Source organism: Lycium barbarum, chromosome 6 (genome assembly GCF_019175385.1).
Source record: "Lycium barbarum isolate Lr01 chromosome 6, ASM1917538v2, whole genome shotgun sequence".
NCBI lineage: Eukaryota > Viridiplantae > Streptophyta > Magnoliopsida > Solanales > Solanaceae > Lycium > Lycium barbarum.
This window is the reverse complement of record NC_083342.1, coordinates 25,076,824-25,148,912: the sequence shown is the minus strand read 5'-3', so window position 1 is coordinate 25,148,912 and position 72,089 is coordinate 25,076,824. Positions and strand designations below refer to the sequence as shown.

Sequence of the window (72,089 nt, the reverse complement as noted above, 5' to 3'; positions counted from 1 at the left end):
CCGGTATTTTATTCATCTAGGTGCAACCAAGATGTACCATGATCTTAAATCGATATACTGGTGGGATGGCATGAAGCGAGGCATAGCAGAATTTGTAGCACAGTGCCCAAATTGCCAGCAAGTGAAGGCCGAGCATCAAAAGCCAGGAGGCTTATTGCAAGCAATGGAAATCCCTACGTGGAAATGGGAAGAAATTAATATGGATTTTGTGGTAGGATTACCCCGTACGCGAGGGAAGTACGATTCTATATGGGTGATCGTGGATAGACTCACGAAAGCATCTCATTTTCTCTCCGTTAGAACCACATATTCAGCGGAAGATAATGCTAAATTGTATCTCAAGGAGATTGTATGACTTCACGGTATTCCTTTGGCCATTATCACAGACAGAGGGTCACAGTTCACAGCCAAGTTCTGGAAGTCCTTTCAAGAAGGTATAGGTACCCAAGTTAAGCTCAGCACGGCGTTCCATCCGCAGACTGACGGACAAGCCGAGCGCACTATTCAGACCTTAGAGGATATGCTACAGGCATGTGTATTGGACTTTGGCGGTAGTTGGGATGAGCATTTGCCTCTTATTGAATTTGCCTATAATAACAGCTATCATTCCAGCATTCAAATGGCCCCGTATGAAGCCTTATATGGAAGAAAATGCAGATCTCCAATTGGATGGTTTGAAACCGGAGAAGTACAATTGATAGGCCCCGACTTGATCCAACAAGCAGTTGAAAAGGTTAAAGTGATCCGAGACCGACTGTTAACAGCTCAAAGTCGCCAAAAGTCTTATGCAGATAATCACCGACGAGACTTGGAATTTCAAGTGGGCGATTGGGTGTTCCTGAAGGTATCGCCGATGAAGGGAGTGATGAGATTTGGCAAGAAGGGAAAGCTAAGTCCCAGATATATCGGACCCTACCAAATCATTCGTAAGGTGAGTCGAGTAGCCTATAAATTGGACTTGCCTTCAGAGCTCGAATCCGTGCATCCAGTATTCCATGTTTCGATGCTCCGCAAGTGTATTGGGGACCCAACAAGAATAGTTCCGGTTGACGATGTGCAAGTGACAGAGAAGCTAACATATGAAGAAGTGCCTATTGCTATTTTAGATAGACAAGTACGAAGGCTTCGGAATAAAGAGGTTGCTTCAGTCAAAATTCTATGGCGGAACAACAATCGGGAAGAAATGACTTGGGAAGAAGAGGAGAAGATGAAATATATGTACCCCCATTTGTTCCAATCCCCGGAAGAGATTCAAGATGAAACGTCGACGATATAAGGTATGTATGCTTTATTTTTTTTATGTTTTTTTTATGTTTTTGGTCGTGTGTGGCCATAGATGTGTTGATATTGTGATGTAGCCCTGTGAGGCGATGATATTATGGGTTGCTGTGACAGGTCAGTAGTGCCAGATTACAGGGGAAACTCTGGCGAAATTTTTATAGAATCCCGAGTGTTTAACATTCGAGGACGAATGTTCCAAAAGGGGGGAAGAATGTTAAACCCCGGAAATTTTCCCGTTAAGCGTACAGTGAATAGGCTAACAAGGATATAGTGTATACGATGTTGTGGAGACGAGTGATAACGTTCATTTGATTGGTATCGAGGTGTTGAACAACTGTTAAGAAGGTCCCGTAAGGATCGGAGATAAAACGAAGTGACAAAATAGGACTCAGTGAACTGGCGAATTATACAGTAGGTTATACGGACCGCATAATGGTTTTACGGCCGTATAATGAACCGTTAAAGTGTCACAGAAAAAAGTTGAGGAAAAGTGGGTTTTACGGTAGATTATACGGATCGTATAAAATTATACGGCCCGTCAAATGAACCGTCAAGTTAACACAGAAAGGGGTGATCACTAAGTCAGTTTTACGGTCAATTATACGGACCGTATAATGGATCGTATAATGGCATCGGGACTGGTTTTGTATTTATAAAAATATGATCCAAGTTTCATTTTCTCATTTCCTCTTCTCACTACACGACCCAATCTCTCTCTCTAGAAACTTCCAAACACTCCAAACCAAGAATTCAAGTGAAAATCAAGATCAATAACACCCAAATTCATGAAATCATGTGTAAGAACACATCAAAGGATCTTCTAAGTCAAGAAATTCCCAAGAAGGTGGAACTAGGGTTTTGGCTAATTGAAGTATTTCAACTTAAGGATTGTTCAACCATCATCCAAGGTAAGTTTCTTGATTATTCCATGTTGTTTGAAGTATTGGAAAGCTTAGACACTTGAAATGTAGAAGAATATAGAAATGGGACATTATTGAGTGAATAGTGACATAAATGAATGATAGTGGAATTGAACTATGAATATTGAAGTGTTGTGAGTACTAATACGTTATAAATGATGTTTATATCATGAAACAAGTATTAAACGCGTGAAAACACAAAGATGAGTTATAAGGAGAAATATGGGAAAATTGGAGGAAAATTGTGGATTTTGCTAAATATACATAAATGATGATTGTTGATTGTGACATTGTGAGTAGTATTGTGAATGTTGGGAGTTGATATAGAACATGGGAGAAGTAGTATAAACAAAGGGAGTGCTGCCCAATTTTTCCTAGAATTAACGATGCGTTCTTGTAGTCGATTAACTAATGTTAGTCCAATTCTCTCGTGAAGGTAACGACGTGATATCGACGGAGAACAAGTGAGCGATATCTTAGCTAAACGATCAAGGTATGTGAGGCTAGTCCTTCTTTCTAATGGCATGAATCTTTTAACTTAAATTCCTATTCCTTTCACGAGTTCTTGCGTTCTAAGAAGTTTAAAGCTTATACCCATGAATGACTATATGAGATAAGTTGTACGATATGATGACACTAGAATGATGATGATGTTATTCCTTGCCTACACTCACCTTATGTACTAGTCCTTTTAAGGTGAGGCAGAATGTCCACGATGGTTCCATAATGTAATCGGGGGATCACGACCTTACGTCACCCCGATAGAGTAAAGTTGGTCATGAGTCTTATATACGCATTATGATAAGAAAAGTATTTTATGATAAGCATATTACTATGAGTATTTACGCTAAGCATGTCATGATTGCATTCACACCGGGCCTAGTTGGCCGGGCAGACACCGCTTCGGCGGGCGGCGATACGGATACACCACGACCTACGGGCGTGGGCAGACACCACTAGTGGGTGGCATGAGATGGTACCCCGGACGCGGGAGGCCTGGACGCGGGCTAATATTATTTATTATCACACCGTTCCGACAAGGACGGGCAGCTTGCATATGATGCATACATGTCATGATGATGAGTATGAGTAAGATAGCATGCATTACTTCATTTATGATTATCAGTCAGATCCAGATGTCTCATGTTGATGTTATCCTCATATTATTGATGTTTCTTTTCATTGTGTATGTCTCTCATACTCGGTACAATATTCGTACTGACGTCCTTTCTTCGGACGCTGTGTTCATGCCCACAGGTAGACAGGGAGGAGAGCTTGGCCCAGGTCCCCAGTAGCTGTCAGCTGATAGATAGCACTCCATTGTTCGGAGGTGCTTATGGCTCTTCTTTTGATGTACATTCATATATGCATATTTTGGGCATGACGGAGTCTTGTTCCGTCCATGTATTCATTATGTTAGTAGAGGCTCGTAGATACGCAGTGTGGGTTAGATGGTCTCACAAGATGTTTTCATATGTATGTATACTATTTTGATGGCCAAGAGGCAAATGTATATAAAGTATTTATATTTTGATTAAATATGATTTTCCTACAATTAGTATGTAAAATTGATAAAAGAGTATTAAATGAGCGAGACAAGCAGTAGAGTTAGCGGTGCTCGGTAATTGCTCCGGGTACCCCTGAACCTTCTTTGCTGGCATGACCTCATCATCGTAGATCTCATGTCTCAAGTAATGATGTATCTCTGGTTCTTCTTGGGGTCGGCCTCGACCCTACCAGTTCTGGGCCCAGCACCCCTTCTGATACCATGTTTTTGGGCTATATCTGCAAAAGAGGCTTTGTTAATAACGGGTCTTAGAAATTAAAGTACAAAACAAAAAAAATCTTTTTGGATTTTTTTTCTATGATCGTATAAGTGTTTCACGGACCATATAAAATTATACGGTCTGTATCGAATGATGGTTAACTGAAACAGAAACAATAGAAGTTCCCTCTCAAATTACGTTCGATTTTCACAGCATATACTTATAAGACAGAACCCCTACCATCTAGCCAATCTTATATGACCTAGAATAAGGTCCATATAACTTCATATGATCCATATTTTAGGTTGTATACTTAAACGACCACAATTACCAACGTTTTGTGCAATTTTGCTTTATTAACAATCCAATCATCATACACACATTTCTTCCATGGTTCAATTCCTACGGGGGTCAGGTTACTCACATTTCACCCATTTTTTACACTGTGACAATTCATTAGTATTCAATTTGAGTAATTTTGGTGGGCATAACAATATTGGAATCGAAAATTCAAACTCGTCAATTGAAATGCCCTCCAATCCATTAGGATGTTGATTTCTCCATCCCATGAGTTTACAAACTCATTATACTCATCCATCCCCACCCCCACCCCTTTTTTTTGAAAAATCATTAACCATGGAAATTTTCACTACAAGCCCTAGTTTAATCAATACCCAACAATAAAATTACACCCATATGAGAATATTGAAGAGCAGAGCGTCAACATACCTATGTATTGATGAGATTGAGAAGGATTCTTGAGGAAATTGAGTGAAACACACAAACAATGCATGTAAATTTGAGCAGAGGTTTGTTTATAATGAACAAATGAGTTTGATGAGATTTGGAAGTGAATGTTGGTGTTTCTATGGAGATTAATGGGGAATTTGAGTGGGTATATGTTATGCAAGTCGTGGGTTTAGGTATTGAATGGAAGTTAATGGAGGAGGAAATGGAAAAGAAGGTGGAAGGCGCGTTTTTATGGCTTATTTAAACCCTCTGCTCGATTTTTTTATTATTATTAAAAGAAGTTATACGGGCCGTATAATATGATACTGTCAGTGTAACTTCAATTTCTTCGGTTTTTCTCTGTTTAAATTATATTATTCCACACAACTATTTCTACGGTTCGTATAAAATTACACGGTCCGTGAAAGCGGTCGTATTGAATGATGCAACTAAAACAGAGACCTTGCTAATTTTCTTTCCTTTCACGACTGGATTATATGGTCGATACAATGTTATACGGAACGTATAAATCCAGTTTTTCTCCAGTTGTTCTGCAATATTTTTCTGAACCAAAGCAAACGTTGCCCCATACAAACACAATCTAAGCTACAAAACTCAAAAAAAAAAGGTAAACTTGGGTTGCCTCCCAAGAAGCTCTTGATTTAACGTCGTGGCACGACGGTGGTACCCTTACTCCGGGTCAGCAGTGTAGCCATGCTTCAATCTGTGCTGATCCACAATCTCATCACCATCAATACAATCATGGTAGTGCTTTACCCTCTGCTCGTTCACCTTAAATGTCTGAGTTCTATCTTCGGACTTCAATTCAATTGCCCTATAGGGCGAAGCACTTACCACCTTGAAAGGACCAGACCACTTTTATTTCAACTTGCCTAGCAACAGCTTCAGTCTAGAATTATACAGCAAGATGGGATCACCCTTTTGGAAGTCTTGCTTGAGGATTTTCTTATCATGATACTGCTTCATCCTCTCTTTATACAATGTTGCACTCTCATAGGCCTAATAGCGGAATTCATCCATCTCATTGAGTTGAAACAACCGGAGCTTAGTTGATTCTTCCCAATCCATGTTTAGCTTTTTCAATGCCCACATGGCCTGATGCTCCAGTTCAACAGAAAGGTGGCAAGGTTTGCTAAAAACTAGCTTGAATGGCAAAGTCCCAATAGGGGTCTTGTACATAGTTGGGTAAGCCCATAGAGCAGCATCAAGCTTTCGGGACCAGTCAGTTCGGCTCGCATTGATCGTCTTGGCCAAAATACTCTTGATCACTTAGTTTGAGACTTCACCTTGCCCACTTGTATGATAAGGAGTTCCCACCCTATGTTTCACATCATACTTCCCCTGTAACAACCTGTTTGATCGTTATATTCTTTTCAGCATTTTTGCCATTCTCGAGCATTTCATTAGCTTCTTTTTGACCCAAGGAGACCGTTGACACGCTTACTGAGGTGTCTAGACCGGAGTCGGGAAACTTTGGTGAAAATATAGGCTTAAAAGTGAAAGTGGTTGATCCAAAGTTGACTTTTGGGAAAATGAACCTTTTACAAAATTCTGTCAATTTTGAGAGGTCCGAATAGTCGTTTAGAACTAGTGTGTGCGTTAGGTTCGATTTCCAATGCATTCGGATGCATTTCGGGACATTGGATGGGAAATAAGAATTAAAGCATCGGTGGTTAACTCAGTCAACGAGACCTCCGTTGGGAATTTCGAGGCCACAGGTGCGTTCGTAGCGCGTTTTTATGTGGGACTAGGTATCTGGTATGTGAGCAAATGGTCGCGGGAGTTAGTCAAAAAATCGGATCGAAAAGAAAAACTTAGGCCAAATTCTGGTGTCTGCTGTCCACTTTGGCGGCACCAGCACCGCAGCAGAGGCACTGCTAGGGCGGTAGCCCTGTCGCTGAAGCGATCCTAGCCATTTAGGCTTGACCGCTGATACGGCATCGCTGGGGCGGTCACAGTACCGCTGTGGCGATTGACGGGCAGTGAAATCCATTAAATGTGTCTCAAATAAGTCTTAGACCCTCATTATTTCATATCTCGGTATTGGAGCTTAGAGAAATTGTTCTTGAAGATAAATTGAAGGAATTCTTGGAGGTAAACTTTGCCCAATCCTTTACTTTTCCTTAATCACAGTCCTATCAGATTCTTCCCTTCCCGTTAATATTCCCTTAGAGGTGGAATTTGGAGGGGGGTTTTGGGAAACTTTTTCTTATGGTCATGTATGATAAATTGATGATGTTAGAGCTAAAATTTGATGAATCTAAGCTTATTGATCATATATCTTCCACTTTTAACATTGAATTTCGGATTTGGAGACTTACGGTTCATACCCAATTTGGGGGTTTTTACTTGAAATCAAATTTGGGACAATTCTTGAGTTAAATCAACGATTAGGGCTTGGTTATGATCATCTAGTACTTAATTTGGTATTTTGCCCGCGAATTTCCCGTTTTTCCCTTGTGGGCCCGTTTTCCCAATTTTTAGGGTTAAAATGGACCTAATTGATATCAGAGCAATCTTAGTATCATTCTTCATGCTTTATAATACAGAATTCGATCATGCTTAGATTACTTTGGTTCTGACCTTCAGAGGAAGGGCAAAGCAAAAGAGTGACGTGTTGGTGTTGCGATTCGGCAGTCCAGGCAGGTTATGGTTTGCCTTTGGCGAGACTTCTTATAGTGAATCACATATTTAGATTACGATGTCGGAGACAGCATGTGAACCTTCGGGTATGAAGTTGGGATGGGTATTGCCTTTGGTTGGTGATGTGCCGCGGATTTGTGGCACATTCGACGCCTTTTTACTATGAATTTTGATTGTTTTCAATTAAGTCTGGTTCTCGTTAATATGTTTTGTTGTGTTTTAGGAAAACAATGGCCCAAAAGCAAAAAGCAAACAACAAAAGAAAAATTGGCCAGAAATGAAGAATCGACGGTCCGTCGATCAGCCGACGAACCGTCCTTTGAAGCGTCGATAAGCTCGATTTTCCAGTGATGACAAAGTTGAAGACGACAAAGGACGGAGGCATCGACGAAGCGTCGAACTGATCGACGGTTGTATCATCGAACAGGATCGTTCAACAAAAGGAGAAAAAGACGGAATACTTGACAGAGCTTCGAACTGGTCGACGGCACCGTCGAATATTACACAGTGCTGAAGGTACAAAGGACGGAACAATCGACGGATCGTCGAACGATCGACGGTCCGTCGATCTTGCTATTGGGGGCACTTTTGTCAGTTTTTTGCTGTGCGTTTTTTGGAGCCTATTTAAAGAACATTTTAGGTTTTTTTTGTTTGTATCCAGATTTTATTATACTCACTTAAAAAGTCTCATTGATGGGTGAGCATTGAATAGTCCCCTTTTGGAGCTTAGTGAAGACACAAGATTCCATTTTCCACCATCTTTATTACATTTGTAAGCTTTATGTCTCATTTATTGCTTACTACTTTTGAGACCATAATGTGTGAGTAGTTCCTTTAATCAAAGTTGTGGACTCAAATGATGGGTGCTATGTAATGGGTATCTAACATTGTATATATATATATATATATATATATATATAATGGGTTGTGATGTGTTTTATTATTTCTCGTATTCATTGTTCTATAAGTAATTGCAAACACTTGTTCATGCACAAACCCTAGTTTATTTGGAAAGATGAACTAGGTTGTGATTTGAAATAATAAAACAAGGACTCGGGGCGCTAACCCTCGTTTAATAAACTCGCTTAGGAATAAGATGAGTTCTACTTGACATATTTAATCAACCTTATTTATAACTTTTCTGCATTTGGGAAAATCATGAAAAGAAATACTTTCTAACCATTGAAAAATATTAGAAAGTGTGTTAGAGATTAAGTGCATACATAACCGCGACCCATTATAAATATATCATATTGACACCCATAGCATAACGTCTAATCATTGCGGGGACACAACTTTGGTTCTCAAATTCCAAACAGTTCAAAATAGCAAATACAAACCAGATCTCCTTTTTAAAATACTCGGAATAGGATTAAATCCTTTAAAGTCTAGTATCGCATACAATTAGTACCCTTTTCTCTCCATATTCCCTGTGGGATTCGACCCCAACCTTGTTTGGGTTACTATATTTGACAACGTCCGCTTTACGCCATTAATAGGTGTAATTTGAGCGTATCAAATTTTGGCGCGCTGCCGGGGAATACGGTTTAGAAATTACTGATTGTTGTGTACTCTTCTTTAAAACTTTTTCTATTCCATCACACCTCGTTTGCTGTTGTGGTGAACCAGGTGAACATGGCAGGAAGGCCGAATAGGAATGAAGGAAACCAAGGTGGACTCCAAGTGAACCCACCTGCACCAGAAGAGGATGAGGATGAAAATATATTTGCGGAATTCATCAATGAAGCTGATTATGCTTCTGTTGTGGTTCCTCTTAGAACTGAAAATGCTACCTTCAAAATTGATAGTTCTATCTATCAGCTGTTGAAACTTGAAGGTTATTTCCGAAATTCTTCGGAGGATTGTCCACTTCGACATTGAAGAACTTCTTGCATGTATGTGCTCAACAATCCCAAGGTGTTGTTTCTGCCGATGCACTTCGGTTACGGGTCTTTAAATATTCCTTGGCTGGCCAAGCCAGGGAATGGTATCAAAAGCTCTCCAGCAATTCTATTCATACCTGGAACGAGTTAGCCAATACATTTTTGAAGAAATGGTTCCCTCCAACCAAAAAGGCTGAGCTTGGGGATAAGATCTTTGAGTTCAAACAACTTTCGGCGGAACAATTATATTCAGCATGGGAGCGTTTCAAGTATTATCTAGCTCAATCTCCAACTCATGGATTTCCGGATGCTATTTTTACGGAGAAATTCTACAAGGGCTTAGATACAATGAATCAGATTGCTGTAAATACTACCGCAGGAGGATGCTTCATGGACAAGTCATTTATCGTTATCACCCGTTTGCTTGATAAGCTCACCACCCACAATCAAGCTTGGCACTCGAGTGATAGTGAAGTCCTGTTATATGGTAGTCCATCTGCTGCCGCGGTGGCCAAAGAAAATCATGAGCGAGATCATGATTTTGCCCAATTGCAAACCACAGTGGATTTGTTATCAAAGAGGCTTACGGAGAAAGAAGCTAAAAGTGTGAATGTTGTCGAAGAGATGCCACCTCATACTTCCGGAATGTACCAAGTCTCGGAGGAAGCTTATCTAGAGGGGCAGCCACAACGTGAGGATGCAAATTATATCGATCACTCTCAAGGGGGTTATCAAAAGAAATGGAGACCCCAACCACAAAGCAATCAATATGGCCGAAATGAATATGGTGGTTCGGACAGGAGGGATTACAACAACAACAATTATGGTAATCGGAATCCCAATGCCTATGTTCCACCAAAGAGCCGCATGTCTAACTCTCAGAATTGGCGAGAAGGTCCTTCCAATGATCAAGGGACTTCTCGAATGGAATCTATGCTTGAAAAGATACTGGACAACTAGCATAAGAGTGATAAGAAGATGGAGAATTTGACCGAAGTGGTAGGCTCTCACACCGCTTCAATTCATAAACTGGAGTCACAAACGCGAGATCTTTCTCGTGAGCAACATTCACCGCAAAGAGGGGGCCTTCCTAGCGACACAGTTCCGAACCCAAGGGGTAGTGGAGGCGATCACACTGCCTCATGTAAAGCTATTTCCACTAGAAGCGGAAAGATCCTTGACGCGATAAATCAGAAAGTGGTTGAACCTATCATTGTCGAGCCAATTATTGATGAGGTTGTTGAAGAAGAGGTTGAAGAAGAAATAGAGGCACCAATTGAAGTGCCTATTATTGTTGAGAAAGAGAAGGAAGTGCACCCTAGTGTTCAAAAGGGTGACGAGGAGCCAAGTGTTGAAAAAGCTACCGGTGAGAGCTTTCAAAAGAGCAAGGTCACGGGGGCAATTAAACCCTTGACTCAAACATATAAGTCTCCTCCCCCGTTCCCACAAAGATTGATGAAAGAACAGAGGATTCTAAGTGCCAATGATTCTACGACCAATTGAAAGGGTTGTCAATGAATATCCCATTCCCAGACGCATTCCAAGAAATGCCGGGATTTGATAAATACTTGAAAGATTTGTTGATGAAGAAAAGGTCAATCAAGCATGATACGGTGGGAGTCACCCACCGTGTGAGCGCTATTATTTCGTCATCAAAGGTTGAAAAGAAGGGAGATCCCGGGGCTTTCACTATCCCTTGCACCATCGGTCATCATGACTTTGCTCGTGCTTTATGTGACAATGGAGCTAGTATTAATTTAATGCCACTGGCCATATATAAGCAAAATGGGTTGGGAACACCTAGACCAACGAGCATGCGTCTCCAAATGGCCAATAGAACCATCAAAAGACCGGTAGGGGTTATTGATGACATCCTTGTTAAAGTGGGGGAATTCTTATTACCGGCAGATTTTGTCATCCTTGATTGTGCGGTTGACAAAGAAGTCCCAATTATCTTGGGAAGGCCCTTTCTTGCCACTGGGAGAGCCCTAATGGACTCGGAAAAGAATGAAATAAAATTTCGGGTCAATGATGAAGAGGTAACCTTCCAAGCTAGCAAGGGGTTAAAATTGCCTAGTGCTTATGATAGCATTTCAGTCATTGATTCATTCGATGTGATAGACGAGGCGGTGGAGCATAAGTTAGAAGATGAGCACTTTGACGAGACACTTTCGGCAATTTTGGTGAACTTCGAGGCGGATAACATGAAGGGATATATTGAAACAGTTAATTCTCTCATTGGCCGGGGTTCATACTCTTATGAGCCGAAGAAATTATCTCTTGATCTTGATAAAAGAACCACTCCTCCGGCTAAGCCTTCGATTATTGAGCCTCCAAAACTTGAGCTCAAGCTACTTCCCTCTCATTTGAAGTATGCTTTTCTTGGCCCAGATAATACTTTACCGGTTATTCTCTCATCTTTGTTAAGTGAGGAACAAACTCAAAAGGTGCTTGAAGTGTTGCGGGCTTATCGAAGATCTATTGAGTGGACTATTGCGGATATTAGGGGAATTCTCTCCGGTATTTGTTAACATAGAATCGAGCTTGAGGAAGATAGTTCATCAAGTGTAGAGCATCAAAGGAGGCTAAACCCTCCTATGCAAGAAGTGGTCAAGAAAGAGATAATCAAATGGTTGGATGCGGGTGTTGTATACCCAATTGCAAACAGTCCATGGGTGAGTCCGGTGTAATGTGTGCCAAAGAAGGGGGGTATCACTGTTGTCCCTAACTCCAAGAATGAGTTGATTCCTACAAGGACAGTCACCGGATGAGAGTGTGTATGGACTACCGAAAGCTAAACACCGCAACTTGTAAAGACCATTTCCCTATGCCTTTTATTGATCAAATGTTTGATCGGCTAGCTGGAAGAGCTTATTATTGCTTTTTAGATGGGTACTCGGGGTACAACCAAATCAACAATGCATTAGAGGACCAGGAGAAGACCACTTTCACTTGTCCTTATGGAACTTTTGCTTTCAGCCGCATGCCTTCGACTTGTGCAATGCCCTGGCTACTTTCCAACGGTGTATGATGTCTATTTTCTCAGATATGGTGGAAGATTTATTGGAAGTCTTCATGGATGATTTTTCTGTTGTTGGTGACTCCTTTGACGAATGTCTCGCCAATCTCGGTAAGGTATTGAAGCGGTGTGAAGAAACCAACCTTGTACTTAATTGGGAGAAATGTTATTTCATGGTGACAGAAGGGATTGTCCTTGGCCATAAGATTTCCGAGAAGGGCATTGAGGTAGATTGAGAAAAAGTTGATATCATAGCCAAGCTCCTACCACCAATCTCTGTCAAAGGGGTTCGCAGTTTCTTGGGACATGCCGGTTTCTATCGGCGATTCATCAAAGATTTCTCCAAGATCGCCAACCCGATGTGTAAGCTTCTTGAAAAAGAAGCTAAGTTTGCATTTGATGAGAAGTGTCTTAAGGAATTTAATAAGTTGAAGGAATTGCTCACCCCTACTCCAATTATTGTATCTCCGGATTGGTCAATGCCATTTGAGCTCATGTGTGATGCAAGCGGATTTGCTATTGGTGCGGTGCTTAGGCAAAGGCAGCACAAAATCATGCACCTAATTTATTATACTAGCAAGACCCTCAATGGAGCTCAAATGAATTATACCGTCACCGAACAAGAGCTTCTAGCCATTGTCTACGCGTTTGAGAAGTTCCGAGCCTATCTACTTGAATCCAAAGTGGTTGTTCATACGGATCATGCGGCCTTGAGATACTTGATGACAAAGAAAGATGCAAAGCCAAGGTTGATTCGTTGGGTCTTGTTGTTGCAAAAGTTTGACTTTGAGGTCAAAGATCGAAAAGGTTGTGAAAACCAAGTTGCGGATCATCTATCTAGACTTGAGGAAGCTGGGAGACCAAGTGGAAATCTTGAGTTAAATGATGTTTTCCCTGATGAGAGGCTCTTGGATGTATCTTGTGAGGTTACCCCTTGGTACGCAGATATCGCCAACTTCTTGGTGACAGGTCTTATCCCCGACGATATCAAGGCTTACCAAAAGAAGAAATTCTTGAGAGATAGTCGTCAATACTATTGGGATGAGCCCTATTTATTCCGCACTTGTGCCGACAACATCATTCGGCGATGTGTGGCCGAATCTGAGGCCATGGAAATCTTGAAAGCTTGCCATGACTCTCCCGTGGGGGGTCATCACAGTGGGAACCGCACAGCAGCTAAAGTGTTTGAATGTGGCTATTATTGGCCCACCATTTATCATGATGCAAATTTGATGTTGAAATCTCTTGACCAATGTCAACGCCAAGGATCAATTGGGAAGAAGCACGAAATGCCAATGAATTTTGTCATGGAGGTTGAACTATTTGATGTGTGGGGCATCGACTTTATAGGCCCCTCTGTAAGTTCTCGTGGCATGCGATACATCCTTGTCGCGGCTGACTATGTGTCCAAGTGGGTTGAAGCTGTAGCATTTCCCAACAATGATGGCAAGAGTGTCACCAAATTTCTCAAAAGAAACATATTCACAAGGTTTGGCACTCCACGGGCAATCATTAGTGATGGTGGCACTCACTTTTGGAACAAGCAATTCGCTAATATCTTGGAGAAATATGGAGTGCAGCACAGGGTGGCAACTCCTTACCACCCCCAAGCTAGTGGGCAAATCGAAGTCTCAAATCGGGAGATAAAGAGCATTTTAGAAAAGACGGTTAATGCAAACCGAGCTGATTGGTCATCTAAGCTTGATGACGCTCTTTGGGCTTATAGAACAGCGTTTAAGACACCCATTGGTACTTCTCCTTATCGATTGTTGTTCGGTAAAGCCTATCATTTACCTGTTGAACTCGAACACAAGGCTTTGTGGGCATTAAAAAAACTGAACATGAATTGGGACGAAGCAACCAAGCAACGGTTGTTTCAAATGAATGAAATGGATGAGTTTCGGTATCATGCCTATGAGAGTGCGAGTTTCTACAATAAAAGGATGAAACACTATCATGATATCAAACTTCTGAAGCGAGATTTTCAACCGGGTGATTCGGCGTTGCTATTCAATTCAAGGTTGAAGCTCTTTCCGGGCAAGTTGAAATCCAAGTGGTCCGGCCCTTTTACTTTGGTGAGTGTGTCACCCAATGGGTCAATGGAGTTAAAGTCTGACGACGGGACGCGTACTTTCAGAGTCAATGGCCATCGGGTAAAGCACTACCATTAAATGGTTGATGGAGACAAGATTGTCGATGCTCACCGGTTAAAACATGGTACCGGACCTTAGCATCCAAAGTGTTATCACGTCGTGCCGCGACGTTAAATTGTGCGCTTCTTGGGGGCAACCCATGTGCATTTTTTGCAATATATTTTTCTTTCATTACGTTGATTTTTGTTGTTGTGTTTTTTTAATGTTTCTTGATGTGTTGCAGAACCTAAGTGTTGAACCCAGAAATTGCCAGGATAGCAGTTACACGACAACTTCGACGGATCGTCGATTTGATCGACGAAACGTCGAATGCACCGTCGAGTGGATAACATGAAAGATTGGTCACTAGAAATAATGGCAAATCGACGACAGGTTTGACGCTCCGTCGAACTGATCGACGGTATGCCTCCAAAGAATCCAATCAAGCGGGGTGGTGGTCCCACGAAAGGCCGAGGTCGGGGTCAAACATCCCTTACTCTTAGGGACGAACCCTCTGACTCTGACAATCAAGTGGTAGTCCCAACGACTTGATCGAGGGCTCAGACCACCACGCCCCAAGCAGAATCACCCATTTTGGTCTCCTCTCAGTCTACTGCGGGAACTTCATTCTCCACATCCGCTGATTCTAGTGATGCAGCGACAAAACAACCAGCTGCTCCTGAGCGAAATTCAGATGAGGAGCACGAGCGGCTGCGGCTACAAAAGATGGAGATAGCGGAAGTCCGCTTCCCCTATGCAGGGTGCCGAAAGTACTATATCAAAGGGGCCACTACAGTCGACGGGGGTCATCCGATGAGAAATATTCAAGAGGAAGAACAAATCAGTATGAGCGGCTTGGAGAGCTACCCTCGGATCACCGATCTCATCCAGCACTATCATCTTGAGGCATTCACCCAGCCTCCAGGGGATTATTGCCCGACCATGGTTCGAGAATTCTATGCTACATACAGGGTAATGCTCGAGCAGCGCCACAAGAACAAGAGAGCTTTGAAAGCCGCCCCTCCATTTGACACAGTGTATGTTCGGGGTGTCTATGTTGACGTCTCAGCATGCACAATCAACCGGTTTTATTTTGGTGATGACTTCGTGGCACCGACCACAGTGGAATATGATGATAAATTGGAAAGACGGGCTGAGCAATCTGTACGGGAATGGTTTGCGACGTTGATGGGTAGAGGGCCAGCGGACCAGGCCCCATGGTTGAGAAAATTGGGTGCCAAAATCCATAAGACAGATATCAGCTTGGAAGCAAAATTTTGGTGGAATTTCGTCATATATCGGGTTCTGCCCACGGGAGCAGATAACATAGTCACACCGGACAGAGCAGTAGTTGTGGCTGCTATGCTGTCGAGGTACCCAATTAACTAGGGTGATTTGATCAGTAGGGTCATTCGGGCACGCGCACCACAGGAGGCGATAGCCTTGATATTTCCGTGCCTCATTACGCAGTTGTGTCGGTTGGCCCAGGTGAGGCACCTTGATGCATTTGCAGCTACTCTTCAAGCAACAAAGGTGTGCGACATCACACGGAGTAGGGATGAGACCCTCCGTACATCTCAGGCCACCAGTACTTCATTGCTAGAGCTCATGGGTGAGCAGGCTCAGCATGTCACGGATTCAGTACCTCAGGGCACAGACGGATTTTCCACCACAGAGGCCTCCACACCATCTGTAGTTGTTGCTACCCCTTCTTCTGAGGCACCACCTCGGCCTGTTGTTCCATCTGCATCTCCTATTCCTCCGACAGCCACAGCATCAGCTTCCGAGGATCTCTTTGTCCTCAACAGAGCCAACTTCAGAGAGTTTGCAATCAAGGCAGAGCGTGCTGATCAGCAGGTGACCCGGATACTACAGCAGTTGGGTAGGTTCGTCCGGAAAGAGATTGCACCGGAGTTGGAGCCCCTTTGGGAGGCTATGGATAGGAATCATGCTAGATTCAATGCACGACTTGACAGTTTGGAGATGCGGATACTCACTATTGAGAAGAAGAGTGAGTCTGGTACTTCGGGAGATTTGAAGACAGAGCTTGACCAGATCCGAGCTGAGATTGCGGCCCTTCGGACGAGAGAGCAGATTATTATGGATGACCTGACACCACCTGCACCAGTCGCCAGCATTTCTGATTTGATTAGAGTAGTTGATTTGGTGACTGAGGATGAGCCTAGGGAAAGTCGCAAAAGAAAGAGGTCTGTCACAATAGTTGATGATGAGGATGAGGAGGAGGACAATGAGGATAAAGACCTCGAGCTTCAGGAGGGTATTCGGCGGTCACGCTTGGACATGAGGTTCACCGGCGCATCTTCCAGCACTAGTGCAATCCCAGCGCCAGTCAGGCCGATCACGATAGACCCTCAGGACCAGCAGCCACAGAGCCAGTCAGCTCCACCGCTTCAGCCCACCGAACCAGCAACAGAGAGGGCTCCCATTCAGACTGCTGCAGGGGAGGCACCTCAGCAGCAAAAACAGGATTAGAGTATTTCAGGTCGGCACCACCATCATGGGGTGATGGTATGATTTTTGATACATTGGGGACAATGCATCTTCTTTTTGCTAGGGGTGGGGTAACCTGATGTACTTTTCAGTATTTATATGTGTTTTATGGATTAAAGTAATTGTGACTTTCATGGTTGTTGCATTTTGAACTTATGGCATAGATTTTGGATGAAAAAGGATATTTATGATGTGTTTTATGGATTGATTTGAAATAGACCCCTCCAAAATTTGATTGCGTATCTCAGGTTGTAATGAATTGACATGTATGGTTCTTTTTGTGACATCATAGATATTAGAGTGTGTATGAATTGAGTGTTCAAATCCTTATGTCATTATGAGTGTGAGAACTTCTTGTGTTCATTATTAGCATATGTGGATCCAGAACTTGCCTGGTAGGTCAGGCTATATTGCTTAGGATAGTCGTTGTGAAGTGATCATAGGCTTTCCTTCTGAATAGTCACATCAGCCTTAAAAAGCCCAAAACCTGTTCTATATGAATATCACTAGTTTCCATGTTGAGCCTTTGACTTTTTCTCTTGATTAGCTGTAACAAACCTTTTCCCCATTTCATGACTTCATTCCATCTTTGCACTCATTTCCTCCTTGACACTACTAGAGAAAAGAGGCAAATCGCCTAAGCTGGGGGTGTGTGAGTTGCATAATCAAGGACTAGATGTGATAGCGGATTAAATTTGAGAAAAGTATAAAAAAATAAAAATAAAAAAAAGGATTGCAAATTTATGTACATATGTGTATGTATATATATATGTATATATATAGTTTTATAGCAATAATGATATTGTCTCATAAAAAGATTGTAAATTCTAGTAAGGGTAAAATCACATCTTAGTCATGAGTTGAAGAATGAATAGATTGGGCATGAGAAGAAAGGTCAAATTCTGTAGTGTCGGGGAGGATGAGTCACTAATTCCCAAATGAATATCCTACCCGTCCCCGAGCCTACATTACAACCCAAGAACAAGTCCTATAGTGATCACAATTGAACCATCCGAAGGTGTTAGGCATTGAAATTAAAGGCAAGCATATGGCATCTGCACTTGTAAATCATGAACTTCTTTGTGAGCGCGAGTGCTTTCTATTCTCATCCATCCTTCTCCCAATTCTTATTGAAAAATTGTGTGTGGGGAATTCTCCAAGCTAAGTGAGGGCATAATGGCGAATAATCGCATGCATAAATGCTTCTAATAATGTGATGTCATCAATTGAAGCGTCAAGGTCAATTATAACAAGTTTGTTTTGAAAGAACCCTGTTTGGGAAGGATAAAAGAGGGAGTTGATTTGAAAAATGCACATGCCGGTAGCGATGAGCAAACACCATTGTAGTCACCTTTACTTTATTTTCAGCATAGTTGCAATTTTATTTTGTGGTTGTTTTGTCTGACTTGCTTGAGGATAAGCAAATATCCTAAGTTGGGGGTATTGATGTCCCGCGGATTTGTGGCACATTCGACGCCTTTTTACTATGAATTTTGGTTGTTTTAAAGTAAGTCTGGTTCTCGTTAATATGTTTTGTTGTGTTTTAGGAAAACAATGGCCCAAAATCAAAAAGCAAAGAACAAAAGAAAAATTGGCCAGAAATGAAGAATCGACGGTCCGTCGATCAGCCGACGAACCGTCCTTTGAAGCGTCGATAAGCTTGATTTTCCAGTGATGACAAAGTTGAAGATGCCAAAGGACGGAGGCATCGACGAAGCGTCGAACTGATCGACGGTTCCTAGTTTGTATCATCGAACAGGATCTCTCAACAAAAGGATAAAAATACGGAATACTCGACGGAGCGTCGAACTGGTCGACGGCACCGTCGAATATTACACAGTGCTGAAGGTACAAAGGACGGAACACTTGACGGATCGTCGAACGATTGAAGGTCCATCGAACGATCGACGGTCCGTCGAACGATCGACGGTCCATCGATCTTGCTATCGGGGGTACTTTTGTCATTTTTCTGCTGTGCGTTTTTTGGAGCCTATTTAAAGAACATTTTAGGTTTTTTTGTTTGTATCCAGATTTTATTATACTCACTTAAAAATTCTCATTGGTGGGTGAGCATTGAATACTCCCCTTTTGGAGCTTAGTGAAGACACAAGATTCCATTTTCCACCATCTTTATTACATTTGTAAGCTTTATGTCTCATTTATTGCTTACTACTTTTGAGACCATAATGTGTGAGTAGTTCCTTTAATCAAAGTTGTGGACCCAAATGATGGGTGCTATGTAATGGGTATCTAACATTGTATATATATATAATGGGTTGTGATGTATTTTATTATTTCTCGTATTCATTGTTCTATAAGTGGTTGCAAACACTTGTTCATGCACAAACCCTAGTTTATTTGGAAAGATGAACTAGGGTGTGATTTGAAATAATATAACAAGGACTTAGGGCGCTAACCCTCGTTTAATGAACTCGCTTAGGAATAAGATGAGTTCTACTTGGCATATTTAATCAACCTTATTTATAACTTTTCTGCATTTGGGAAAACCATGAAAAGAAATACTTTCTAACTATTGGAAAATATTAGAAAGTGTGTTAGAGATTAAGTGCATACATAACCGCGACCCATTAGAAATATATCATATTGACACCCATAGCATAACGTCTAATCATTGCGGGGACACAACTTTGGTTCTCAAATTCCAAACAGTTCAAAATAGCAAATACAAACCAAATCTCCTTTTTAAAATACTCGGAATAGGATTAAAGCCTTTAAAGACTAGTATCACATACAATTAGTACCATTTTCTCTCCATATTCCCTGTGGGATTCGACCCCAACCTTGTTTGGGTTACTATGTTTGACAACGTCCGCTTTACGCCAATAATAGGTGTAATTTGAGTGTATCAGTTGGGCCTTAATGTGTGTTGGGACTAGCCACCCCTTTATGTGTACTTGGTTGTTTAAATGTGTTGGCTTGATGCCATGTGTAGTGGGTAAATATCGAGTTCTATTGCTGTCCTGATTTGGATAGAATTGACATATCGTTATTGTCATTTGTCCTCGATATATGTTGGTGTACCTAGTATTGGTACTTGATTTGATATATGTTGGTATATCTACTGTTGGTATTGTGATACGATGCAATGTTGGCGTACCCCGTTGAGGTACTTGTGATATTGAATAGGATTGTTGATGATTAACATATGCATTGCACGCATTTGTCCTATTTATCATGTATGGCCGATATCCGATGATGATCTGGTATCGTTGATTGAGCGAAACTGATATTTGATAAACTCTTTTACTTGTGTGATTATGAAAAGGCCGATGTCCGAAGATCCATTCCGAAATCGTTGTTTATATGAAACTGATACTTGATAAACTCTTTACTTGAGTGATTGTGAGGAGGCTGATGTCCGAGGTTCAATTTCGGAATCGTTGATTTGTGAAACTGATATTTGTCAGACTCTTTTGAGTGATTTTGAGGAGGCCGATGTTCGATGGTTATATTCAGGAATCGTTGTTCCATGGCCTATTCTGATGTTATCTCGAAATTGTTGTTAGTGCATGGACTCCGCGGGTCCCCTATGGTGGTGCTGGTGAGACTCCCCCTGTGAGCAATTAGCCAAGGTCCCGTCTGTCTGTTGGGCAAAGATCCAGGATGGGTGGCACTTAGACTTCACGAGTCATGCTGGGTTGTGCTATCGAGACGTCGATATTTCCATCCAGAGTACATGTGTATACCTCATTTGCATAGCATGGTATGGCATCGCATTCATACCATCATTGCACTGCATTGCGTTATGACTTGAGTGAGATGTTGTGATGATTGGATTGCGATGATTATGTTGTGAGGACTGGACTGTGATGATTATGTTGTACTGATTGGTTGTGATGATTTTATCGTGGTGATTGGTTGGATCGGATATACTTAGACTTATCATACTTGGGATTAGATGTTACATAGGTGATGACGGATACTTGATTGCGATTATATGGTCTCATGCTTGATTGGTTTACTTGCTTATCTGCGTTATTTTCTAAATTGTATTAACTATGCTTAGTCGGCTTGTGATGCCTGCCAGTACTGTTGTTTGTACTGACCTGCACTTGCGACATTCTCTTATGAATGAAAAGTATCAGGTCGGATCTACCTCTCTGACCCGTGGCTGATCGATTTTTCAGCTTCTACTCGAGTTTTCCAGGGTGAGCATGGCGTCCGCTGACCTCGAAGGCTCTTCTATTTCATGTCTTATTTTATTTCAGAGACATAGAGATTATGTATTAGTACTTCTTGGATTGTGTTATTCTCCCTAGATGCTCTTGTATTATTCAGACTAGACCTTGGGGGTATTTACTATCTTCCGCATTTTTTACTATCATCTATCTATATATATCGTGAGACTTATGTATCTGTTATTTTCGCTATTTAACTTTCTTCAAATTATGTATTAGTTCATCGTTGGGATAAGGGTTCACTTACCGAGGTGGAAAGGTAAGTGCCCGCACGACCTAGGCTAAATGGGTCGTGACAAGTTGGTATCAGAGCCCTAGGTTACCCGGTCTTTAATACAAGAGCGTGTCTAGTAGAGTTTTGTGGATTGGTACGATGAGCTCCGTACTTATCTACGGGAGGCTATAGGAAATTTAGGAAATCTCACCTTCTTTCTTTCCGTCGTGTTACTTTAAATTAGTATCTGGAAGGACCAAATTGGTATCTGACTCTTATCTCTTCTTTTACAGATGGTGAGGACTCGAGCTACGATGGCTCGAGGTCAGGTGCCAAAGCCTACAACTATGGCTGGCACTCGAGGGCGCGCTACAGTCACAGGCCGCAGTAGAGCGAGAGGCCGCGGGGCTGCCCCAGCTAGGGGCAGAGCTCCTGTAGTGGGCCAGCGACAAGAGAGGTCTCCATCTCCCGAGCTCGAGTATCAGCCGGGTAGAGACCAGGCCGCAGAGGATGGCATGGCCCCAGCACGGACATAACCTGAGGTTACTTCTAACCAGGCCTTACATGACACTATGGCCAGGATTTTACTTCACCTTGATGCCGAGCAGGCGACCGCCGGTGTTACTACTCCCGGCAGGGGTTCGCAAACTAGGGTTGGGGCGCAGACCCCTGAGCAGGGACCTACACGGGACGCACATCCTGCCGTAGTTATGGCTCCTCGTATTGATGCTATACCCGCCCCCGGTGAGGATATTAGGCCCATGGATGGCACTATTATGACTGCTGCTGATCAGGATTTAGTGGGGAGGTTCTGGAAGTTAGAGCCACCGAGGTTCTCTGGTACTTCGTCTGAGGATGCCTATGAATTTATTCTTGATAAGCATGAGTTGCTGCACCGTATGGGGATAGTGGAGACCCATAGCGTTGATTATGTGTCCTACCAGTTTTGCGGTGACGCGAAGACATGGTGGAGGTATTTCGTGGCGTGCAGACCTGAGGGTTCTCCTCCTTTGACTTGGACTCAGTTCTACCAGGCCTTTCTTGAGAAGTATGTGTCCCGGTCTTTGAGAAAGGCTTGTAGGGAGCAGTTTTTACACCTTATCTTTAGTATACATTATATACAACAATCATATTATACCTCATCTTCTAAAACATACATATGTACTCTTTTGAAAACAATATATATCCCTAATACATATAATTTTACATCTTGTCTTAATTACTTTCCTTTATTATGGGTATACCAACATACTATTTTCATACGCGCATACCATACATGTACTATCTTATTTTTTATTAATTCCCTTAGTCGTATTTTCATTATATGTACATATATAGTATTATCGTGTCATCATAACTATTTTTAAAGTATTCACCTAGGATATACTATCACATATGTAGATTATTTTCTTATAAAAATATACATCTCCTTATTCTATATGACACTTACTATTCTTATATAAAATAAATGTCATACATATTTTCCTCATGCATACATTAACATTAACTACTTCCTTTATAAATATGCATTTACTCACATAGTTATATTTACTTTAAAAACCCTTTTTTTTTATACAAATAGTTTTGAGAGAGTAGTTTCTTTTTCTGCAATTCTTTAAATAGGTGATAACAAATAAGAAATAATTAGATAATCCCCCTCTAGTGTTAATTAAGCTAAGTTTAAATACTGTCTTCAGATAAGCTCTGAGGGATGCTTAACACCTTCCCCTCGGGGTAAATAAAACCCTTACCTAGAATCTCACAGGTTTTAAAGACTAAAAAATGGAGTTTACTTTTTTTTACAAATGGTTTCCTAATATTTCCTAAAATTAGGTGGCGACTCTGAATATTTGCAAAACCAGAGGAAACATAGTCATAAGTTGTGAACTAGTTTTAATCCGTTAAAAATAGGGCATAACAATTGGTGTTGAGGGTTAGTAATTGGACTTCTTGAACTTCGGATTGAACTTTTCCAACTTATAGTTTTCCATTTTACCCTTATGGGCCCAGGGTCATCTTTATAGGGTTATTTTGGGGGGTTTTCTGAAAGCATTGCAATATTTATATCGTTAGATTCGTAGTCTAATGTATCTCATTTAATTGCTAGACTTTGAGTGTTCGGAGGTTATCCGGAAGTGGAAGGCCCAGATTTGGGAAGTTTGAGGCTCGTCTTCGGCTTCGAGGTAGGTTATGCCTTATCTTCTTAGACTTTGATTAGTGAATCACATGTGTTATGTAGTTATTGACGGGGAAAGCAAGATAGGCCTTCGAGCATGGTTGTGGTGTTAAATCCATTAGGTCGGTATGATTTCTGATTATGTGAGCTTGTCGCTGTTCTTTATGCAATTATTGACATATGATGTACTTGATTACGTAGTTATGGTGATGAAGGATGTGTTGGTTCTATTTCTGGTAGTTGAGATTGATTTTCTGATACATTTCCATGGTAGTTTAATAATTCGTGCAAGGATTGAATTGGCTTTATGGTGCTTTGTGAACTCCATATCATATTCATTGGCACTGTTACATGTGATCCCTCATCCTTGCATTCATGCATTCATACATGATGAAAGGGTTATGGAAACGGTTTCAAATTGGAAAGAAAGAGAAAGAAGAAAGTAACAAATGATTATTGCTATGATCCGAGGTTTGTTTCGGATATGTTGATAGAGCCACCGCTTGTAGTCCATCCTAGGTGGCTAGTACATGGACTCCACAGGTCCCCCATGGTTCATGACTATTGAAGCGACAAATGCTTATAGCATGTGTGTGTATATTTGAGATATTGGCCATTGCATTGCACATCATTGCATCTCATATGCATTGCATCTTTCATTATTGCATCATATATTATTCTATCGGATTCTTGTTGGTGTTGTACTTGCGTTGATCGATGGATGAGGTATTTCTTAGAACTTGGTAGATATGTGGAATAAAAGCTTAATCTAGGCTATGACTTGATGGTGTTGGGATATTCTGTGCCTGTAGATTATTGTTTGTTGTCTTATCTATTTACCTGTTGATTTTTGTATTTCATATACGTCATCTAATCTTAGTCGACCTATGATGCTTACTAGTAAGTGTGTTGTATTGATACTACTATTGCTGCACTTTTTCTGAGTGTCGAGTTTAAGGCAGTATCTACATCGGCCTCGAGTTTAGCCCCGAGGCTTCTTATCTCCAAATCGGAGGGTAAGCCACCTTCCAGCCTGCAGCCCTAGATCTCTTCTTGTATTGTCTATTTCTCTATCCCTCAAACAGTATTCCCTTGTGATAAGACAATTATTATATTTCTAGAGATGTATTTGGATTAATCGTTCTTGTGTGACTTCAAATCCTTGGGGGATGTATTTGACTTAGTATTCCGCACTTATGTTTATGTATGATTTAAGACTTATTGTTGTTGGTGTAATTTATTTCCGTGTATTTATTAATTGACTAAGTATTGATTGAGGGGATGGTTCGCCCACCGGGGGGTTAGTGTGGGTGCCATGATTTGGGTCGTGACACAATCACACCTCAAGTAAGGCATCCTTGCTATGTCAAACCTCCTCAGATGCAGTCCTCAAAGTCACAACGCTTATTACCTAGTTATTTCGCTAACCATACCAATTCAATCGTCAACTCTCTTCCCATCACTTGCTATACCATAAATGCACTTCCTCGACTTCCAATCAACTAACCGTTGAAGGCATGACGATCATGTCATTTTTTATACAATTACTCCCATTTCCTAGGATATCACCGAACTAAAGAGTCTGAATCACAACCCCACTCAATTGAGTCTTCAAATCATAGCTGCAATTTGAACTTGGTCATGCATCCTTATCACAGTAACACATCTCATACCATACCACGCGATGTCACATCAAGCCGCTCATGTGTGAATTCGAGAATGTGTCCTTACTATCAGTGAGAGATTGAAACAAATAAGTTTAGATCTTAAACCGAATCACATACGCATGATGAGGAAAGAAATAATGGAAGTTTCCAAAATATCTTATAGCCTCTCGAAGATAGGTACGGAGCTTATCGTACCGATTCACGAGACTAGATCTACTAGACATTGCTCTTGTACTCATGAGACCAGTGAACCTAGTGTCTGATACCAAAAGTGTCACGACCCAAAATTCAGTAGCCGTGAAGACACCTACCTCCACCCGGTAGGAGAACCAATAACAATCGAATTATCCAATTCATTTAGTTAATTAAACGGAAAGTAAGTGATAACACAATAATATCCAAAATCAAGTCTTTTACTAATAAACAAAGTTTGGAAATATACCACCCAAGACTAGTGTCATGTGTACAAGAGCCATTAAAGGTAATAATAGAAGTCTGAAATCACTAATACACTGTCTGGGATGAGAAGGAAAGATAAGAATACATAAAAGGATAGAAAGAGAATGGCGCTGCAGATCAACCATGCAACTATGATCAAGGTGAAACCTAAGACGAGCCTCACTATACAATTATGGAATATAAAAGAAGCGCTAACCGTTGCTAAACTAATAGGATACCAAGAAGTTGAAGTGGAAGCCTCAACCGCTATCAAGCTTCTTAAGGATGATGACATACAACACCATCCTCTTAGAGCTACCTTCTTAGAGGTATTATTGAAGACGACATATTTTTGTTGAATATCAGCAAAGCCTCAATTAAACACCTCAGGGGAAAGTTGAATCAATGTGCCATTTTCTAGCAAATGAATGGCACAAGCATGATGAAGATTATTAATAATCTGGGAAAATGCGTTCAAGGGCATGAAGTTTCTTCTCCTGGTAGACTTAATTGGTGTTGCTTTTGTATAACTGTAATCTTTTTTTTAACTTTTTCCAACGTAAAAAAAAAAATGATTATAAAAATTAACTCTTTCTATTTGAATATCAGTAAGTAGCAGTTGCTCGATCCTAATTTACATGATAATGACTTGTTTTGAAACATTCCAACATCTAACAATTCATTCTACTCATAATATTATTATATATAATATTTACAAATCATATTTAAATTTCACCTTTAACATGATATTTTCCTTATAAAACTAGCATTTAACTTGTTACCTATTATATTTTATACTACTAATATTTATGCGAGAATTCAAATAAACATATAAAATTCAAAAATAATCAAATAATATCATTAATATGAGGCACGAAAGTTCTTGTTTCTGGCATTACAATCATAAATGAAATTATCATCATACGATCAGGGTTTTGTTTTATGTTATCCTTTTTAATTTTTTTTTTTTTTGGCTCCTTCCTTTTCTCGTCCTCCTTTTTTTTTTTTTTTAATCCAAATAATAAAAGTGATTTTTTTTTATAAAAGAATATTCTCAATAGATTTGTTTTTTCGGGCAGTGTAGACCGTTCAATCAGTACAAGTAGTGTTAATTCGTTGTAGAGTTCAAAATAAAAGTAGAATTTACTTTTTCCTATGATTAATTTGTTTGTCTCACTTGTGCGTGTGATTAGATAACCTTGGTCATGTCTAATCATACAAGCCATATATGCCCGTGGATCGAACATGTTTATTCACTTTAATTAGCCTGTATTTAAGGTTTGTATTTTGTAAATAATTTTTAAAAATTTGTCATAGTCATGGCAATGAAAGTTGTTCATCAATGTGAAAAAGAAAATTAGTAAGAAGGTTGGGGAAAATTAATATTTTGATTTTAGATTTTTTTCTTTTAAATTGTTTAATATCTTATATGTATACCGATAAGTTGATATCCATCTCAATCAATTAACTGTTCAGATCCAAACATAAGAACCATTGTTGTACATATTGGATTTTTTAAAAGCAAAACTAATAAAATATTTTTATTAAATTAATTAAAAAATATGAGGAAATAAATGTGTCGGATAATTAAAATTGAAATGCATATGTCTATGGAATAAATATTATATGACATATTAGAAATGTAATATGTTATATCGTAAATCACCAAATTTTAATTCCGAAATGAAAATATAAAGTAATACACTTTATAAATGTAAAGAAACAATAATCAGAGAATGCAAAGGAGAGTAAGATAAGTAAAGTATTGACAAAGAAGGAAAACGGGTTTTCCTTCGATCTTAATACTTTAAACGTGAAAAGAGGACGAACAATAGCAATGCAAATTTGTACCAAAAGTTATATAAAGTGTACACTTTAACCAACTACTTTTTTATCCCACTTAGACATTTGTCATAGTCTCTCTTGAATAGACTATTTTCAAGAATATTTATTAGAAAAGGCTAATTTTATTTTGGTTTTATAAATGAACAAGTAATTTGGACACACACATATTATATTTTTCAAGAACGCGCAAAGTCAAGAGTGAACAAGTAAAAGTGCACGGAGGAAATAAATGTGTCGGAGAATTAAAATTGAAGTACATACATGTATACATGAGAAGAGAATACATATTCAGTACTATGACATATGTCCACGTGGGATAAAGAAGTAATTAATTAAAGTGTACAATTCATGTAACTTTTGGTACAAGTATTCATTGTTGTGTTAAAGTGTATAATTTGTAATGCTTATGGAACAATTTTTGTATACATAAGAAGAGAATACATATTCAGTACTATGACATATGTCCACGTGGGATAAAGAAGTAAAATTGAAGTGCATACGTTTATGGAATACATATTAAGTACTATGACATATTAGAAATGTCCACGTGAGATAGGAAAATAGTTGGGTAAAGTGTACAAGTTATATAGCTTATGGTATAAGCATTCATTGCGGATACAATCAGTGAAGCTTTTGGTACAGCTGTTTAAAGCTGTGTTCATCCCTTTAAAATTGAAGTGCATATATGTATACATGAGAAGAAAATAAATATTCAGCAAGAACGTGAAAAGTCAAAAGTGAACAAGTAAAAATGCACGGAGGAAATAATTTTGTGTAAGAGAATTAAAATTGAACTGCATATGCCTATACATGAGAAGAGAATAAATACTCGGCAAGAACGTGAAAAGTCAAAAGTGAACAAGTAAAAGTACACGGAGGAAATAAATATGTCGAAGAATTCGAATTGAAGTGCATACTTCTATACTTGAGAAATGAATAAATATTAAGTACTATGACATATTAGAAATGTCCACGTGAGATAGGAAAATAATTGGGTAAAGTGTACAAGTTATATAGCTTATGGTATAAGCATTCATTACGGGTACAATCTGTGAAGCTTTTGGTACTGCTGTTTAAAGCTGTGTTTGTCCCTTTAAGGGACTTATATATAATAGAAAAATGTAAAAAGCCAAAAGTGAACAAGTAAAAGTGCATGGAGGAAATAAATTTGTGTAGACGAATTAAAATTGAATTGCATATGTGTATACATGAAAAGAGAATAAATATTCGGCTAGAACATGAAAAGTTAAAAGTGAACAAGTAAAAGTGCAAGGAGGAAATAAATATGTCGGAGAATTAAATTTGAAGTGCATACTTCTATACATGAGAAATGAATAAATATTAAATATTATGACATATGTCTACGTGAGATATAAAAATAATTGAATAAAGTGTACAAGTTATATAGCTTTTGGTACTTTTTCTATAAGAATGTAAAAAGCCAAAAGTGAACAAGTAAAAGTGCATGGAGGAAATAAATTTGTGTAGGAGAATTAAAATTGAATTGCATATGTCTACATGAGAAGAGAATAAATATTCAGCTAGAACATGAAAAGTCAAAAGTGAACAAGTAAAAGTGCACGGAGGAAATAAATATGACGTAGGATTAAATTGAAGTGCATATGTCTATACATGAGAAGGAAACAAATATTAAGTATTATGACATATGTCTACGTGGGATATAAAAATAGTTGAATAAAGTGTACAATTTATATAACTTTTGGTACAAATTTTCTATGCGGGTACAATTTGAAAAGTGGTGGGTACAAGGAGGGAATGCTATATTCGTCCCTCCTTGGCACTTATTATATATAGAAAAATAGTTCAAGATCAAATTATTTTACTTTTCGCTTTTTATTTGTCAAATTGGCTACTTTTAAAATTAAGATTTGACGTGAAATATTCATCAATTTTACATGAAATAATTAAATTGATAAAATACTTTTCGTTGTTTCAAAATTATATAATCATTTTATTCAAATTTGGTACAATTGATCCTCTCAGAAAAATAAAAATAAAAAGGAATATTTCTTTTTATTCATCTAAATTTTGATAGACATAATCTTTTAACATTTGTACAGATAAAAATAGCAAGAAATTAATAGAAATTCTTTCATTCAAAGTTATTGAATGCACAACATAATCTATTCCATGTTACGACGACTGGACGACTTTTGACGCGTTACACCTGATTACACGTAATCTTGACTTTCGTCTTTCACTCGTGCAGTTGGATTGACACGTGACTTTAAATAAAATCTTGTGACCGAGCCCTGCCTATTAATGCTCGTATAAACTGGTTTAGATTGCACGTAATCTTGACTTTCGTCTCACTCGTGCAGTTAGACTGACTGGTAATTTTAAATTAAACCTTGTGATTAGGCCCTGCCTATTTATGTGCCAGATTGCACATAATCTTGACTTTTCGGTTTTACTTGTGCAGTTAGACTGACTAGTAACTTTAAATTAAATCTTGAGACCAAGCCCTGCCCGTTAATGCGCGTGTAAACTGGTCAGGACATTTATAAGGAAAAAAAAAAAGGAGAATTTTCACAAATAGTTGGAACTTGGAACAAGCTTTGAAATTTCCCATCTATAATGAGGTAAAATAAAATAAAATTAGAGATAAAATCAAATAAAAAGAGTGAGACTGTGAGCAAAAAGTCAAAATTGGGTGGTAAGAGAGAGAGGGAGAGGTGACAAGGTATTGGACGTCATCCCCATTTTCCCAACTTTCACCTGCTCTCGCTTCTCATCTGATTGATTTGCTCATTCTAAACTGCAGTTTGATTTCTCACTGATTTACACAACAGTTGAGGAACCTAGAAAGACAACAAAGAACTAGGAAGGGAAAAAACCCAACAAAAATAATCAAGATTTGATGATTCTGTTGTTTTATTTTGGCTTTCTTGCAAAGGTTGAACCTTTTGCTAGAGACCCTTTTCGTTTCTTGAACTGTAAGTGGTTTTACCTTTCGTTAATCTTCAATTATTATTATGTAACTTGCTACTGCTTATTTGAAGTTAGGTGTGTTTGTTTAGGGGTGGAGGGTTATAAAGTTTGGATTTTGAGGACTTGCTGAGCAAAGAGCTTACATTTTTTTTGTGTTGTTGAGGTTGGGGTATGGACCCGGGATGAGTTTTAGTTTGGATTTTACTAGATATGAGTTGTGAGCATGATTCTTGATTATCATATAGCCTAGAGAAAGTTCAATTTTGGGATTAGTAGTGTCTAAGATTTGAGATGAGCAATTCTTTAATCTTCAATTATTATTAGTAAATTGCCACTGTAGTGCTTGGTCGTCAGTTAGTATTATGTAACTAGCATACTGTTTTTTTGAAGTTGGGTGTGGAGGGTTATAAAGTTTAGATTTTGAGGACTTGGTGTGCAAAGATTTAACATTTTCTTTTCTGTTGGGGATGGGGAGAGGTGGGTGTAGATCAAGGAGGAGTTTTCTTTTGGATTTTACTAGATATGAGTTATGAGCATGATTCTTGATTATCATATAGCTTAGAACTAGGAGGGGGAGAAACCCAACAAAAATAGAAGGAAAATAACAAGATTTGATGATTCTGTTACTTTGGCTTTTAGCAAAGGTTGAGCCTTGCTAGGGACCCTTTTCGTTTATTGAACTGTAAGTGGCTTTACCTTTCTTGAATCTTCAATTATTATTATGTAAGTTGCTACTGTATTGCTTTAATCTTCAGTTAGTATGTAACTTCCTACTGCTTTTTTGAAGTTGGGTGTGTAGGGTTATAAATTTTGGATTTTGAGGACTTTGTGAGCAAAGAGTTTACTTCCCCCCCCCCCCCCCCCCCCCTGTTGAGGATTGGGTGGAGTGGGGTATGGATTAGGGAGGAGTTTTCTTTTGGATTTTACCAGATATTAGTTTTGAGAATTCGATGAGCAATTCTGTTTTCCCCTTAACTATGTGAAAGGTTCAAATTTACCCTTCGCTTAAAAAAATTACAAATTTACAGAGGGTGATTGACATTAGAGGTAAGGGCGGGGAGAGAGAAAAGAGGGACACACCAAAAAAAAAAAAACTCATAATTGGGCAGAAGGATCAATTTTTCCCCTGAACTATGTGAAAGGTTCAAATTTTTCCCTCTGTTTAAAAAAATTAATCCATAATTGAGGGACCGTGGCATCATTGGATGCTAAGCTTTTGCGTTTGAAAATAAGGGTAAATTTAGCCCATTTTAGTAACGACGGTGGCATATTTGACTCCAACTATTAACGGAGGCCAAATATGTTCCATTTCGCATAGTTTTGGGCAAACTTGACCCTTTGCCCTTTTGCTTTTGATACGAGGAAAGGCTATATAAGCTCTGAAGATGCCGTTGAGCTTAAGTCAAATTACTTGATGGAGACGCATCTATCGCGATGTCTATGCTTGTATGTCTATTGCTGAGGCTGTGTATTCAGCCATTCTGTTGCTTCTGATAGTTCTGTCCTCAATACAGAGTTGGAAGTAGTACGTTCGTATTGTTGTTTTATCTTATATAAACATTTTTGTTTGCTTCTTTAATGTTGGTTAGCTTTCAGTTGTTTTCTAGTTGCTGCTATAATTTGGTGCAAAATGAATAAACTTTACCTACTTTGAATATATAAGTAAACTAGATCAAACATTTGAAATACCAAAAGGTTTTAAATAGACGTTGTCCACATTTTTTGTTCTCCCTGATTTAACTTATTAATTGATAGAATCTTGTAACGTAAGTTGCCAGAATAATGAGTCTTTGAGTCTACAATTTAGTTTTGTTTGATGTGCAATGATTTTTTATATTTTTTAGCATCTTTCCGAAGTCCTGGGTACACTTTACCCTCCTCCCCACCTGGTGGGATTACACTGGGCATGTTCTTGTTGTTGTTGTTTCCGAAGTCCATGATAATTCAAGTCCCTTGCGAAGCACCTTCCCAACCTAATCCAACCCCTTTCCTTCTTCCCCCACCCTCACTGAAAAGAAAAGGAGACAAATTTTCGGTTTGCAGCCAATAGTTTGAAGGGTTGAAGTGTTAAGCAATTCACTTCAAAGACAAGTCTTTTGTGCTTTGATATTGTTACCCAATATCTTTGGCAGTTATCAACTTGATGTCTGCAAGTCAATATGTATTAATATCCGCTTCTGACTTGGTGATTTTACAGAAGATACTACATCTGATTTGTGTTTCAATTTCAATTGATAATCCACGAAGTTGGCTATAGTCCATGATGGCTGATATTAGTCCTAGTACATCAACAGATGCCGATACTGAAGATAAGAACAGGGTAAGTCAATTACCTCTCAAATCCACATGTAGTCTTTATTATTTAATTTTATGTTTTGAACTATGACTACTCTTGACTTCAATAAGCAAAAATTTTGATTGATTATAACGACTTTGTAAGTTGAATTTGGTTTTCCTTTAAAACCTGGTTTGGTATGTAGACTTATTTAATTTTCCTGAATTTGGTTGTTTAGCTTTTATCATTGAATCTAATCTTTATTATAAGTTAAATGAAATTGATATTTGGTCTCTGTTGATGCAGTACCAATTACAACAACTGGGTGCCGTAGCTTCTGATGGAAGTGACAGGCCGAAAGATCAAAAGGTATCACATATTGAATGATGGAATATGAGTGGAAAAGAAAAATTTATGTGATATTGAACTCTTGTTGTGCAGACACTACGTAGACTTGCTCAAAATCGTGAGGCTGCTCGAAAAAGCCGTCTAAGGAAAAAGGTAAATTGTCTTGCTATGGCATTATTTGCAGTTTCATTTGATCTACACTCCATGACTCTATTCATTTTTACTTGAGATTAATTTGGAAATGTAACTAACAGTCTTTAGGTTAACAGTTAGCAGTCATCTAAAACCTGCCTAACTAGATCTTGCCATTTAATTTTTATCCGGTGGGTCTGGAAATTCAATGTCATAATACTAGTCAAATGTTGCACCCAAGGGTGTGGCCCTGTGGTCAATGAATTAGGTTGAGAATCATGAGGTTTCAGGTTCAAATCCCAGCAGAGATGAAAACACTAGGTGATTTCTTCCCATCTGTCCTAGCCTTGGTAGACTGAGTTACCAACCTGTTGCTGGTGGGAGGTGGAAAGTATCCCTTGGAATTAGTCGAGGTGCGCGCAAGCTGGTCTGGACACCACAGTTATCAAAAACAAAAAAAAAAAAAAAAAAAAACTAGTCAAGACTCAAGATGGAAAAAAAAGAAGGTTTACTGTTAGAATCTATTAGTTTAGAATCTAGTCGACCTTGAATAAATGAGGGATTTGATCTGCAATTGAGCCTATTGCCATGTTGCCGACATGGTAAATGCTAGTAATTGTCAACTTCAAAGCCGAAATCCTGATTCAGCAACTTCTCCCTCTACAAATGTGAGGCATAATGAGCTAGAGTGTCACACTTTCAGTGGGTATTGGGACTTAATAGATGGTTAAAACTACTACGTATATGGGTATCAGTACTGCATAGATGTGCACCGATTGTAATGGCTTTATAGATCTCATCACAATATGGTAATTCCTATGTTGTTTTTTGTTGGTCTAGGCATATGTTCAACAGTTAGAGAGCAGCAGGATGAAGCTGACACAACTAGAACAGGAGCTTCAACGAGCTCGGCAACAGGTTTGTTCAGTATTTCTTGTGCCTTCATCTGTTTCTATCTGTGACCACCTAAGTACATATCACCTCAGTAGTTATTAGCTCACGACCTCTCCAATTATCAGCTTTTCTGAGACAGTTTCTTTCTTTTCCCAAAGGGCATATTTATTTCAGGTTCAGGAGATCAATCTCAGTCGATGAGTGGAAATGGTATGCTCATCTTCTGTATTCAGACTTTTATCATTAGAAGTTTATCACTTCTCATTTTTATGCTGGTTAATTTAGTATATTGATTTATGAAAAAAAAAATTGGCTGAGTAACGATCTGTTATCGCCAAGCACAAGTAGATTATGGTGGAATTGGTGCGTGGAACCTAGATATGATGCCCTCTAAGTAGTTTAAAGGTGACTTCAAGATGTTTCCACAGAAAATATTCAATCATTAACAAGGTTCCAGTGACTCGGACTGAGAAAGACATGGCTAAATGAATTTTCGTCAACTATGAAAATAAAATTTATTCCCTAATTGATCTGTCTAGAAGTTTGATATGTTATTGTCATATTTCTCAGTTCAGCCCAAGATAGCATGTATTAATCTGTCAATGAAAAGTGAAAACATTGCAAGTGGGTAGTTGAACAGCATTTCTGTTTTTTCTCCTCCTTCCTTTTTGTTTGCCCCCCCCACCCCGCGGGGGGGGGGGGGGGGGATGAAGTACTGTATTTGAAAGTGATTTTAAATGGCTCTATAGTCTAACTACCCAGACCAATGGCCCAATTTGTATGCAGGTGAAATTTACCGCACAATAACTGGATTTCAAGTGGGTAGTCAGGATTGCTAAATATTTGGTTAAATGCATCGGAAAAGGAACCATTACTTTCTTTACTTTGTGTATCTCTTAGCGGCATTCAATGGAGCACTAGAAGATATATTAGAGGTCACTGCCATAAAATAATGTCAGGAAAATAGATAACTGCAATTTATCATCGTGGGGCACGTACTTGAAGTGGAATTTTAACATTGATGAGCTGCCTTGTTCTTTACTTTCGCATGCTTTGGTTGAGAAATGTGCATTTTGCTTTGTTAAAATATGGGCTTTTGGGTCCTTCACAACCATTGATATGTATAGACTGGAGGGAATGGATGGTTATTGTCTTACTGGGCGATAGGCTGTGTGATCTTGCAAGGGACGAGATTTGCAGCAGTAAGCGGGATTGATGTGGGAGATGATAATGTCCACGTTGACCATTAATAAATTGAAAGAAATGCCAAAGAAAACAAGCAAAAAACTGAAAAAGGTAACTCAGAGATGAACAAAAGCGTCAACACAATTTGGCAGGCTTTTTTAATTCTGTGTCGATTTGAAAAGATTTGAAAAGATTTATATCTTTGGTCTCATTATGCTTTAACTAGACTAGGATCAGGAGTGCCTCAGAACAGGAGCCCAGGGATTATCTTAATTTTGCACCTGTTCTATATCCTTTCTGATGTGTTACTTATTAGATACCCTATAGATTTGCATCTTAATGGTGGGCTTCCTTATAGTTTTCTAAGTTGATTCTTCGAAGGCCTTGGATTTTCGTTATTTGATTCCATTATTTTATTTTACTACTTGATGCTGCAATTGAAATTTAATCTATCGACAAAAGTACTATTTTCAGATTTTATTAGTGGGCTTCATTCTTCGGAATTGTCAGATCTATATTGCTGTATTCACCCATATGTTTAATTATGCCAAGGGTGTTATTGCCTGAATTTTGGGCATTGGACATGTAACACATTTCATTAAAAAGGGTAGGGGCAGTACTGTAGCTTTGATAAAGAATGGAGAAGAATCTCAGCAGAATAGTTGAATAAGTTTAGTATACAGGTTATTGCATTCTTTTTCTTTTACCTTTTCTGGACAAGTCAAATGCATTTCATTAGTTACTTACCAAGATGTTTTTTTTCCCGGGGGGGGGGGGGGGGTGATGATGTACAGATGGGGTGTCTTCTTAGCACATTCATCCATCATGATAGTCCCTTTGTCTTTACAAAATTGAATTCTCTCCTTTGCGCTCTGACTCGATGTTACATCCTCATCTGTTCGTCGGAACACCCATGAAATGCTAAACAAGGAGCACACAAGGTTCCATACCAGAACCACTAAGAGGCCATTTGTGCCCTTATATGCCTCTTGCATAGGCTGCACTGCACCATCGTGTAACAGTTTCCCCCCTCCTTGGTTATCTGTTATCATGGAGGAGGAGCATAAACCATGAAAGCAGCTTTTAGATTAGTCATCAATAATTGTTCTGTGGAGTAGTAAATCATCTATATTGTGGTCTTTATTCCTTTACATAACATGGAATGCCCTTGAGTTCAGAATAATTGGTTTTGTAAAACCTACTTTGAATATAAAATTCCATCAAAGTAAATAATGCTAACTTCCGGTCCTTCTAGGAGCTTTGGCATTTGATGTAGAATATGCCCGATGGTTGGAAGAGCAGAACCGGCGAGTTAATGAGTTAAGGGGAGCTGTTAATTCTCATGCTGGTGATGCTGAACTTCGCATAATTGTCGATGGAATCTTGGCACACTATGATGACATATTCAGGATAAAGGGGGATGCTGCAAAGGCTGATGTTTTTCACATATTGTCGGGCATGTGGAAAACCCCTGCAGAAAGATGCTTCTTGTGGCTTGGTGGATTCCGTTCGTCTGAACTCCTCAAGGTGAGTCTTTGTCTTCCCACAAGTGAATATGCAGCTCGGCAAATAGCTTTCTCCCCCCTCCCTTTGGCTGAAAAAATAACAAAAAGAAAAGCTCATAAACTTGTGAATGTTGGTTGGACATGTGAGATGATGGTGCTTGTGTTTGAATGAAACAGGATATATATGGAAAATTTTAGTTGGGAGTTCTTTTTTTCCGTATTCCACCATTGACAGGAACTGTAGAGGACAAATATCAATTTCTGACTTGTTCTTTTTCTCCTTCTTTAAAGACAAGTTCCGACCTAATTTACTGCTACATCTTGATAAACTACTTTTGTATACTTTTCTAACTAGAAGTTCTCGGTAAGATGCACTTTTGGGGTGGACTACTCTGATTTCAGTATGCTCCGCCTCCTATTTGTTGTCCCTATGACGGTAGTTCTGTGCAGTGATTGAACAGAGATTATCTCTGCTGTCCCTATGGTGTTGTTTTAGTTACTCCCTCCACTCTTACCTTCCATTCTGGTTCGTCTGATTAGGTTTAGCATCTAAAATCTCCTCATTCTCTCTCTCTATCTCTCGTATCTTTTATATGGAAGTCTTTTAGCATATACCTTTACTATGAAACATAGAGCGAGCTTCTGACCTTAGTTACAGCCACCTTCTTGATGAATGACCTCTTCTTACTTCTCTAGCTGGAAGTTCTTGTTGAAGATTTTCTTTTGGGATGCACTGCTCTTATTTCAACATTGCTTTTGCAGCTCCTATTTATTGTCTTTGTATTGCAGTTCTTGTCAGTAAAATAAACAGCTCTTCATGTTTCCGTTCCCCCCCCCCCCCCCCCCCCCACACACACACACACACATCATCCCGTTTAAAAGATTAGGTAAGCTCTAATATCAAGTGGGCATTCCCTTTCTCTTTTTCTTTTCAAAGGGTAAAGGTGATGAGAAGAGATTATTGACTTAGTTTTTCTGCAAGTTGTTAAATTTCTTACCACTTTGTTGCAGCTGCTCATTAATCAGTTGGAGCCTTTAACCGAACAGCAATTATTGGCGATCAACAACTTGCAACAGTCATCCCAACAGGCAGAAGATGCATTATCCCAGGGAATGGAGGCATTACAGCAGTCTTTGGCTGAGACTCTCGCAGGGTCTCTTGGACCTTCAGGTTCCTCTGGGAATGTTGCCAATTATATGGGTCAAATGGCCATGGCAATGGGGAAGCTTGGAACTCTTGAGGGCTTCATACGGCAGGTGCTTAATCCTTCACATCTGTATCTATTCCTTTGAAATAATATGCTTGGTTGCTTCCTAAAAGCCTGCACATTTGTCATTGACATGTCAAACTTCTGCATCTTTCTGTTGGCTAGCCTTTTCCATAGCTGTCTCCTTATAAAGAAAGAGAGAGATGCATACGGAGAAGGAAAAGGGAAAAGTTTATTGCACCATCATATTATTATGATCATCGGTACATTTTGAATTACAAGCGATGAGGGTCCTGGGGAGGGGGAAGGGAGGGAAAACCGAAGTTACTGGTTAGAATTGAACTCTTTCTTAGTCTAAGGCAAGTGAACCTGGGACCACTAATTCTTATTTACTTCACAAAACAAACACCTTTGAACGGCTTTAGTTCCCAGCCAAACCAAAAGTGTCCATTTCACCTCACAGTACCACTAGCCAACTGATGTATGCATGATAATAGCACCTCCTCAAATCAGCTGTGGTCACTTACTACTGCCTTAAGTCAATAAAGTAAAATTCTCTGTCCTTGTTTGTACCTTGGCCTATTTGTAAGTTGCTTATTCCTTGTAAATTTAGGAGTTGTACATACTCCTCCTGTGAAATATTTGATTGATTCTGACGTCCATATATCTGGGATTAGGCGGCGTTATTAGCTGCATTTAAGATCTATTATTGGGGAATGTTCTCTCCTTTTCAAGCCTTAGATTTGGGTATTCGTTTTGAAGATGGAGGGGGAAGAGAAGGGGTTTTATGGGTCTCATACTCATTGCTTAAAGGGCGACTCCTGTTTTTTTTTTTTTTTTTTTTTTTAAATAACCGTGGTGTTCGAGCCAGCTTGCGTGCACCTTGACTGATTCCACCGGATACCTGCTACCGGTGCCACCGGCAGCAGGTACCAGGTCCACCAAGGCTAGAATAGATGAGAAGAAATCAGGCACCGGCAGCAGGTACCAGGTCCACCAAGGCTAGAACAGATGAGAAGAAATCACCTAATGTTTTTGGCTCTGGTGGGATTTGAACCTAGGACCTCATGGTTCTTAACACACTTCATTGATGGGGCGACTACTATTTAGTGATGATAATTTACATAAATTTGCTTTGGAACATATTGGGAATCAGTGGAAAATCCAACCATGGGTTGTGTAGAACCCATGTGTCATTGTCGAACTACATTTATATGTGTGTGTGTGAGAGTGAGTGAGAGAGAGAGGGAGAGAGAGAGATTTCAGAACTCACCCTCTCAAATCACAATCCGCCACTGCTAGGAATGTGTACCACATTTTGCACATGTTTGAAGATTTTTTTCTTCTTTTCTTTCTCACATAAATAGGCTGACCTATAAATTAAAAATGTTGTCTCAGGCTGATAACCTTCGGCAACAGACATTGCAGCAAATGCATCGCATATTGACAACTCGCCAATCAGCTCGTGCTCTTCTTGCGATCACTGATTATTTCTCTCGGCTTCGAGCACTGAGCTCTCTCTGGCTTGCTCGTCCTCGGGAATAACATCGACTTTCTTCTAATACTATGTTACTGAAAGATTCATGGTGACATTTGTAAATGAGAAACCTGTTTGTGGGAAAGCTGCTGGGATTTAATGGATATATATATTTCTTTCAAATTTCGTGGTGGCTGATAATACCTACCAGCTTAGATTTTTCAGGCAGCCATTTTAGTCTTTACTTGTTCATCTCTTGTAATGGTACTTGTAACATTGTTTATTTAACTTGGATAGACTCTGTGATAATGTGATCAATGAATTGTTGTATTTTAGCACATCAACTGGTTCCAGTTAAGGTTAATGGAAATGGACATTCACTGACTTACCTCCAATTTTTGCATTGTTATTTAGCTGCTGATTTTGTCATTCTAGCTTTGTCTACACATTCACATGTATGCCACTTTTTCCTGGCCCTTGACGTATACGTACTTGTACCGTATACATACGTCTAGGTAACACTCATCGACTCTCTTGAACAACTTTTGGAGATCAGATTAACGGTATTACTCAAATATATCCATTTTTTTTTGTAGTCCATTGCCTAACTAATCTTAATCTAATATCATTGTGTCCATAGGCAATCATACTGCCTCTTTTTTGTTCTTTCCTTTTTCCCTCAGAGGGTTTTTTGGTTTTCTTTGGGCATGAACAAAATTGACTTTTTGTCCAAACTAACAAGCATACGAGGACATCACAACAACAACAACATATCCAGTGAAATTTCACAAAGTGAGATCTGCGAAGGGCAGAGTGTACGCAGACTTTACCCGTACCTTGGTAGTAGAGGTTTCCGGTAGACCCTCGGGACAAGGACAAACAATTCAAAACAATATAAAAAGCAATTAAAAATACTATATAAAACATGATAAAGTTGTCCGGAAAAAAAAGGAGCCGTAACTACCTAACTTAATATGATAATTGAATTACAAGAAACAACGTAAGTAACAGAAATAGAAGGACAAGAAACTATAAGAGTAACAAGCATATGAAGACATCAAAGAAAATTATTACTATAAACCACCTTCCACGATTTGTCTCGCTCCTAAATGTACTCTAGGGCCAAATCTGTCACTATTTAATGATTTTTTTGTCAGTAATCTATCATTTCTTGCTTTAGACATATTGTTTTTTTCCTTGTTCAGAAATCAAGTAAGAATGCCAGGACAAAATAAATTTCCCTTGTATGGAACCTCAAAGAAAGTTTGCACCGTTATTTAGCTGTATATTTCCGTTTCTCTTATTTGGAAATTTGAAGGATTAGTCAAGTATATTTTAATTTTTGATTTAGTTTAACTAGAGTTTTACTCAATACACTGACGATGAAAAAAGATATTTACACTATTCGGTCACTAAAGTAATTATTAGTATATGATAAACATTAGTTAGGAATTTAATAAAAATGACAAGTTACCTATTATCACATATTTAATTAGATTGATCATGTAAAAAGTCTTTAAATCGTCAACACGTATAACTTAAAATATTTACACAATCAGAGTTTAAGACACTGGAGTAATTACTAGTATATGATAAACATTAGTTGGAAATTCAATAAAAATGATAAGTTACCTATTATCACATATTCAATTAGATTGATAGTGTAAAAAGTCTTTAAATCGTCAACATGTATAACTTATAACCATTTACATGGTAAGATAACATTTAATTCTAAGTATATGTAACTGAAATCCGTTTAACTAATTTTGAAACGAAGGAACCAAAAGCATTCTTAAGCAATAAAATGATATGACTCTAGATTCACTGACAAAAAATGTTTCTCTCCAATATTGAGATGGATGCGTTGAAAATCAAAATTATGGTCTCTAAGACTTGTAAAAGGAAAAGAGAGAGAGAGAAAAAAAAAAAAAAAAAGCAAAACAGTTCTTTTGTGTAGATTATGTGATTCTTTTAAGGAGAATAGGGAGAAGAAAATCTCCTTTAGTTTAACTTAAATGCTTCTCTAAAAGGCTTAATTTTTAAAAGAAATTTTCCTCACCAAAGATCTAGGGAAAATATGGAAAAGAATTAAGACTAACCAAAATAAATTATAGGAAACTTCATTGTTCTTATTGTTTTTCCTTTTTCTTTTTTTGTTGTCTAATATCTACTCTTTAATTTTCACCTCTAGTTTCTTAAGCAATGGATATACTTGAATAGTTAGAATATTTCATGTTCCATAAACATTAGAGGCTTATAAATAAATGAAATGATACAACATATAATAATTTCTTTTTAAAACATTTCCACCATTTTCTCTCTTCTTTTCCTATCCTCTATCTCCTTCATGGCAAAACAAAGGGAGGTATGTTTTAGATTCATGAAGTGATAAAGAATTCTTTTTTTTTTTGTTTGAATTTCTTTTTGTTATCTTGAAGATTGTAATTATTCTTAGGTATTCTCACATGTTTGTTTATGTTTTTTTTTTTGTTTGTTTTTTGAAAATTATTAAACGAGAGATAAAGTAAATGTTTTTGATGTAAATGATCATGAAGATAATGTTGTTAATCCATTTTTATTAGTTGGAGATTTTGTTTCCCATGCATTCATCAAAGCTTCTTTGCTCTATTTTTTTTCTTGATTTTTCTTTTATAACATTTTTGTTTCTCCTTCTGCGTCTTCTGTTTCTGGCCTTCAAGAACAATAATTTCCAAGGAATAACAATAAAAATACCATTTTAAACAGATTAATTATATTTTTATACATCATCATTAATGGTTAATATCATCTTATACGGTTCTTAGCATGAATTTAAAGGTTAGCGATACTATACATAATTTTGGGTATTTCTTGAAGCATTATAGGTGAAATTACTAGATTGATTCTTTTGTATCATATGAGCTTTCAGTTGTTTTCTGCAATTAATAACAGGATATATAAACAAGTATATTTCTTGATGTAGATATAAGTCATAAAACCCTTTTTACTTTGTCTTATTATTTTTGCATCAAAGTTGCATACATTGCATGCAATATACTTCATCTCTTTGTTTGCTCAATTATAAGTTGTACTGCATTTAGTTTAAAAAGTGGTATAATATGAGAAATCATCACAATTATAGGATGAAGAGATACTCGTCTCCCATGCTAATTGTCCTACTTTCTGTATCTGAAAAAAAAAAGTATTCCATACACAATACTATTATTTGATATTTTACTATTGAAAGCTCCTACATAACCGACTTTTATGTTTCTGAACTTTTTTTGGAGGGTGGTCATGTATAGATAGATCAGGGAAATTGGTCTTGATTATAAATAAAAAAAATCATCTACACTTTTATACACAGACACTTTATTCTTATCGTAATAGTAGTGCCTAGCAAATTGGAACATCTTGGGGTAATAGAGAAAGGTAATTATATAAGAATACAATGTTTTGAACTGAGCTTTTACTTGGTACTACTTTATTTTGTTATGTTTTTCCACATAAAAATAGACATATAATAGGATGATAATTGTACTTCTAATTGTTGCATTCAATGTTTGGTCCTTTAAAAGATATAGTTCTCATCAAATAAAAATAGTATGCTTCAGGGCTTTGGTCTAGTGGCAAAAACAAATCGCGAGTGTTGGGTTTAAATGTACGCCACTGATTTGAACGATCTACCATTGACAAAAATTTGGTGAAGAAGGGTAGGGGACCGAGCCAATATCAAGTTTTGAACCGTCTGTCACTAGCCATCAAGATTACTTCATGATAGAAATGGTAAACTAGATTGGTGATAGAATAGTGAATTAATGGTAGGCTGTAGGAAATAGCGGCACATATAGGCGTTTATGCAGGACCATTCACCATATTTGCAATATTTCTCGCACTTATTCAGTAAATGTTTCTACTTTATTATGCCGATTCTCCCCTCCGTATATTTTATGTTAGAAGGATGACAAACGTTGACCGGTGCTTTGTTTAGGAATAAGAGTCACTCCTCCTTTTCCGAAGTACTAAGCTGACCTGCCAACAGATATTGGAGAATACCTCACTACATTCAATCCAAATTATATATCTAATTAGATTTTTTTGAAATATATGTATTTAAACTATGTTTAAATCCTTTGTCACAATCTGTATGTGTTGATAAGGGGAAATTGACCTATCAACAATTTCATCATCATAAGAACAACTTTCAAAAAAGGAGAATAAAAGTACGGCACTTATTATCACACAAAAACTTAACTCATCATTGTAGGTAAGAATATCAAATTTTGTGGTGCAATATCCCTAAAGTAATTTAATTTGCTTAATAAGCTTGAGATTTAAGTAGTGACAGTTCCTGTACATCAAAATCCAATAGTGTGAATTTCACATTGTTAACTTCATCTTTTCTTGGTCCAATTCCTTTAATAAAACTATGATTCCATGATCATTCACGACATTCTTTTGAAATTATAGTTTACAACATGCTTAAATTTATCCAACGTTTATATAACATTTCATATCATAGATACTAAGGTAACTTCTATGGTCATCGTTTGACTAATTAAAGTTTATTTTTCTATGTAGAAAAATGGATCGCCGTCTGTGCCTCAGTTTGGAGCGTGGGATCAAAAGACCGGGGACAATCTTAATTTTTCCATGGTATTCTCCCAAGCTCGTGCAAACAAGAAGCAGCATAGACATAATCTAGCACACCACAGTCCAGGAAATGAGCGAGAAATGCTTGGCAAGCACCAAGAGGTCTCATCACCCGGGGTAAGAAATACTTTTTTACTTCTAACATCACGAAAATTCGTTCACATATACACAATTACACATACATCCTCACTTTAGTATAATATGAGACTTCATCGGAGGTAATGGTTCGAGCCTCAGGAATGGAGTTCTCTTTGATAGGGAGAGTTAAAAAACCCCATAATGGACCCTTTTTTTATGATAAGGGGACTCGCAGCCGCTATCCTTCGGGTGCGCACAGGGTAAACCCCGCTCTTGTGCAATAGCCCGCAAACCACAACTAGGAGAGATAACCCGCCACAGTAGGCAAGCCCCGTGCGACGAGCTCGACCCAGGCAAATCTCCTGTTGTTGTAGGCGGCGGGGGGGGGGGGGGGGGGTTACGAACATGAGACCTCCATTATGGAAGTCCCATAATCAACCAACTGAGCCACCCTTGCGGGTCCCCCATAATGGACTTTTTACAGTGAGAATCCGGACTAAACTGGCCAACGAGTTCAGAATACAAGATGATTAAACCAAAATAAAAATAAAAATAAAAATGAGAGCCTCGAGACAAACCTTCCTTTAGTGATACAATGGAAACTTCTCTTTGGTATGATAACAACATGAATAATCCCTTATTTTGTTAAAGAAATGATTTTTGGATCTGACAGCCCAAAAACTAGCTCATGTGAGAATTAACCAAGTTTATACATGGAGACACCATGTCATTTCCTTACCTAATTTAGGACATTCTAACACCTCTATACACGCCCAGCTCTAGACGCCTAGAGCGTGTACAACGTAATATGAAGGTCCGATGTTGGGTAAACCAAGAATACAGATAGAATACAGATAGGTCTGACTCTGATACACCTTAATTTTTTCCCAACTAGATTAATAATATGATAGTGAACTTCACTAATGACCATCCTAGACATCAAAGTTCACCTGATCTTTGAATTTTCTCCGCTTTTAACCATTTATAATACGAACTGTTAACTTCACTTTAACTATGTCCTTCAAAGTCTGCGGTAACTAATGCAACAACAACTAGAATATTAACTAATAGAACATATAAACTATGATTCTCATTATCACCATTCATGACCATACTTCCTGATTTTATCAATACCATTTATCGTTTCTCCTTATGCAAGTTATTCTAGTTTACGATACATTTAATTACCTCTCATATATTTTAGAGAGTGGGTTACTCAGAATGTCATCAATTAATAGTTCTTCTAAATTTATAGAAAAACAGTACTACTCCGGGGCCTCAATTTGGAGCATGGGATTCAAAGACTAAGGGCAATCCTGATAATTATGTGGTGTCCCCCAGAGATCGTGCCAACAAGAAGCCACATAAACTTAATAGAACACGCCAAAGCGTAGGAAATGAGCAAGACCTTGGCAGGCACCAAGAGGTTTCACCAATGGTAAGAAATACTTCTCTTGTAACCTTAAATAGTTCATTTACATATGCAGATGAATCTTCATTTAATGCATCATACAACTCACAAGAAAAACTTTCCTTCAACGGTATTGTCAGGATTTGTCTTTGGTATGGAATTGTATGACTCCTTCCTCAGAAAATACTTGCTGAACCCACTACATGCACTACACGCACTACACAACTATAATTCAATAATTAGATAACATTTCATGCCTTTTAGAGAATCGATAAGACAGTGTTATTGTTTCACTAATATATTTCACAAATTTGTATCAGGCTCGTCCAAAGTCTGTCCCTCATTTTGGAGAGTGGGATCAAAAGAGTGAGGGTAGTCCTGATTACTCGAAAGTGTCCCCCCAAGCTCGTGCCAACAAGAGGCAGCATAAACATGATCTAGCACGCCGCAGCTTGGGAAATGAACAAGAGCTTGGCAAGCACCACGAGGTTTCACCCAGGGTAAGAAATGTTATTTTTTTTTATGAGACACAAGATGCATATGTTGTTACACAAATTCAGACCATGAGTAGTATGGCGTTTACTTAGGAAAGCAAATGATGTTCAGGGTTTCAACATTGATTCCGGTAAAGAAATGGATCTTCGGTCTAACTCAAACCCAAAAGCTAGCTCAAGAGTTGAGAATTGCCCAAGACCATATAAAGAGACTAATTTCTTCCCCATCCCATCGATGCCTAGGACTGGACATCTAGAGCGTGGACAATTTAATGTGGGGCCCCAACATGGGTAAATCATGAATTGAGATGGATCTGGCTCTTGCACTATGCAAAAAAATGGATATTGAGCCTAACTCAACCTCAAAAACTAACTCTAAGAGGTGAGGATTGCCCAAAACCATATAAAGAGACCAAATGCTCGTTATCCCACTGATGTGGGACTCAACATGATTACTACCCCCTATTTTGCATATGTCATTAGACAAATTCAGACCATGAGCCTCATGGCGTTACTTAGGCGAGCAAATTATGCCCTTAAGGGTTCAACATTGTTCCTACTTACTACGTACACGATTTGTTCACTCAACCAACCAGCTAAAGGTGGAGATCCTTTACCAGAAAAAGTTGACAGCATTTTCTAGCATTTAAAGGGGTCCTCCATATGAAACAAGTCGGAAAATGCTAAATGTAGGAAAGTGATTGTAAATTTGTAACGTTTTGCTTGAGAAACATGAGACACAAAGCCCTTCAACTATTTTTTCAGTTAGGTACATGAGAATCATAGGTTTTGTCAGCAATCTCAAACTAGAGATTACTGTCTAAACCCATTTTCCCCAACTGGGCTAAGAAATGTCTAGTTGGGGTTGGGGCGAGAGATAAGTAGAAAGGTTATGAGGTTATCTATAGCAAAGTATTTACCATGCATTAAGTTTTAACTTAATCTACTTGTGCATTTACTAGATCTATTACCTACCGGTGATTTGAAGATTAGCAGTTGCACCATTCTAGGAAAGAAATTTCATAGATTAACAAATCTAGTCTATATTGTTTGTAATGGGTGAGTTTGCGTTGACAAAGGGAAAATTTGACCTATGCGTCAAGGATGAGAACAAATTTCATGAGAAGAGAGGAAAGTACTGCACATATTTATTATACCAAAATCTAATGCATCTGCCAAAGGTGTGGTGAAGAGATTAGAACTCAAATTAGCGTAAAAAATTCTAATCCCTGGTCTTTGCCAATTCCAGTCCAATTAGATCGTTCCTATTGTCCTATAACCTTGTAAAAAGTTAGAAAAAGAAAAAGGAAGTTGTGAATGAGAAACTTTCTGGTGCAATAGATAAGTGCACTTTAATAGGCACCGACAAAATTGACTATACATGAAAGTTCAGCACATATGTGAATTTAATTCCGGTTTGTACACTTGTTCATAATGGTTTGGGTTAACTTCACTTTATAACACTATGTTCATCATGGGTTGTTCAATTAATGTGCATTGACCATAGCAATATCAATAATGTTTCACATGATCATCATTCATAACCTTGTTTCAATTTTTTATAATTATTGGATATCCCACATCAGCAGGTGATGTATATTTGATGTATATTCACTGTATATCGGTTGTTTATGGAATAGTAATGGGATATCAACAACAAGGATAGACAATTCTAGGGTTCTAGTCGAAGAATTGTAACTAGCAGTTCAGGGAATAATCCGAGAGAAAGCTAAAATAGAAATATAGAGAGAGAAAGAGTTAATCTTGTATATTCATTAATGATTGACTGAAATTGTAGTTACAAGCACTTATAGATTCATGTGAATGCTTAACTCCTAATCTACAAAGCAACAGCTGTCAATAACCACTTCTCACAATTGGACAGCCTGTACTAACAACTAACAATAGGAGTTGTAACTAACTTTTGAATTCTAACTAACTTTCAAACCTCCTAACTAACTACTGGACATCTGGTTCCTTGCTATCTGATTCCTTGTCATCATACCATCATAATAACACTAGGACCTCCATTTAATAATCTGTAACATTGTAACAATACCCCCCACAAAACTACAGACTTGTCCTCAAGTCTGAAAAGAAGGAAATCTGTGGTGTAACTCAGAGACAAATTCCCAAGTAGCATCAGCTGCATCTAAGTCTGACCACTTCACTAGAACTTGAGCCGCAACCTTATTACCTCTTTTCACAAGTCTGCTATCAAGGACAGCTTCAGGATTAGGACAATAAGGACTAGAAAGTTGAACCACAGGAGGATGAGTAAATGTAGAGGGAATTTCATGGCATTTCTTCAGTTGTGAGACATGAATTGTAGGATGAATGAGCACCTCAGGAGGCAATAACAACTTGTAGGCTACAATCCCCACCTTAGCTTCAACCATATAGGGCCCAAAATACTTAGCAGCTAGCTTGTTGTAGGGTCTGACAGTAGCAGAAACCTGCTTATAAGGCTGGATTTTCAAATAAACCCAATCACCAACTTCAAAATATCTATCGGACCTGTGCTTGTCAGCCAGATCTTTCATCCTCTGTTGAGCTCTTGAAATATGAAACTTCAAGAGAAGTATAATAGCTTCCCTAGCAGTCAAGGATCTGTCCACCATCTCACAAGATGACTCCCCAGCCAAATAAGGAAGGTGAATAAGAGGCTTTTGACCATACAAAACCTCATAGGGAGTGCACCTTATAGCTGTGTGATATGTGGTATTATACCACCATTCAGCTAAAGGTAAATACTTGGACCAATCAGTAGGACAATCAGAGCAAAAACCCCTCAAGTAAGTTTCAAGTGTCCTATTCAAAACCTCAGTCTGACCATCAGTCTGAGGGTGATAAGCAGTAGACCTATGCAGTTGGACACCTTGCAACATGAACAATTCTTGCCAAAAAGTACTGAGGAATATGGGATCCCTATCACTAGTAATAGTAGCAGGCAACCCATGCAGTTTAAAGACATGATCAAGAAAGGATTGTGCCACAGACTGAGCTGTATATGGGTGATGCAAGCATATAAAGTGACCATACTTACTCAACCTGTCAACTACAACCAGAATGACATCCTTGCCTTTAGACTTAGGTAAGGCTTCAATAAAATCCATGCAGATATCAGTCCACACCCCATTAGGTATAGGTAGAGGTTGCAACAAACCTGGATAAGCAGCCACATCATATTTGTGTCTTTGGCACACATCACATCTCTGAATGAAATCTCTGATGTCAGCAGCAAGAGACTTCCAATAAAAAAGAGATTGAACCCTTCTGATAGTAGCATCCATTCCAGAGTGCCCACCTTGTGTAGAATTATGCCATAGCCCAATAATAGTCTGCTTTAACTGTGAATCATTGCCCACAACAAGTCTGCCCTTCTACCTAAGTTGTTCATTGGACCAGGTGAAGGACTTAAAAGGTTGAGCTTGTAGCTTGATAATTAAGTCCTGCAACACTGAGTCATTTGTCCAAGTTGCTTGAATTTTCTCAAATAGGGAATCATGAGTCACTAGTAGTGAGATTGCCAATAACTCAGAATCAGGTCTTCTTGACAAGGCATCAGCAGCTTTGTTTTCTGCCCCCTTCTTATATTCAATGGAGAAATCAAATGCCATGAGTTTAGAAATACCAGCGACCTGGAAATAAGTGTGAATATGTTGTTCTAACAAGTGCTTTAGTGCCTTCTGATCAGTTTTGACAGTAAATGGTCTTCCTAGCAAGTAATGGGACCATTTGGTGACAACAAATATGAGAGCCAACAACTCCCTATCATAGACTGACATGGCTTGATGCCTTGGTGCCAAGGATTTACTAATATAGGCAATTGGATGCCTTTGTTGCATCAACACAGCACCAATACCTTTACCACTTGCATCAGTTTCCACCACAAAAGGTTTAGAGTAGTCTGGCATAGCTAGAACAGGTGCAGAAATCAGTGCTAATTTCAGCTTTTCAAATGCTAAAGTAGCTTCCTCAGACCATTTGAACCCTTCCTTCTTGAGGAGATCATGTAAGGGTCTGCATATAAAACCAAAACCTTGAATGGATCTCCTATAATAACCAGCAAGACCTATAAATCCTCTGAGTTGCTTAATATTGCTAGGAATGGGCCAGTTTCCAACTGCAGCAATCTTCTTTGGATCTGTGGAAACACCTTCTTTACTAATGAAATGGCCCAGATATTCAACCTTAGGCACTCCGAAGGCACACTTGGACATCTTGGCATACGGTTGATACCTTTGCATCAAGTCAAAAACCACCTTGACATGCCCAACATGGTCACTTAGGCTCTTACTGTAGATTAGGATATCATCAAAGAAGACCAAGACTGTCTTCCTTAATAGTGGTCTAAAAACTGAATTCATCAAGCTTTGAAATGATGAGGGTGCATTGGTCAGGCCAAAGGGCATGACTAGGAACTCATAATGCCTCTCATGATTTTTAAAAGCTGTCTTATGAGTGTCATCCTCATGCATTCTTAACTGGTGATAACCAGCTCTTAAATCAATTTTTGAGAACACAACTGCACCACCTAATTCATCCAGTAGATCTTCAATTATTGGTATTGGAAACTTATCTTTTATAGTGAGCTGATTTAACTCTCTGTAATCTACACATAATCTCCAGCTACCATCTTTTTTCCTGACCAACACAACAGGTGAAGCATAAGGACTTGTACTATGCTGTATAACACCTTGATCCAGCATCTCTTGAACAAGTTTTTCAATGATATCCTTCTTAATTCCAGGGTATCTATAAAGCCTCTTACTGACAGGATTAGCAGATTCCATAAGAGGTATTCTATGATCAAATGAGCCTCTATGGGGTGGAAGAGTAGTAGGGGGTTCAAAGATGCTAGCATATTGCTTAATTAGGACAGCTATAGCATGTGTTAGAGATTCACCTTGAGTAGTTTGTATATTATGACACTGCAGATCATCCTCCAATCCAGAAATCAGTGATATCATAAAGAATTGAGTGTCTTCTCCTTCTATGAGGTTGAGTGACTTAGCTTTGGATGATTTTACTGAAGTACTTGCCCCCCTTAGAACATGCTTCTTACCCTGGTACATAAACTCTATGGTTCTATTTCTAAAGTCAAAGAGGATCCTACCAAGGGTGTTTAACCACTGGACTCCCAAGACAATATCAACATTACCCAAGGGCAACAATAAGAAATCTGAACTGAATGTTGTACCCTGTAACAACCATTGCATATTTCTACAAACTGAAGCTGTTTGGACCCTCCTTCCATCTGCTACACTTACTGATTGTTCCACAATAGAACTAGGCTTGCATCCTAGCTTCTTAGCTACTTCTTGATCAATAAAATTGTGGGTACTTCCGGTGTCTATTAAAACCTGCAAAGGTTTCTTCTCATGGTAGCCAGTTACCCTTATAGTTTGATATCCCATGACACCTGTAAAGGCCTGAAGTGAAATGGTCATGAACTCATCAACTTCTTCTGCGTACTCAGTTAGTGATTCTTCTATCCCACCTTCCTTATTATGTTCCTCCTCCACCATATCCACTAGGAATATCTGCTTATTAGTATTACATTTATGCCCAGGGACATATTTTTCATCACAGAAAAAACAAAGTCCCTTAGCTCTTTTCTCATCCATCTCTGCAGGGGTTAACCTTCTTCCAAGAATTTTGTTGGTTTTTGAAGAATTTGGTTCAAAGGGCCTTTTGAAAGTATTTAGTGATTTTTGGAAGGTGTTTGGTCTGTAGTGACTTGGGGTAGGTAGGAGTGCAGGTTTAGTGACAGTTTTTAATCCCCATGTTTTGGCCTGAGCTTCAAACATCTCTTCTTGCAACCTTGCAATTTTGTAAGCTTGTATCAAAGTTCTAGGAGCTTGTATCTTAACAGCTTTATTCGGTTCAGGTTTAAGGCTTCCTAAGAAGCAACTTAGAGTGTTTTCATTTGACAAATTAACAACAGTTAACAATCTATCAAATTCAGCCTAATACTCTTTAACACTACCAGTTTGAGTTACGTTCTTCAAGGACTCCATACGGTTTTCAAACTCCTCTCCAAACCTTTCATTTAAGGCCAATACATACTCAGTCCAAGTAGGATCTACTCTAGATTTCATAAATGATCTATGCCAAGCAATAGCCTCCCCTTCTAAGTGAATAGAAGTTACCTTTACTCTTTGATCAAAGGGGACCTCATCCATAGCAAAAAACTGATCCACCTTATAAAGCCAAGTTCTCAGATCCTGACCAGAAAATTTGGGAAATTCTAGTCTAGAGAATCTAGTAAAGAAGTTACCACTGTGAGCATGAACTTCTTTGGTTCTTCCTTCTGGTACAACATCCACAGAGCAATTCCTATCAACAGATGAAGATTCTGCTCTTCTCATTTCTTGTTCCTTGCCCCTTCCATTCATGTGATTGATAACAACTCTCATTTACATCTCCTTATCAACTGCTACATTGCGTTCATTCATATTGTTCATTCCCTCCATTAATTTTTGTAACTGTTCTTGGATCTGAGTCCATTTATACCCATTTCTTCACCAGCTTGGTCTTGATTCTTGCTTCTTGTCACAATTTCGTTACTTCTGGTCATTATTTGCAGCCGAGAATCAGTGGCTCTGATACCAATTGATGTATATTTGATGTATATTCACTGTATATCGGTTGATATGGAATAGTAATGGGATATCAACAACAAGGATAGACAATTCTAGGGTTCTAGTCGAAGAATTGTAACTTGCAGTTCAGGGAATAATCCGAGAGAAAGCTAAAATAGAAATATAGAGAGAGAAAGAGTTAATCTTGTATATTCATGAATGATTGACTGAAATTGTAGTTACAAGTACTTATAGATTCATGTGAATGCTTAACTCCTAATCTACAAAGCAACAGCTGTCAATAACCACTTCTCACAATTGGACAGCCTGTACTAACAACTAACAATAGGAGTTGTAACTAACTTTTGAATTCTAACTAACTTTCAAACCTCCTAACTAACTACTGGACATCTGGTTCCTTGCTATCTGATTCCTTGTCATCATACCATCATAACAACACTAGGACCTCCATTTAATAATCTGTAACATTGTAACAGCAGGGATGTGATCTGTTGGTCTTCTTATATGGTCTTGGACAATCCTCACCTCTTGAGCTAGCTTTTGGGGTCTACTTTTTATTAAATTCTTGATTTACCTGATGTTGGACCCCTATATTGTTTTGTCCAATCTCCAGTTACCGGGCATGGGCGTTCGAGGGGTGCTGGATAACATTTCAACCAACGTAGATTATGATAATGTTAATGATTCAAAACTTAGATAGCATTTCAAGTCTTCCAGAGAGTGAGTTACTCCTATTGTCATTGTTACACTGATTGTTTTTTTTTTTTCCGAGCTTTTAGAAAAATAGTCCTACGGCAGTGCCTCAGTATGGAGCTTGGGGTCAGAAGACCGGGAACAACCCAAATTATCCCATGGCGTTGTCCCAAGATCGTGCCAAAAAGAAGCAGCATAGACATGGTTTAGCACGCCACAGCCTGGGAACTGAGCAAGAGCTTGGCAAGCACCGAGATGCTTCACCAATGGTAAGAACTTTTTCCCTAGACCCATGAATATTTATTTGAACATGCAGACACATCTCCATTTCTTCGTCGTCTTTTTCTCCTTGCCATTAATACATTCAAAGATCAGGGGAGGTATTTCTTAATCCCGCTTGGAGAAACAAGCTTGAAACTGAAATTCAAATTCCTGGAATTGTTGGAATTTGAAAATCGGGTGTTGAATCAAATCTAGAATATGATTTTGTGGTCTTGTGGAATCAAAATTGAAAATATCTGTAGTTTGAGGTTTAGAAGAAATCCGCCATTGTTGAAAAAAAAAAAAGTAGAACTCAAACTTGACTTTCCATATTTTGATATTTGTTAAGTACTTGGAACTTGAGATCGATCGGGGTTATTTTGAGCTCAAAAAATTGAAAGATAACTATTGATCGGAAGGTTCGAAAGCTTGAAGACAATTGAAACACCATTGGACCCACTTCGAGCTTCAAATTTCAAATATGAGAATTTATTAGGCATTGTTAAATCTTGTTGAGGTACAAGTTCAGTCATTTATGCCTGAAGTTCAGTTATATATGCCCGAAGTCTACTTCATGCGTGAATCTATTCCCCTTACAGCAATCTCTCCCTTAAGCTATTTATTTAGCTAACGAGTAATGTGTTCATTTTGTTCACAGTTTTAATCAAGCAATGCAAAGTTGTACCAGTCACGAATTCCATATTAATCATCCATAAACTACTATGAGCTTTGTACAAGAAAAATACTCACAAACTCTTAATAACTTATCAGATGGTTTCCTAAATCTGTAGAAAACTGGTTGGTTGTCTGTACCTCAATTTGGAGAGTGGGAGCAAAAGACTCCGAGTGAGACCAATTATTCTGTGGTGTTCTCTCAAGCGCGCGCCAACAGGAAGAAGCACAAGAGTGATTTAACTCATCGTAGCTATGACTTTGAGCAGGATCTTCTATGCAGGGAGCGAGAGAAAGCTGCCACGGTAAGACATCCTAATCTCCGAAAAATTATGTTACATGGTAAACACATCTTCAATACTATACATTATAATATTCTCGAGACGGAATTTCCTCAAGTAACAGAATAGAACTGCATATTGGGGTTTGTTCTGATCCATATCCGTCCTTGCTTGACGCCCTAGGATCAGAACATGCCAAACAGTATGTACCGATATAGCTTTAATTTGTGGTTACGCAAGTGCAACCATACCTCTAATCATTTTGAACATGTCCTTTGTGCAGAGGAAAAAGAAGAAGTTCCTGACCTACCTTAGTTGCTGTCTTCCTGTATGATGCCGTGGTTTTTAGTGTGAGCGAGGAGCCCCCTCTGTAGAAGTCTTGAACTGACTATTTCTCTCCTGTATTCATAAATGAAAGCATGAGAGAGTTTTATCATTTTTCATCAGAGCTTATGTATGCATCCAAGAGTCTTGCTTGGAGTAAAAATCAAGAAAATATAGCAATGTTATAATCAAAAGCTGTGTGATTCTTGGGATCTACTTATATTCTGCACTACAAGGTAAACGCTCAATCTCCATTCAGTAATTGTATAATATCCTTTATGGAACAAACATCACTTTGATAAAATAACATTATGTGCCCAAGGGCCTATCTGCAACTGCAGGAGTTTGAATGTCCTTAAGATTGTTCTGTATTTACAAGTAAATAGAGACAGGATTTCTGTTCCTCAAAATGAAAAGTGAATTTGCCAAATCAAATCGTTGACCGTTTTACGGGTGCTCTCAAGGAAGAGAGGTACTTTGCATCTGCCTTGTCTATCCCGTCAAAAAGATAACTGAAGGGTGGCATTTCAATATACTTGCCAGCACCAGGAATGACTTTCAGCTCATCATTTTCCCAAACAACCCTTCCTCCTGCAATTGTAACTTCAACTTTTCCCTGTATAAGGAATAAAGAGGGAAAATTATAAAACATAGGTTTAACAAAGTGCAAGCAAAAAGCAGCGGCAATGTCTGAGAAGCAGTCAAAGGAGGGACTGTGAAATTGGGTAAATTTAGCATAAAGCAAATGGTGTTCAGAAAGAAAGAAAAAACAGAAATTTAGTGGATGGTTAAATTATAGAAAAATATCGTTTTCAAGAAAATATAGTGTTCGCTTCTCCTGACAATAGCAATTTTGTTTAAGGGATTAGACAATTACAACTTTTACGAAGTGATTATCAATGAGAGAACCAGCGTGAACATATAGATTCCAGAAAAATGTAATACTCGAGTGTCTAACTGCTTTTATGCAAGGAAATAAATCAAAACGAATAAAGGAAATTATTCTGAAATCGCTCCTTTGATTTGGCTAATCATATTCCTTTAACATTTATTAAGTAAATTCACAAGAACATTGAAACAATAGAATCACTGCATGCGGCAAAGTTCTACAAAACAAAAGTATATAATATATAAAACTCGATAATTTGTGAATGCTTACCTTGCCTCTCCAACCCTCATAGACATTGGTATCGGTCCTATAATGGTGTGACTTTGACCTGATCTTGAAGCTCGAATTTGGATTAAAAATGATTATATCTGCATCAGACCCAACTAGTATTGCTCCCTTCCTTGGATAGATATTGAAGATCCGAGCACTAAAACACAAGATCAGTTATCTCCAGTTAAGCTTCCATAATAAGACAGTTGCATTGTTGAAATACAAAGGATTAAACCAAAGAAGAAAGCATAAGCATTAGGCTTGTGGAATTAGATTCACATTGAAATAAATATCAGAACATCTGCAAAACCTTTGGCCAAAGTATAGTAGTTTATCAATAAAAGTCTTGTACTTAAGTGGAGAAGGGTGGGCCCATTATCCAACTTTTGAGAAGTTATTAAAAAAGGGTTTAGTAGTTTACCATTCAGTGCTTGTTATGCGAACATAATCAGTGACAGGTATTTGACCAGATGCCTGACATAACAGTCGAAAGTAAGTAAGCAATATACTCGCATATGATAATTTATTTGAGCATCACGTCGTATTAAGAACAGCAGGAAATGTCACAGCTTACCACCATTGTATCCCAAACTAAATGCATCCTCTCCTCCATACCTATAAAGAAATTATTATACTGAAGAACTTGGAAATAATTTAGAAGGAAGCTAAAGACACAGCAATAGATATATGAAAGGACAGAGAAATTTTTGCATACCATTAACACCATTAGGTATTTTCCTGAAATCACCAATTCCTAGGGCTTTCTGAGTTGAATTGAAGGTACAGTGATCAGTTCCTACCAGCTGCATATATGAAACCATGCTGATGAATTGTATAGACAAGAAAAGGAACGCTAATGACTTCTATGTTGCTCATATGAGTTGATGGACGGATCATAAGACAGGGGGAAAGTGGAATATTTGGATATTGCCGATGACCAATGGAGTCCCCAAGTAGCTTTAAAATTTGTGACAGCACCAAAAAAACATATATTGATATCGGTAAAAAAATTCAGGATTGAAAACCTGCAGAAGCCCCGTCGCAAGAGCTGCTTGAAGAGCTGTTCCATGACCTGGTGCTCTGATAGGTGGACTCATGACATACCTGAAATAATAAAAATGTTTATGGGAATCTTATCTCATCTATGGAGGGAGAATAGAAAAGACAGAAAAGCTAAATACAGAGGAGAAAATGCTATTTACCTGGCTGCAAAATGGAAGTCAGGGTCCCAAAGTACTGAATCATTAAGAAGTAAACCTGAAACTACTGGCTCCCCAACAACTCGTTGACCTGAAATGAGATGGTACATTTAGTATAGAGGCCTAAGTGAAGTGTCATGAAACAGGCATCTGAAGCCAAGTATTTGATAGATAGTACGCAAATAAACGTGTCTTTCAGAGAGGAGACAAAACGCGCACAGTGGAAGTTAGAGATAGAAACACAATATGCACTGTGGAAGTTAGAGATAGAAACACTGCAAGTACCGTGTAAAGTTTTGATTACAAGTTCCCATTGAAGGTTGGTAACTTTAAAGTAGAGTAAACAATTTGACTACACCTAAAGAGCAGAAAAGAGGACCTTCAAACCAAAGGAGCTCCATGGTTAATTGACAAAAAAAAAAAAAAACCATTTAGCCTCAGAATGGGTTTGCATGAATGATTTGATGGGGCTAAAACCAAGAACTTGAATTACTAGTACTTACTAATATTCCTTAGAGGGGACAACGATCATGGCACATTCGCTATAGGGTAAGCATTACAAAACCACTAATCCAAATTACCATCAAATACACTATTCGAACAGTTTATGCCAAACCTGACTTCCGAGCTCTGGCAACTTCTTCCATCGCATCAATGCTCATGACATGAACAACATACAATGGAGTGTTCACAAAGCTAGCCAAACGAATAGCTCGAGCAGTAGCCTCTCCCTCCAGCTGCGATTATAAATGACATTGCAAGGAGCACCATTAGGAAAGTTATTCAAAGGATGAAATAGCCTTGTCAATCAAAGCACAAACATTCACAATCACGGTGAGGACTTTGTTGGCAAGAAAGAACAGAAATACGACACATAACAAAAAATCTTGAAGAAATCACCATAATCTAACAAATATTTAATTCATACAACTATGTAACATCGTCACTTCTGAAATTCTATGTCCATGATTATCCATGACTGACAACTATAGCTACCAAGCATCTTACACACCTAGTGCTGTGTCCAAAAACATTTCCCATTATCTGACCAATGGTCACTCATCTATCCTATGCTGTCAACATATGCAGAAGACACAAAGATATTTATTACTCATTCATATGCAATCCAATTATATGTATCCACAGAAGCTTGTCTATATAGTTTACTGAATTAGCTCATATATTTAGTTTAACCCTCTAAAAGGAATTAAAGAAGTACTTCCGTTTCTTCATCGCAGTCACCTACATAATTTATCTAGAAAGTAAGTTCTTTCATGTCAAACAATCACTCATATTTATACCTATGCTGCACAACTCTCATCCTACTTTTAAAATTGATTTCATGAAAGATAACCAGCAGAATAGTAATGCCGCATTTTCATGCTATACATAAAAATGAATAAGACTCGAAGATATTATTTGGTGAAGTTGATCAACGAAAGCTATTACAATGATGAATACTTTTTTTCAAGATGCAGTTGGCCAGCTGTTACAACTTTTTCTACCAAAAGAGAAAGGGAGAATTCAAAGGAGCCTTAATAACTTAAAAGCTTGAAGTAAAAATACTTCACTTCAGTATCACTGTCGAGCTGTCACAGATAGAACTGATATCTTGTAGGGTTGGTCAGCATGCCTTAATATCTTGCCTCAACATATTATGCCTTGTAATATACTTTCCTTGCTAGAAAATGAAAATATTTCCTACATTGCAATGTCCTAGACCTAGACAGTATTTTCTGTTCTTATTACTTTACTGGTTCTAATAATGAGAAAGAATTACCAACCTACAGAAAACAAATTCCTACCTAATAACTGATTTTTTCTGGAACTCAAAGCTCCAATTACTTGGTCGCAATGGAGCAAAAGTAAATGCATGTTGACAAGCAAGAAGACAGAAAAAACTAAAGCAGCTTTATCCCTAGGCATGAATGTTGAAGGCAAAATAAGTTAGACTTTACCACTGGAGGCCTTGATAGTGCATGTCCCTCTGGACCAGTAATGCCAAGTTCAATCATTCTTTTTTGACCTTCAGATACAGCATCCCCATTTTCTGCATGAACCATAGCTAAGGCACCAAGGGACTTGCACTTCTTCAATCCCTCCATGAGAAGCTCATCATTAACCATGAAGGAGCCTTTGTAGGCAAGGAAAAATTTGAAAGAGTTGATACCTAGGGTGAGAGAAAGATAGTCAAGAAGAGTGACTTAAATAGACACCAAAAAGGGCAGCGGGAAAGATGCTTCCCCATGAACTACCCCGCAAGTATGAACCGAAACTTAAAAAGTATTCAGACGAATGAGACACTCTCTAGAAATAAGAAAACCTTTCTCGTTGACCATAATTTCCATCTCCTTTGAAACAGTTTCATTCCATTTTGTAATTGCCATGTGAAAACCATAATCCATGCATGACCTCTTAGCTTTCTTTACATACGCTTCATAACCTGCAGATAAGCTTCCATTTGCCGGAATAACAAAGTCAATATGCATTGTTGTTCCACCAGCTAATGCGGCCGCTTGTCCACTGAAGAAGTCATCAATTGTCTCAGATCCCATAAATTCCATAGCAAGGTGTGTATGAGGATCAATTCCTCCTGTCATCATCATGAGAATTAGCAAGCAAGGGTAAATTGTCTATTAGACAAGGTTTGCTGGTGAGACTGTTTACTAGGAACTATAATTTCGAGAAAATGCTCATGCATATTTTACCACTCAGACTCGAATATCTTATACTCCCTCCAGATAAAAAAGAGTGTCCACTTAGCTATTTGCATACCCCTTAAGAAAATACTAACTCCTAGAAAAAAATAGGTAATTTGACTAAACTGCCCCTAATTAAATAGGTATTGGGATTTGATCATGTAGCACTTAATAGGGGCAAATTTGAAAAAATAAGGTTAATTCTTTCTTGATTTGATAACTGGACACTCTTTTTGACTCAAGAAAAAAAACTAAGTGGACACTTTTTTTGATCCGGAGGGAGTATTAAGCAAGGGAAAATATAGGAGATCTTGCTAAAGGAAACTCTCTGCTTATTCACATAAGATTAACATTAGTGGAACTGATGTAAGAGCTGCACATATGATAGTAAAATATATCCGTTTACAGTAGCCACGCCTTATGGGTCTTTTTCTGGTAGGGAAAAAGCAAAACTTTGATTCTGAGACTAGATAGCAATCAATACAGAAACTCTACCTGGCATGACAAACTTTCCTGTTGCATCGATGACTTTGATATCGTCACCAACCTGCAAATGGTCTTGTAAACTGAGATGTGCATCATATTCAGATGATAAGCAATGCAATACCCACTAAGGATAAAGATATTTAACCAGTGAAAACATAAAAAGAGTTTCTGGAATTCATAAAGCCAGACTGAGGGTGCAGCTGTTGCATATAAGTAGGTAAACTTAAGAAGTAAATGGAATAAATGTGACCAACAAGTGAAGACACAAAGGAATCTAAAACACAAAGTCAAGAACTAGAAAACTAAGCCAGTTCTCCCAGCTCAGCGAACTTCAGGATCATAAAATCAGAAGGTAAGAAGTTCTTTTATCGTGCTAAAGTAATCGTGACAATTATATCAAGTGATAATGATGTGACCTTTAGCAAAATGGTATGGGAGTCGAAAAACCTATTCCTTCCCAGTAAAACCTTTCATATGATGCTACATCCATATATCCACCATATAATAGAGTTGGCTTCCAGCGTTGCAATTTCTAGATTAAAAAAAATAATATCCACCATACTCTTACCCATCTCTAGACTAATTAAAAAAAAATATTTCCGTTGCAAAGTTAAGAAAAACCGCCATTTGCTAGGGCACAACACAGGATTTCCAAATATTTTTCCAGACCTGAACATTCTAGCTCACAGTTCAGACATGATAATTGCATGTGTATCATAAACCATGTTATCATAAACTATGTGAATTCATTTGGATTTGTCTTCAGAAAAATCCAGAAAGGAAAACAATAACATGTTCTCATTATATAACTTACAAGAGTTGCTAGTCTTTTAATCTTGGTGTACCAGGGACCAGGGTTTATTTCAGAATCATACTAGTCAAACTTTCACATATGAGAAACTTTTTTCGGTTGTTCAGATTGTTAACAGAAAAACAGAGTATTTGTTAAACCCTTTTGTTATTCCCACATACCAACAAAATGTAGCTAGCTACAAATGAATCAAGAACAATAAATGGCATCAGATTCAGCTATCAGTTCAGAGAGATCAATCACAACAGACAATCGGCCCAACTAGCTCTCCTACACAACATTTATTATTCACTTCCAAGTCAATCAAGAAAACTCAAATAAAAAAAAGAGAAACTTCAACATTTACCTTAATGTTAGGCTGCACTGCCACAATTATTCCATCTTCTATATACACATCAGCAACCTCCTTATGATGAGCATTCACTACAGTTCCTCCTTTTATCAGTATTCTTGATGAAACTGAAGACGGAACATCGCACCCAGGATCTCCATAGATATTTGTGGCATCACAAAACTGAGAAAGATCACCATCCTTCAAAAGAAACTACTCCACATTGATAAGAAGGCAGAAGATTCTATTAATTTTCTTTACTCCACAAAATTAAGTACATAGAACAGCTCATATTCCTAATCATCTACCATGATTCAAATGAGAGGTCCTCCACAAAATCTGAAACAGTTCATTGAGTACAAGAACAGAAGGAACAATGAAACAAATCCACTTATTAGAAAACCACCAAAAGATTCAACCTGGCTTCACTTTGATTCGTCCGTCAAAGATACACTCTGCCGACAGTCTAGTCTATGTTAGAGTTTGTCCTAATTTGCTTACCATATTTGGATTTTACCTTTTCTTGGAGTAAGGGAAAAGCATTTACATAATTGTTTTTTACTTTTCCCATATTTGGGTAACACCTTTCTTGGAGGAAAAGTTTTGGACTTCTATAAATTGAAGATCCTTGCTTCTCACACAACAATACAATAGCATCCACAACGTAATCATTAAATAGTCTTGTTTAGGGGGAGATTATATTCTCTCAATAGCTTTTATACTTTCTTTTATATCAATTTCCTCGTATGTAGGTCAATCCAAACCATATCATATTTATTATGCATATTTTTTTTTTTTGAAACTGGAACTTTTTTATTATGCATATTTTAGTATACTTCTCTTTGTTTCTGATTTATCGTGTTTCAAGGTTTGCAATTGTTAGCTTCCGCATGACGTCCCGTTATTTAAATCCCAGCAGTCTAGTGGTCAAGAAGTCACAATTCAGACTACAACATTTGCTGCTAATGGTTTGGTCATCGGTATTTGAAAAAAAAAAGAAAACTCATTTGAGGAGTCTTTGAAGCAAAATTATGATCTTCGCATACACCACGTCGGTGACGGATGAGAATCCTGAGCTTCTTATAAGGCTTGGACAATTCTGCTCCATTTGAGCTAGCTTTTGGGTGTGAGTTAGGCTAAAACCATCTTTTATTTATGTCCAGACACAACTTCAATTTCCAGTACTCTTTTAGGATTTAGTGTTGTCAAGAATGAATCTTTCCTACTCTCTTAATCTATATAACGACAGAAAAGAAATGTCAAATCAAATACAAAGACATACCTGGTTATTGTTGGATTCAGAAACAGGGAAAAAGGTGGAGAAAATTGCAAACACAGAAACCAAAGGAATCAAAAACTCCATTTATGGGTCGATCAAATTCTTGAGTCTCTCAAACAATATTAGTTGTGGTGAAAATTGGATAAAGCAACCCAAAATTCCATTGCAATCAGTTTTGACTTTCAGTTCCTTTTAAACAATAAACACTTTCAGTTCCTGTTTGCTGCCGGAGCTACAGGAAACCTGGTGTGGATTTGTCACATGGGCCCACGATAGAGAATCTTGTATAGTAAATTCTGAAACTTTTGAATCTTCAACGTTGTTGCTTGTTGGTATAAAAAACAACCTTGGATAAGGTTTTTCCGGTTATTTTACTACTTAACTTTTAAGGTGTGTCACATATTAAAAAAATAATATGGGTTTTGATTTCTTAGAAGCTAATTATAGATAATGAATTTTTGTTTAAACTTTTGTAAAATTTCCACACTTTTAGATTATTCAAATGTCAATTACAAGTAGAGTGATACGAATAGATTGGTAACAAGATGGTACTTTGTTCCATCCGAGGCAATGGCACAACCAGAATTTTCATTAAAGGGGTTCAAAATATAAAAACAAATAAACATGCGAAGAGGCTAAAGGGGTTCAACATCTATTATACAACAACATACCCAGTTGAATCCCACAGTGTGGGGTCTGGGGAGGGTTAAATGTACGCAGACCTTACCCCCACCTTGATAGGAAGGCTATTTCCGGAAGACCTTCGGCTCAAAAGAAAACAAGAAAACAAGGGGAGAAAAGTCAGATACCGACAGGCAAATCAAAGCAATGTGAAAATGAGAAAAAAAAACAAGGGCAAAGAAGTCATGGTAAAACAGCATGGGGAGACAAAACCCAGCACATAAAAGCAGGAAACATAGGGCAATAAAAAGTAGAGCAAAGCTACGCCTACTAGTGCGACAGAAAAACGAGACTACATACTAGCCTTCTACCCTAATCTGAGCCCTCCACAACCTCCTATCCAAGGTCATGTCCTCGGTAATCTGAAACAACGCCAAGTCCTGCCTAATCACCTCTCCCCAATATTTCTTTGGCCTTCCTCTACCTCTCCTAAAACCGTCCAAAGCCAACCTCTCACACCTCCGCACTGGGGCATCTATGCCTCTCTTCTTCACATGCCCAAACCATCTCAACCTCGCTTCCCGCATCTTGTCCTCCACCGATGCCACTCCCACCTTGTCCCTGATGTCCTCATTCCTGATCCTATCTCTCCTAGTGTGCCCACACATCTACCGCAACATTCTCATTTCCGCGACTTTCATCTTCTGCACGTGAGAGTTCTTGACTGGGCAACACTCTGCCTCGTACAACAAAGTCGGTCTAACCACCACTTTGTAGAACTTGCCCTTAAGTTTTGGTGGCACTTTCTTGTCACACAGCACTCCGGAAGCGAGCCTCCATTTCAACCATCTTGCACCAATACGATGTGTGACATCATCGTCAATATCCCCATTTTCTTGTAAAATAGACCCAAGATACTTGAAACTTCCTTTCTTTTGAATGACCTGGGTATCAAGCTTCACTTCCACGTCAGCCTCCTGAGGTACACCACTGAACCTGCACTCCAAGTACTCTATTTTGGTCCTACTCAACTTGAATCCTTTAGACTCTAACATTTGTCTCCAATCCTCTAGCTTAGAGTTGACTCCGCTGCGAGTCTCGTCTATCAAGACTATGTCATCCGCGAACAACATACACCATGGCACCTCACCTTGAATTTGTCGCGTCAATCCATCCATCACCAAGGCAAATAGAAATGGGCTAAGGGCTGATCCCTGATGCAAACCCATCAAAACTAGGAAGTGCTCCGAGTCTTGTCCTATAGTCCTCACTCTATTCTTGGCTCCATGATACATGTCCTTGATTGCTCTAATGTACGCCACAGGTACACCTTTAGCCTCCATGCATCTCCACAGAACCTCTCTTGGCACTTTATCGTAAGCTTTCTCTAGGTCGATGAATACCATTTGCAAGTCCCTTTTCTGCTCCCTATACTGCTCCACCAATCTCCTAACAATATGAATGGCTTCAGTAGTAGAACGCCCCGACATGAATCCGAACTAGTTCTCTGAAATAGACACGTCTCTCCTCACCCTCATCTCTACCACCCTTTCCCACACTTTCATAGTGTGGCTTAGCAGCTTGATACCTCTATAGTTGTTACAGCTTTGAATGTCGCCCTTGTTCTTGTACAAAGGGATCATTGTACTCCACCTCCATTCTTCGGGCATCTTCGCCGTCTTGAAAATGACATTAAACAACCCAGTCAGCCACTCCAAGCCTGCCCTTCCTGCACTCTTCCAAAATTCCACAGGAATCTCGTCAGGTCCGGTCGCTCTTCCCCTACACATCCTACGGACAACACCCTTAACCTCGTCGACCCTTATACTCCTACAATAACCACAATCGCGATGCCTCTCAGAGTACTCCAAATATCCCAACACAAAGTCTCTGTCCCCTTTTTCGTTCAAGAGTTTATGGAAGTACGACTGCCATCTCTGTCTAATGAGAGCTTCCTCCACCAACACTTTTCCATCCTCGTCCTTGATGCACTTCACTTGATCCAGGTCACGTGCCTTCCTCTCTCTGGCCTTGGCAAGCCTGAATAACTTCTTATCCCCGCCTCTGTCCTCTAGTTCTGCATAAAGGCGTTCAAACGCCGCCGTTTTCGCTACCGACACTGCTAACTTCGCCTCCTTTCTCGGCATCTTATACTTTTCCCTATTCGTCCGCTTCTCTTCGTCATCCTTGCTGTCTACCAGCTTCGCATATGCCTGCTTCTTTGCTTCCACTTTACCTTGGACTTCCCCATTCCACCACCAATCCCCTAGGTGCCCACCACGGCGACCTCTTGAGACTCTTAGAACCTCTCTAACTGCTTCTCTAATGCAACTGGACATCCTATCCCACATACTGCTTGCATCTCCCCTGCTCTCCCACGCCCCCAAAGCCATTAACTTCTCCCCTAATTCTTGGGCACTAGGCAAAGTCAAACTCCCCCACATGATCCTCGGTCGGTCAACAACGACCCTCTTCTTCTTCTTCCTCTTGATTTCCAAATCCATCACCAATAGCTGATGTTGGGTCGTAAGATTCTCACTCGGAATGACCTTGCAGTCTTTACAAAGGCCTTTATCATCCTTTCTAAGGAGCAAAAGGTCTATCTGCGTCGCAGCCACCGAGCTACGAAAGATTACCAAGTGCTCCTCCTTCTTAGGAAAACTCGAGTTAGCTACCACCAAGCCAAAAGCCCTAGCGAAATCCAGGAGTGAGACTCCTTCTCCGTTCCTGTCTCTGAAGCCAAAACCCCCATGCACATCATCATAACCCCTCGAAACAGACCCAATGTGTCCATTGAAATCTCCTCCTACAAATAACTTCTCAGTAAGCGGTATACCTCCCACCATTTCATCCAAATCCTCCCAAAAATGCCTCTTAACCTCCTCGTCCAAGCCCACTTGCGGCGCGTAAGCACTAATAATGTTCAGGGTGAACCCTCCAACGACCAACTTAATCGTCATCATCCTGTCATTAACCCTTCTAACCTCGACCACCTGATCCCTTAGCTCACTATCAACTAGGATGCCTACCCCATTTCTGTCTCCCGACTTACCCGAGAACCAAAGCTTATACCCGTCCACTTCCTTAGCTTTAGGTCCTACCCATTTCGTCTCCTGGACGCAAGAAATATTAATCATCCTCTTCTTAAGAATCTTAACTAGCTCTATGGACTTTCCCGTTAAAGTCCCAATGTTCCAAGACCCTACTCTCAACCTAGAAGCTCCCTTAACCCCCCCACCCCTAACCCCCGTCCCCGACCGAGAATATGACCCTAGTCTACCATATCTTACTAAAGCCACTAAAGCAAACAAACACTAGTCAAAGGTTTATCCAAGACAAATAGAGGTCAATACTAAAGCACAAGTTAAGCTAGAGGTAACAAAGTGAAACAAATATACAATAAAGTAAAGCAGGCAAAAATGGAAAGGCTAAATGGATATTGCCCACTCGAGGTACCAGCTCCAGGTAAAAAGAACTTGTTCACTGCCAAAAATTCCAGTCTACGCCGAAAAATACTGTTCACGCGCGAAAAATATTGTTCACCTCCAGAAAATACTGTTCGCCGCCGTATTCTGCCAGATACTTGTGTACCTGCGCCAGACCTGACCGGAAACCTACTGGGGGAGGATTTCCTGGTGTAGGGTAGAGGAGGAAAGAGAAAGGAAAAAAAGAGAAGAGAGGAGAGGAAGATCTAGCCGGCCGTAAACATACTGCCGGTGGTCGTCGGTGTCAGCGACAGAGGAGAGGAAAGATAGAAAATCTTACCGTTGGAGAGAGAAGATCTTACCGTTGGTGAGTAGAGGAGAGGAGAGAGAGAGAGAAGAGAGGAGAGAATTTTCCCCTGCAATATATACATAAAAAATAATTTTAATCATTTATAAATATTGTTTTCATCTGTCAGAGGGGGTTCGGGCCCTAAATACTGGGATATCTAGGATTAAGTTTTAATTTAAATTTATACTTTGATTGAAATATAAATTGATACCTTAAATCAAATAAAGTACTTATTAGTTGTATCTCAAATTTAATCATGGGATATCTCATTTTATCCCATCTACCAAACGAACCCTTAAGGTGTGTCACATGTAAAAATAATAATTAACATAGCTTCTGATTTCTTAGAAACTTAACTAAATAGAGATGATAATTTTTTGTTTAAACTTGATAGACCAAATTGAAACTACTATAGCCAGTTATAGAGACTCAATTAATTCCAGACAAAGGGAAATTCCCAGTCCCTTCTAGCGCATTGCCAGAAGGATCCAGATGAAAAAAAGGAGTTATATCCAAGGATGAAATCATAGCATCCTACATGGAGGAATTTAAGAAAGATTTAATAAAAAATTTGGAAATTGATATTCCTTCTGATATTTCTATGGCCTCAGTTGGTAATACCACAGATAATGAAAATGATGATGCAGACGATGATGCAAATGAAGCACAGACGTGTCTAGCATGCGAATCTCAAGATCCTGGTAATAATGAGGATTTTACACAATTCATGGCCTAATTCAAAAGCCAACAGGAAGCATTGTCACGCCTCGAACCATGGCCTGGGCGAAACACGGCACTCGATGCCTCACTGCATGTGACCGAGCGAACCACATGGCTTGCTGAATCATCATGAGGCATAACATGAGCGGAATATAACGTGAATGCATGATGAGCCTTTATAAAACGTAGTAAGTCATAATACTTAATAAAAATACTTATTTAAACATGAGTGCGGAAATAACATGAATGAGCCAAAATGGCTATACGACTCCGAATGTCTGACATAACATAACATAACTGACTTGTCTAGTTTATGAAACCTCTATCATGAGTCTGATTGGAAAACATACTTACTGGGACAAGGCCCCCAGCATACCTTAGATGCATAACTAACCATGAAATAAAAGTTGACTAAACCCCGAATGAGATGGGGCTCACCAATAAGCTGATACGAATGCTGTCCTACTGAGCAGATGTGTCGTCCTGTATATCAGTACCTGCATCGTGAAATGCAGGCCCCCGGGCAATAAAAGGGAACGTCAGCACATTGAATGTACTGGCATGTAAAGCAACTGAAAGAAATAACATGGGACATGGAATAACATGATAAGAACTGAAACTGAAAACCTGGACATGAACATGAGCATGAGCATGAGTACATATATATATATATATATATATATATATAAAACATAAGTAAAACATGATAAGTAGGGAGATCATTTCATAAACCGACACATGATATCACCACGTGGATACGTGGAGTCTGGTACCTCGCCGGACCAGCAGAGCCCCTATACCTTGCCAGGGTATAAGGTGGTAACGTGCCTGATGGATCCATTCAGTGTAAAATTAAGGTATCGTCATAACTGGGCGGAGCGATCCTTGTCCTATGGTGGCTACATAGTTTCAGGATATCTGAGCCTTCTCGGTAATTCGTGCAACTCCCAAAAACATGAACATAATATAGTTGGCTATGAAGCCCATGATTTTCGTGAATTAACTTGTACTTGTCTTGTAATCATGATTTCACGAAATAACTTGTAAACATGGTTTCATGAAATAACTTGTAAACATGGTTTCACGAAATAACTTGTATTTAGTATGTATGTATCTTGTATCATAGCATGAAAGTAATTATATAATATAGTTGCATGAAAACTTGTAGACATGTAGGATATTCATGAAATAATCATTTTTATTTAAAAACATACATGCAAGAACCCATGGAATACGAGATATGGGTTTTCATGTATTACAGACTGATTCTCAATAATCATATGGAGTTATTAAGAACACAATGATAGAATCACAGCAATTCATACATAATATAATCATGGACATGGACCTACGGTTATCATGAGCATAGTATAGAATAAAAACCCTAGTTTTGTAAAGTTTCATACTTTATGGATTAGGAGGCGTGGGGAAGAACAATGATATTCCCACACGTAGATAGTAACTCTACATACCTTAGTCGCTCCAAAACTTGAATTAAAGACTTGAGCTTTGAAGAAGATTTCCAAAATCTTGAATTCTTGAACCTTGAGATGGGTTTTCTTGAAAACCCTAGTTTTGGAATGATAACTTCTTATTTAGATTACAAGGATTGGTATTAGAATTGAGTTGGAATAATTAGAGTAGGCTTACCTTGGTGTTCTTGATGATGGAAGAGGGTAGGAGGTCGTTCTAGGGCTTGAAGGAATGAAAAATAATGATTTGAACTGATATGGACGAATATATACTGTTCTGGAAAAAATAAATTTTCGGCCCAGTTAAATACTTTTTCGTATTTCAAAATACGGGCCGTATTTTGAAATACAGACTACACTGCGTCTCTTCAGTAAAATGGTCATAACTCTTTGTAAAGATGTCCTTTTGACCCCCATAATATACCGTTGGAAAGGTATTTCAAAGCTCTACAATTTTCATGAAGGAAGTTTTCCCAAATTCCAAATATGTTTTGAAATACGAGCCGTATTTTGAAATACAGGCCGTATTTTGAAATACGGTCCGTATTTAACCATTTGACATCCAACTGCCAAATTCCAGAATGTTTAGAAATCCTTGGTTTCAGTTTACGACTTGAATTACGGACCGTAAACTGAAATACGGTCACTGTTCATAGGCGTAAACTCCCATCCTACAACGGAACAGGGAAATTCCAATTCCCACATTCTTTATCTGATTTCTAAGTCTAGGATCATGGTCAAAGCTTACGTTAAAGGTACGGGGTGTTACAAGCATCTTCCACCTCCGCAAAAGACAAGGGAAAAACAAAGATGAAGTGATGCAGGTGCAGGCCCCACAATAAAGTGAAAAATATATTTGCTTTTATAAAGCAAAGACTTTAAATAAAGTCTTTTGTTTTATATATATTATTGTAATCTTCTTTTTTTCTTTTTCCAACTTTGCTTTTTCTTTTAAATTTAGGCTTTTAGCCACATTTGTTTTTCAAAGATAAGAGCTTTTGTTTTTTTTATCTTGTTGGCCACTTGTCGACCGTTTTACTTTGTCAGTTTTCATTTTGATCCATTATAAAAGGATCATCTTGTGGAGAAAGAAGGCAGGTGATATACGTTCAACATACATCTCCTAATGAATATCATTAGAAGTAAAAGTACTATTAAAAATAGTAAATAGAGAAATATGATATGCCTCAGCAATTAGATCTGCTTAATAAGTGGACTATCCCTAAAATTCAGCCCAGATTAATTTATCAAATGGGTACTTTTGAGAAATTAGGTCTCAAGCAAGTGGTAAAAATCACTGAAGAAACAATTACAGTTGATAGTGACCATGCTACTTTTAGATTATTGTCTGAAAGTGATTTAGCCCCTTATAGGGATACCCATAGATTTATGCATATTGGGTTAGTACAGGCTGCTTCAAGCCACTTACATTAAGAGGTTTGTCGGAAAGCTTTATAGTAGCTTTAAGAGATGGCAGGAACCAAAATTGGAAAAAATCTCTCATAGGGACAGTTCAAACCAGTTTGGCTTGTGGCACGATATATTTTAATGCTTATCCTAAGTTGCAGGTATCATTGCAGGATGATAATTCTTTAAACGCTTTAATATTAAGTGTTAAATTATATGGCTATGATTATATGCCTGGTACTGAAGTAATATGTATTTGCTATAGAATATATTTTAAACCATTATATACTATGAATCCTATGTGTAAAATCATGGATTTCAAAAATGAAACTATTTTAAGATAAACTAATTTTGGTAAATCCAAAGTTGTTACTCGAAGACCTATCAAATGGGATGAAATTGATTTTCCCAAAGAATGGGTCATAGAGGGAGAGATTAGTTATTAATTATAAACCTCTTAATAAGGTTTTGAAATAGATTCGATATCCCATTCCTAATAAAAAGGATTTATTGGATCGTCTCCATAATGCTATTGTACTTTCTAAATTTGATTTAAAATCGGGATATTGGCAAATTCAAATTGCCGAAATAGATAAATACAAGACTGCTTTTAATGTCCCTATTGGGCAATTCGAATGGAATGTTATGCCATGTGGATTGAAAAATGCCCCTTCAGAATTCCAAAAAATTATGAATGATATTTTTATGCCTTATAGTAACTCTATCATTGTTTATATCGACGATATCTTAGTATTTTCAAATACTATAGAAATGCCTTTTGAACACCTTGACATATTCAAGAAGATCATCATTCAAAATGGATTGGTCATATCCAAGCCAAAAATGTCTCTTTTTCAAATAAAGGTTCAATTTTTAGGCCATAATATTGAAAAAGGAATAATTATTTCTATTAATAGAAGTATTGAATTTGCTTCTAAATTCCCTGATATTATTACTGATAAAACCTAGCTTCAAATATTTCTTGGAAGCTTAAATTACATTTCACCATTTTATAAGACTTGGCGAAAGATACATCTATTTTATATAATAGATTAAAAAAGATTCCAAAGCCTTGGACTAATAATCATACTCAAGCAATTCGCAAAATCAAGGAAAGAGTTAATAATCTTCCTTGTCTTACACTAGTCAATCCTAGTTGGCAAAAAATTATTGAAACAGATGCCTCTAATATTGGATATGGAGGAATATTGAAACAATATTCTCTAGATGATAAACAAGAATATTTGGTCCAATTTT

General features: G+C 38.4%; 3 protein-coding genes and 1 non-coding gene across 7 annotated transcripts; 2 read left to right on the top strand and 2 right to left on the bottom strand.

Annotated features, from left to right (window-relative positions):
- Nucleotides 1-9,438: 9,438 nt before the first annotated feature.
- LOC132600973 (small nucleolar RNA R71) lies at nucleotides 9,439-9,545 on the bottom strand. Its single transcript, XR_009567427.1, has one exon. It is a non-coding gene; the product is annotated as a small nucleolar RNA R71 (small nucleolar RNA).
- Nucleotides 9,546-30,015: 20,470 nt separating this feature from the next.
- LOC132643645 (transcription factor TGA2.2-like) lies at nucleotides 30,016-39,815 on the top strand. Of its 2 annotated transcripts, XM_060360129.1 has the most exons (10): nucleotides 30,016-30,148; nucleotides 30,230-30,401; nucleotides 32,594-32,716; nucleotides 32,978-33,040; nucleotides 33,113-33,172; nucleotides 33,992-34,069; nucleotides 34,204-34,255; nucleotides 36,486-36,757; nucleotides 37,747-37,992; nucleotides 39,342-39,815. In XM_060360129.1, the coding sequence occupies exons 3-10, from the start codon at nucleotides 32,657-32,659 to the stop codon at nucleotides 39,486-39,488; spliced, it is 978 nt and encodes a 325-aa protein (XP_060216112.1). In that variant the 5' UTR covers nucleotides 30,016-30,148; nucleotides 30,230-30,401; nucleotides 32,594-32,656; the 3' UTR covers nucleotides 39,489-39,815. The 2 variants fall into 2 exon arrangements, with proteins under 2 accessions (XP_060216112.1, XP_060216111.1); XM_060360128.1 differs by having other exon boundaries at nucleotides 30,084-30,401.
- Nucleotides 39,816-41,709: 1,894 nt separating this feature from the next.
- On the top strand, nucleotides 41,710-54,967 carry LOC132643644 (uncharacterized). The gene is made up of 7 exons (XM_060360127.1): nucleotides 41,710-41,785; nucleotides 43,981-44,169; nucleotides 45,386-45,568; nucleotides 45,862-46,041; nucleotides 53,423-53,605; nucleotides 54,389-54,574; nucleotides 54,834-54,967. The coding sequence occupies exons 1-7, from the start codon at nucleotides 41,768-41,770 to the stop codon at nucleotides 54,882-54,884; spliced, it is 990 nt and encodes a 329-aa protein (XP_060216110.1). The 5' UTR covers nucleotides 41,710-41,767; the 3' UTR covers nucleotides 54,885-54,967.
- A 137-nt stretch (nucleotides 54,968-55,104) lies between these two features.
- On the bottom strand, nucleotides 55,105-63,250 carry LOC132643643 (dihydropyrimidinase). Of its 3 annotated transcripts, none has more exons than XM_060360124.1 (13): nucleotides 62,842-63,250; nucleotides 61,575-61,772; nucleotides 60,427-60,478; nucleotides 59,556-59,825; nucleotides 59,191-59,402; nucleotides 57,849-57,969; nucleotides 57,236-57,323; nucleotides 57,059-57,137; nucleotides 56,749-56,836; nucleotides 56,608-56,648; nucleotides 56,455-56,507; nucleotides 56,034-56,190; nucleotides 55,105-55,490 (listed from the first exon to the last, which is right to left on the bottom strand). In XM_060360124.1, exons 1-13 carry the CDS (start codon nucleotides 62,920-62,922, stop codon nucleotides 55,305-55,307), a joined length of 1,626 nt encoding a protein of 541 aa, XP_060216107.1. In that variant the 5' UTR covers nucleotides 62,923-63,250; the 3' UTR covers nucleotides 55,105-55,304. The 3 variants fall into 3 exon arrangements, with proteins under 3 accessions (XP_060216107.1, XP_060216108.1, XP_060216109.1); XM_060360125.1 differs by having other exon boundaries at nucleotides 61,575-61,760; XM_060360126.1 differs by having other exon boundaries at nucleotides 61,575-61,742.
- Nucleotides 63,251-72,089: the final 8,839 nt, after the last annotated feature.

Excerpts from the sequence above, each read along its gene's own strand:
- LOC132643645 (XM_060360129.1), top strand. The coding sequence starts at position 32,657 with ATGATGGCTGATATTAGTCCTAGTACATCAACAGATGCCGATACTGAA. Across the intron at positions 34,070-34,203 it reads TTCAACGAGCTCGGCAACAG|GGCATATTTATTTCAGGTTC; the intron begins GTTTGTTCAGTA and ends CTTTTCCCAAAG. Across the intron at positions 36,758-37,746 it reads GTTCGTCTGAACTCCTCAAG|CTGCTCATTAATCAGTTGGA; the intron begins GTGAGTCTTTGT and ends ACTTTGTTGCAG.
- LOC132643644 (XM_060360127.1), top strand. Across the intron at positions 44,170-45,385 it reads AAGAGGTCTCATCACCCGGG|AAAAACAGTACTACTCCGGG; the intron begins GTAAGAAATACT and ends CTAAATTTATAG. Across the intron at positions 53,606-54,388 it reads ACCGAGATGCTTCACCAATG|AAAACTGGTTGGTTGTCTGT; the intron begins GTAAGAACTTTT and ends CTAAATCTGTAG.
- LOC132643643 (XM_060360124.1), bottom strand. The coding sequence starts at position 62,922 with ATGGAGTTTTTGATTCCTTTGGTTTCTGTGTTTGCAATTTTCTCCACC. Across the intron at positions 56,508-56,607 it reads TAGTTTGGGATACAATGGTG|GCATCTGGTCAAATACCTGT; the intron begins GTAAGCTGTGAC and ends CTGTTATGTCAG. Across the intron at positions 55,491-56,033 it reads ATGAGGGTTGGAGAGGCAAG|GGAAAAGTTGAAGTTACAAT; the intron begins GTAAGCATTCAC and ends TTCCTTATACAG.